The following is a 60,948-nucleotide window of genomic DNA, read 5'->3' as shown; positions in this document are numbered from 1 at the left end:
ATCCTGACGAATAATTTCCCTTCTGCATCCCAGGACCAAAGAGGCCATTCAGCCCACAACTGTTTCCTATACTCCAACTCTATATCTCCACTGTCATGTGACCATTCAGCTAGTTGGCAGACATGTGAGAGGGTGTAAATTGTCAGGAGAGGAGAGGGAGAATGTGACTGATGGGATTGCTCTGTAGGGAACCAGCATATATAAAACATATACAATTCTCACGGGATTGGGCAGGCTAGATGTAGGAAAAATGTTCCCGATGTTGGGAGTGTCCAGAACCAGGGGTCATAGTTTAAGAATAAGGGGTAGGCAATTTAGGACTGAGATGAGAAAAAGTTGTGAAAGAGAGAGTTGTGAATCTGTGGAATTCTCTGCCACAGAAGACAGAGGAGGCCAATTCACTGGATATATTCAAGAGAGAGTTAGATATAGCCTTTAGGTCTAACGTAATCAAGGGAAATGGGGAGAAAGCAGGAGTGGGGTAATGAGTTTGGATTATCAGCCACGATCATATTAAATGGCCGTGCTGGCTCGAAGGGCCAAATGGCCTACTCCTGCATCTATTTTTCTATGTTTCTATTTAATTGAATTAATGATGAACAAAAGCAATTTGCAGGAGACCAAAGTATATTAATTATTATGTTTTTATGTTTCTATGGCCCAAGTGTGCTGAATGGCCTTATTCTGTGTCACAATAAAACGTATCATCACCCAGCAAAGGTCCATCAGTTATTATTGTGGCACTCACAGTTCTTAGGGGGAATAGTCCTGCTCACTACTGTCCTGTGTGTGAACACTTCCCCAAAATGCCTGACTTTCACAGAGGATTATACTCCTTTCTCTTGCCTTCAAATCATCAACTCAATTCATTTTCTTCAGCACATTCTGTAATTCACTTCTTATCTATCTGCACATGGGATGCTGTCGTCAAGAGATACAGCAGAGAAGCTGGCCATTTGGCCCACCACGTTCTTGCCAACTCCCATTTACACAAATCCCGTCTCATTCTCCCTTATTCCCATCAACTCAGATCCTACACCTCTCACATTTACAAATGACATTTTTCACTGGCAAATTAACCCACCAAGAGATATGTCCTTGGGATGTGGGAGGAAACTGGAGCACCCACAAGGTCACAGGGAGACTGTGCAAACTCCACACAGACAACACCCGAGGTTGGGATTGGGGTTCTGGGTCCATGAGATGGTGGCTTTGCTAGGTATGTCACAGGTGTGCACCAGTAAACAGTCCCTGACTGATGCTTTCTTCTCCTGCGACTGGCATGATGTAATTTCTATTAGTGCCACATGGAATGGATTGATGTGGTTTTGTGGGAAAGACACGCAGAAAAATAGACTCTGTGATTTGCACACTCACCACAGGTGACTCTCATATGGCCATGGACCTGTTTACTAATTGTGTATTTTTCTTATGAATGTCTTGTTTTTTGATGCAGTCTTTTACTTTATACTGTCTTGTCAAAGTTTTGTGTGACATGTATAATTTTTGTTTTTGTGTGTTTTCTGAGTGTGTGCCTGTGAAGCTTCTGCAAGCAAGATTTTCATCGTATCTGAAACTCACCACACCGCCTGATCCATTCTTTATGACTTTATCAACATTTTAAATGCAATGAAAAATGTTCAACATCACTTTTGTTTTAATGAGGAAACTAAAGAGGGCTGTACTTCACCTCGTCTTCACCTACTGTGCTGGACCATGCAGGCATCAGGCGGTGTATAGTAGCTCTAATTCAAAGGCTGCACACTTTCCAAGCATGGTTGTAAGTCCGAGTTGCTTCTCACAGGCCGGTCCGCAAGCCAGGCTGAAGCCCAGGTTGCAGAGGTGGCGAGGGAGCGCTGCATCATACGAGATGCCCCTCTTCCATGGAGAGCCTGAGTTGAGGTGCTGTTTTGGCCTCCTGGGGAACACATCCACGTTGTGACTTTAAAGGTGAGCCAAGCCCCCGACCAACAGTCATTGTTCAAACAGTCAATGCCCAAATGGATCCTAACCTTATTGTTATTTGTGGAATCTTGCTTTGCATTGATTAGTGTCTGCAGTTGGAGCAATGACCTCTTCTGCTTCTTCTCTTCCCTTGAGATTGAGGATGATTCGCCTCTGTGGGTTTGAAGATGGCTGACAAGACTCGTAGATACTGTCCCACGGTAGCGAATGGGCGGTTAGTGTACAAGGTGGTGCACCTCTTCAGCATGCTGCTGACACACGGACCCAGGGTTTCTCACCGCCATCTCGAACTCTGCTTCTCCTCTTAGAGCCCACCTGGACCTGGGATTCCCGGGAAGCAGCCAGTATGTTGCATTTACCCAAGGAGGATTTGAGCATGTCCTTGAATCTTTTCCGCTATCTGCCCGTAATCTCCTCTCATGACAGAGCTCAGAGGAGCGTCTGTTTCGAGCGTCTGGTGCTGGACATGTGGTGTATCTTGGCCTGTCTGATGGAGCCAACTGAACATAACCAGGGCCTCAATGCTGGGGAAGCCATTCGCAGTGCGGATACTGAGGGTGGTTCACTTCATCCCGCCACTAGACCCTGAGGATTTTCATATTGAGTTAAATCAACGACATGAAAATCCTCTGAATCCACAGGCATGATAAGTGAAATGATTTTGCAGAAATTATTTTGCAGAGACCTTGGCGATATCTCTCTAGTGCTTTAAGGAGCTACTAAAGGGGATCAAGGTCTCAGAAGGGATGAAGATGAACATTGCTGCCCAGTAAACCAGGAGCTTGAGCATACAGTAACGTAAGGTTTTCTTTCTTAATCTGCTTCAGACTGTGTTACGCAGCATTTAATCTGCTGTCAGCTGTAACGTGCCCTAACGTTACGTGGTATTGATATTCTCGGAAGAGACACGCGCTAAGCTCAATACCAACTTGTTTTTTCTGTAAAGCCTGTCAGAATAAATGTTGTATTCATGGAGTTTCCCTGGGGCACTGCAATGAAACAACTATTGAATTAGTGACGCAGAATCTGACATGTTGGGGCAGCTGTTGTCAGTTTTCAGTACAACTGAACTGTTAAGTGAAAACCTTACACGAGCTCTGATGACCAAATGAGTTTTAAGAAACTTGAACAGTCAGAATGCCAGAGAGGCATCGGCAATGTTGAAGGGACCGCCCATTCTAGTGAAGGTTGGAGGAGGTGTGCACTAGTGTTTTGCTGTCCTCTGGCCTGTGCTTGTGATGCACCCTGGGAATCGTAGTCCAGTGTGAGCTGCTGTTAATGAGGCCCAGGCGGATGGCAGACTCCGAGTCCCAGCCTGCATTGATGAGGGGAAGGGATTGTGGGTCGATGGGTTCTGGTTAGAGCCAATGTTTTTTGCCAAGCTGGAGGCGGGGACAAACCCTGCTTATATTGAGCTCCACTCTCAAGGAGTTCTGCAGACAGCACAGAGTACACAGCCAAGCACTGAAGAGCTGTGTTTGCTTGGTGCCGGCTGTGCAGCAACGTGGAAGAAGCACAGTCTTCACAAGGGCACTCTAGCCTGGAGGACCGTCGCCTCTGAGAACGAGCGTTTGCCCAAAGGCTGTCCCGGCTGATCCTCCAGCTGGTGACGGTGCTGTGGCAGCAGAGCACCTTTGCCCCCTGCTCTGGCCGATAGATAGCAAGAGGGAGCGAAGGTGCATGAGCCTGACTGGAGAGAGAGGAAATCCAGGCAAAGGAGATTTGAACAGCATGGATCCTGAGGTGCCGGAGAAGCCGGAGGAGCGGGACGATTGCTGGAAATTCTCCGTCTTGTACCTGTGCTTCTATGGGTTCATGGCTCAGGTTAAGCCAGCGGAGAGTTTCATCACTCCTTACCTCCTGGGACCAGATAAGAACTTCACCAGGGAGCAGGTGAGTGGCCTGACGGTTGAGATAATAAATGACATTCCTGCATGTCATACATGCATCTCCCAGAGCATCTCCTGCAAACTTTCAGTCGCTTACTCCAGTCGGTGGCTGGGAATCAGAGCCCATCTGATTGTGCAGCCGTGATGTAGCTGAGCCTTTGGTTAAAGACCCCATTCTTATGCAAATTGTTCATGCACAGATGAGGCATCGTTATCCAGTCAGGATGAGGTTAGCAAACTCGCTGTTTGTGAGGAGACTTGGGTCTGAGGGTGTGGGAGGGGGCAAGTCTCTGGGTTACTGAGTGTACGAGGGTATTTGGGTAAATTGCCTTAAACTAACAGGAAGAGGAATTAAAGAATGACTTTCATTTATATAACACCCTTCCCACTAATTGCACATCTTAATGTACTCACAGCTAAGTGCACGTGTTAGTTTATGCGCTGCAGCTTCCTTCACAGTGCAGGGTGATCGGAAAATTTGTTTGAGGAATTAATTTTTCCTGGGACAGAGGCGGGAATTTTCCTACTTTTCAACATGAGTCCATTCAGCCCATCATGTCTGGGCTGGCCAGCAGATATGATGTTGGTTTGGAGCAACAAACAATCTGCTGGAGGAACTCAGTAAATAGAGCGGCATCTGTGGGAGGGGGAAGGTGTGGGGGAGGAAGGAATGTTTGATGTCTCGGGTCAAATTCCTGCATCAGGACTGCCTCCAGATTCCAGCATCTGCAATCTCCTGTGTCTCTTCACTGGGTCCGCTTGGGATCAAAGATGAACACCTTACCCTGCGAAGGTTGATTGTCCCCGAGAGTTACATTCCATGGGTTTTGGGCTGAGGTTCCTGTCAAACCTCCTGTCTCTGAGACATGAATAGTGTTGCAAGGCCCCAGCAGAACTCAGCCTCCGTCCGGTGTGGCAGTGAGGGAGTGCAGTTCTCCCCGAGCTTTGCGCCTGCTCCACTTCTCACTGTGGCTTGGCGTGTTGCAGGTGTGAGGTATCAAGCAATTCTCCCCACATGTCTGTGTATATGTGCACATCTGTGGTACGCTCACTCCAAAATGTCATTTCCCTCAATGTATTTGGCCAGTAGAGAGAAAAATAAATTGTCACCAAAGAGGCTTTTTAAATTGGGAACTGTTTAGGAAGAAACAACACAGAGAATAAACTTCACATGAGATGAGCTGGTGCCGATCTTTTTTACTGCTAATTCCGCAAAATTCAATCTCACTCCAGGTGTCTTGCACTAAAAATCATGTCGAGTTGAAATTGTACAAATTTCAAACCTGCTCCTGATTCACACTGAGACACGTGTGTAGTGCACATGGGACAGTGCACATTCAGCAGCCTTACTGACTGAAAGTGGAGACGGACACCACAAATGCAAGGAGCACTATGTGGCCACAGTCCCATTGAGGTGCAAAGTGAAGGCTCCCCATCCTGAGTAGGAAGGAACTGCAGATTGTGGTTTACCCCGAAGATAGGCACAAATGCTGGAGTAACAGTGGCTAGGTAATATCTCTGTAGAAAGGGAATAGGTGACGTTTCGGGTCGAGACCCTTCCTATCCCGAATCGTCACCTATTCCTTTTCTCCAGAGATGCTGCCAGTCCCACTAAGTTATTCCAGCATTTTGTGTTTATCTTTGGACTCCATCCTGACATTTGATCACAAATTTCTATCTACCTGTTCTCGGGGCCGCACAAGTATTAAATCAGAAGCAAGCCCATGGTTGAAAGCCCTCACCCTCTCTCAATCTCTCCCACACCCTGCCACCTCCTTCGGTCACCCCCTGTCTCTTCCACAAACTCTACCTCCTTTCTCTCCCCCCTAACTCTGTCTCCACCACACCCACTCCTTCCTCCCTCTGTCCCTTCTCTCAGTCTCTACCCCACACACTGCCTGCCTCCCTCTCCCCCCACACACTGGCTGCCTCCTTCTACCCCCTCTAAGTCACCCTCTCAAACACTCCTTCCTTCTGCCCCTCTCTGTCTTCCTCTAAACACTTTTCCGTCTAAGTCATTCCCAAAACCCACTCCATCCTTTTTATCCCACTCCTATTCTCTCTGGCTCCCCCCGCACCCATTCCCTCTCACTCTCTGCTCCCCTTCTCTGTCTCCCCCACACTTACATGCTCCTCCCTCTGTTCTCCCCCTTTCTGTCACCTCCCCCCCCCAGTCCCACTCCCTTCTCTCTCTGTTCCCCCCTCTCTCATTATCTCCATACACACTCTCTCCTCCTTCTGTCCCCTCTCTTTCAGTCTCCCACACACTCTGCCTCTTTCCTTTGACCACACACCCCTTGCCTGCACACTCCCCCCAGAATCTACCACACGCCCACACACCAGGTGCAATTAGCCTAACAATCTGCAGCTGGGATGTGGGAGGAAACAGAGGCACCCGGAGGAAACCAGTGCAGTCACAGGCAGAACGTGCAGATAGCGGCAAAGGTCAGGATCAAACCTGAGTCTCGAGAGCTGCCTGAAAGAGAAAGGCTTGCTGGACCATGAATAATAATAATAATAATAATAATAATAATAATAATAATAATAATAATAATAAATATTTTATTGATCCCCTCAGGGAAATTCAGATGTCCAGAAGCCCCCAACCAACAAACCCACACATTCAAAACAAACGCAGACAGAAAATACATAAAATACAATGTGGACACTTCCTGAGAGCAATAAATACTTAAAAAGACCAATAATTAACAATTAAAAATTAAAAAAATGCAAAAATGCATCCCCCTACAGACTAGCGGTCCGAATTATAAAATCTAATGGCTGCAGGGGTGAAGGATCTCCTGAACCGCTCCGTTCTACAGCGCAGGGAGAGGAGCCGGTTGTTGTTCCGAGTGCTCTTTTGACTCTCCAGAATTACATGGAGGGGATGCCTGGGGTTTTTCAGGATGACTTGCACCTTGCGCCTCATACGCCTCTCAAGCACATCCATCTCCGAGTCCACTCTCCCCTCCAGCACTGAGCTAGCTCGTTTAACCAGTTTGTCCAGCTTTTGTTGTTTTTTGCAATAATACTGTTGCCCCAGCAGACAATAACGTAGAAAATAACAGTTGCAACCACAGTGTTGTAAAACATGTGCAGCATATAATTACACACATTGAATGATTTGAGCCTTCTGAGGAAAAAGAGTCTGCTCTGGCCTTTTTTGTAGAGGGCGTCAAAGTTGACAGACCAGTCCAGTTTGTTATCCAGGTGCACTCCAAGGTATTTATATGTCTGCACCACCTCAATGTCAGCCCCTGCAGCGTTGACCAGCTGAAGGGGGAGCTTGGACCTGCCAAAGTTAGCCACCATCTCTTTAGTCTTAGCTGTGTTCAGGATGAGACAGTTCTCTTTACTCCAGGCACAGAAGGCACTGGTCAAGTTCCTGTATTCCTCCTCAAGCCTGTTCCTTACACATGCCACAATCGCTGTGCATCTGAACATTTCTCTACGTGGCATGTGTCAGACTTATAGTTAAAGTCTGCAGTATACAGGGTGAAGAGGAACGAGGCCAGAACCGTTCCCTGTGGGGCTCCAACATTGCACACCACTGTGCCAGAGACACTGTCCCCATGCTTAACAAACTGTTGTCGACCGGTCAGGTAGTTGCATATCCAGGAGATAAAGGTGGAGTCCACCCCCATCTTCTTAAGCTTGTCATTCAGAATCAGTGGTTGGATGGTGTTGAACACACTTGAGAAGTTGAAGAACATAATCCTCACATAGCCACCTGGTTCGTCCAAAAAGGAGTAGATCCGGTGCAGCATGTAGAGGACTGCGTTCTCCTGGTATGCAAACTGTAGTGGGTCTAGTGCGTGCTCGACTTGTGGTCTCAGGAGACGAATGAATAGCCGCTCCATTGTCTTCATGTCCAACTCTGATAATGGACTCTATCCTTGTTACGAATGGGGGGAGGGGGAGCAAGAGCGAAGCTGCGGGATAGCGAGGAAACCCTAGTGAGAGCCTCATCTATAAAGGAAGAGGGGAACCCCTGTTTCCTAAAGAATCGAGGACATCTCTGATGCCCTGGTATAGAAAACCTCATCCTGGGCGCAGATGTAGCGTAGACGGAAGAATTCGGAATAAGGGATAGAGTCTTTACAGGAAGCAGGGTGGGAAGAAATATAGTCTAGATTGCTGGGGGAGTCAGTAGGTTTGTAGTAGATGTCAGGGAGATATTTCTGATGAGCTGTTTGACTGAAGCTATCTTCCTTTTCAATGGATGTGCAAAAAACACTGAAATCATGGTGAAGAGAGGCAGGAAATTCTTCAGTCCATATCACTGGAGTTTAACTGAAGAATTTCACACCGTTGTTTGTGGCACCGTGCTGTGCACGATTTAGCTGCTCTGTTTCCGACGTTAATATATTGACCGCTCTTCAGAATTACTTCATTGGCGCCAAAGAGCTCAGAGACAATTTAAGGTGTTGTGTAAAATAATGTATTTCATCAAAATGATTCAACTTGATTTTGAGTTGGAGTCTGTGGGGAAGGGGATAACATTTCCTCAATGGAGCAGTTTTGGTTCTGCAAGAGGAGGCAACTCTAACCTTATTGTAACTCCACAAAGTTATGCTAATCCTTTTTAAATAGGCCCGTCATCTCCCTGACCCAAGCCCAGTTTTTTTTTTAATGAGCTGTGCTCCCTGTTCTGCAGGATTAAGTAAAAGCTTCATTAGTAACTCGATAGCAGTTCCGCAGCTTTCCATTTCAAATAAAGTTACCCACAATTAGGGTAACCAACTTTCTCACTCCCAAATAAGGGACAAAAGGTCAAAATAAGGGACAAATTCCCGACGGCAATTCGTTGACCGACTGGGCCGTGGCTGGGTGAATGATGAGTTGGCCCGGGTGCTGGACTGTACACAAAGCCCAGCCAGTGGGCCAGCTGAGGAGTTTTGGTAAACCTACCCACTATGTAAAATGTAACACATTTGAGTAAACTTTATTGCAGCACATATATAATACAGAGGAAATAGTTTATCAGGATCCCACCTTGCTTCATTGTGCATTGATAATCTTCATTTCAACCACACCCAGTGACACCACGTCCCACTTTCTTGGGACAGGGTTCCCCTGAATTTATCATTGTTGTTGACTATACTTAGAGTGCTAATTTGATATTGTTCCACAAGTGGAAACCTCCTCTCATAGTCCAGCCCATTTGCAGTTGCTGTGACTGTGCTCTTCATTGCGTAAGCCCTGGAGACTCTCCCCCCCCCCCCCCCCCCCCCCCCCTCCCAACCCCAGCCCACACCTTAAGATTGCATACTACTTAAATAAAGTTTCAGTCACCTTGCCTGGCCTGCCTCCAAATTGTGCTCATTTGTTTTCTCAGGTTTCCTCACCACATGAAATAATTTATCCATTTGTTTTGTGGTCCAATTTCATAGGTCCCTGAGAGTGGCAATACCGGCAGATAGAGTGATATAGAGTATGGTAGTTTGCCTTCAACAGTCAAGGCATTGACTAGAACAGTCAGGAAGGCATGTTGCTGCTTTATAAAACTTTGATGAAGCCATATTTGGACTATTGTGTGCATTTCTAGTTGCCCCATTGTAGGAAGGATGTAGAGCTTTGGAGAAGGTGCAGAAGAGGTTCACCAGGTTGCTTCTGGGATTAGAGGGTATCAGCTCGAAGGAGAGGTTGCACAAATTTTGATTGTTTTCTCTGGAGCATTGGAAGCTGAGGACGTTAATAAAATGATTAGTTAAGGTAGACAGCAGATAAGGTAGACAGTCAGAATCCTTTTCCCATGGTGTAAATGTCAAAGGGTTTACAGTCAGAGGAAGAAAGTAAAGGAGATGTGTGAGGCAAGTGTGCATAGTGGTAGGTGCCTAGATGTGTTTGACAAGGACAATTGTGGAAGCAAATACAAGAGAGGCAATTGAGAGGCTTTTAAATAGGCAAATTAATATGCAGGGAATGGAGGGATATGGAACATGTGCAAGCAGAGGGATTAGTTTCATGTGGCATCATGGAATTCATGGGCTGGAGGGCCTGTCCCATGCTGTACTGTTCTATGTTCTAAATGGCTCAGTTAGATCATCCTGCCAACATTTTTGTACTTGAGGGAGATTTAAACACAGTCTGTGTCCTGTGTTGTTAGTGACAATGGGGTTGATGAGAAGCTTCATCCTGTTTGTTTGATTGTTGGTCAGGCAGATTTCTAATTTATCTCACAAATACATGCTCTTTCTCTTATGAGGTGAAGTTAGCGAAGGAGGGAGAGGAAGCGGGTAAGGGGGCAATGAGGTGAATGGTGGGGAGGGATGGGAGAGTGTGAGGTAAAGAGTTGGCTCCATATATCAGGTTTTCACCCAATTACTCAATGTTTCTATATTGTGTTGCAAAATCACAATGTCTTCATCGCAACAAGCCCTTCCACCTATTTCCATATTATGTACAAACTTAGAAATCTTGCATTTTGACCTCTTCTCTGGGTAATTATATAAATAGTAAACAGCTGAGGGTCAAGAACTGACGCCTAGGGTACTTTACTCATAACATGCCTCCAGCACAAAATAGACCCATTTATTCTAACAGTTTTATATCTGGCAACCACTTTGCAAACCATGCTGACACCCTTCTTCCAATATCTTGGGTCCTTCATTTATGCACCAGCCTCTTATGTCCCAGAGCATTATTTAGTTTAGCGCCTGGCAAGTCCAAATGGAAGTGCAAGCACTATTCAAGACTAACTTTCAAAAGGCCTTGTAATGGGAAAGAGTTCAGGCCGGTTGGGGAACGAGTAGTGAGTGGGGATTAATCGGGGGAATTATTTCCACAACTGGCAGAGGTATGATGGGTTGAATGGTCTTTTGTTAGCAGATTCTGTAAGGGCAGCTCAGTGGCACAGCTAGTGGCTCCAATGACCTGGGTTCCTCAGATGCCTGTATATGTGGAACTTGCACATTCTCCCTGTGACCACATGACTTCTTCTGGGTGCTCTGGTTTCCTTCCACACCCCATGTAGAATCTGAGGAGAATTGATAGGAATGTGTGGAGAATAAATTTGATCAGTGTTAATGTGTCTGTGATGGTCATAAAGTTATACAGAATGGAAACAGGCCCTTCAGCCCATCTCATCCATGCTGACCAAGATGTCTCTCTAAACAAATCCTATTTGCCTGTATTTGTCCCATATCCCTCTAAACCATTCCTATTCATATACCTGTCCAAGTGTTTTTCAAAACATTGTTTTTGTACTTGCCTCTACCATGTCCTATAGCAGCTCGTTCCACAGACCCATCACCTTCTGTGTTAAATGTGCCCCTCAGATTCCCTTTACATTTTTCCCCTCTCACTTATGTCCTCGATTACTTATGTCCTCGATTACACTTCATTATCCTGAATAAAGGATTGTGACTATCTACCCCATCTATGTTCCTCCTAAGTTTATAGACTTCTGTAAGGCTACCTCACAGCCTCCTTGGCTTGAGGAAAAACTGTCCCAGACTACCCAGTCTCTTTAATTCAAGCCCTCCAGTCCTTGTAAATCTTTTCTGCATATTCTCTAGCTTAATGACACACCATCCTGGCCACACACTCATCTCACCACTGCCATCAGGAAGAAGGTACAGGAGCCAGAAAACTGCAACGACCAGGTTCAGGAACAGCTCTTCCCCACAACCATCAGGCTATTAAACACAACAAATAAACTATGAGCTCTGATCTGCAAAAGACTATATTATTATTTGTTATTTGCACTATATTTGTAATTTATTGAACTTTTTATTTTTCTTTCCTGTTATGTACAATGTTTACATATTCACATATTCTGTTGTGCTGCAGCAAGGAAGTGTTTCATTGTCCCGTCTGGGACATATGACAATAATACACTCTTGACTGGACTCTTGACTCTTCCTGTAGGACAGCGACCAGAACTGCACATGGTATTGCAAGTGCCTTCTAACCAATGTTCTGTACAACCATAACATGACATCCCAACTGTTACACTCAATGCCCAGCCAATTAAAGCAAGCGTGCCAGTCCCCTTCGTCACTGCACTGTTGCCACCTCTGGGGAACTATGTATTAGTACTCCTAGGTCTCTCTGATCAGTAGTACATCCCATGGCACTGCCATTCATTGTGTATGTATTGGCCCGATTTAGCTTCCTAAAATGCTATTTTATATTTCTCTGAATTACATTCCACCTGCCATTCCTTTGCCCATTTTCCCAGTTGATCTAGATCCTGTTATAATGTTAGTTAACCTTCTTCACTGTTCACTATATCAGCAATGTTAGTGTAACCCGCAGATTTAACAGTTAATTAACACACGTGGAAATACCGTCACCTTAATTACTCGATCTATTTTACCCAATTCCTCCCACACACAACGAGAATAGACCGTGACTGAACTTAAGACCAGAGTTTTGGACTTAACCACATCACTGAAACCGAATGTGAAATTATGTAAATTGGAGAGAGCAGAGAAGACATTGGGTTTGTCAACAAAATGATAAAGGGAATTAGCTGTCCAGAAGCACGTATTTTTCTGAGAAGCCCTGGTGAGTCGGCTGTGGAAGATTTCTTGTGCAATAGTTGACAGATGGATGATGGTTGGTGTGAAGACTGTGGAGATTATTAACTGTGTTGAATTGTGAAAGCCATTTACAGAGTTCCACGCCTGAGCCAATGTCCAAATAAACCCCATCAAAATAGAATATGAATCAAAGGTCCCTTTCTTGACCTCAATGTATAAAATTAATGTTATTATTTTAATAACAAACAGTATCTGTTACTGTGATCTCTGTGTTACTGCATAAGTAGTTCTAACAATCGCCACCCATTCTGCATTCAGATGCAAATCAATGCTGCTCAGTGGCGTCATCCAAATCAAGTGATCCTGCCTTTCTTTCACATTTGTTTATATGCCTCTCTCTCTCTCTCTCTCTCCCTCTCCTCTCTCCCTCTCCCCTCTCCCTCTCTCTCCCTCTCTCCCTCTCTCTCTCTCTCGCTCTCTCTCTCTCTGTCTCTCTGTCTCTCTCTCTCTCTGCCTTTCTGTCTGTGCCTCTGTCTGTCTCTCTCTCTCTCAGCCTCTGTAGATATGCCTGTTGCCATCACACACAATCCTTTCATATCAGTTGTGCCACACTAAGGAGTGCAGCTCCTTCAAGTTACAGCTGAGAATTCAAGTTCTGTGATTAAGCAGCAGGGTACAATAGACAGAATGTCCCTTCCGATATCATTCCAATCACTTAGCATCAAGATGAATTTCACCAGCATCACAGATGACAATTTCAACTTGGATCTTCTGTACCATCTCATCCTATCTGCAGCCTTTGGCATGACACACCATCCACCAGGCACCTGGATATGCAGGGGAGGGAGAGAAATGGATCATGTGAGGCAGAGGAGATTAGTTTAATATGGCTCATGTGGCACTGGCAAGGCCTGTTTATGTACTGTTCTATGTTTGGTGTTCTATGGTCTGTGTACACTGTGTATCTAATCCTGGATGAACTTTCTCCTATACCCTGTTCCCTGATATCCTGATTAAACGTAACTAGATGTGACATGATCCAAGTTGAACTTTCAACCTCTTGCATCTTGCACCACAAAGATCTACTTACACCTCTGCGGAGCTGCATCTCCAGCCTCAACTCATCTGCTCACCCCTGCTTCTGTCACCTCATGGTGCCATTTCCCAATTCATAGATGCCCAGGACCAGACTTGCAGACTTAAAGCAGTGGATTGTTCCTAAATCATGCTGATTGAACACCATCCCCTCTGAGAACTTCGCACAGGATGTACCTGAGGTCAGGATTGAAAACGGGTCCCTGGAGCTGTGGCTCAATCCATAACACGACTGCACTGCGCAGGGTAGTTCATCTGTGGAACTCATTGCCACAGAGGGCTGTGGAGGCCAAGAGTGGATATTTTTAAGGCAGAGATAGACTAATTCTTGATTAAACAAGTGTCAAGTGTTATGGGGAGAAGGCAGGAAAATGGGATTAGGAGGCAGAGATCAGCCATGATTGAATGGCGGAGTAGACTCGATGGGCCGAATGGCCTAATTCTGCTCCTATAATTTGTGAACGTACAATTGTACAATGGGTTGCTCTGCCATTTGCATCCGTCCCGTTAACTATCTGGGTTTATTTATGCAAGATCAGGAATTCCCTGTGAACTGTCCTCCCTACATGATTGTTAACCTAAACCACTCCAACCCTTCACTCCATCAACCACAGAGACACACCAAATGGCATTCAGCCCATTCAGTGCACACCAACCATCACCCAGCACTGTCCTCGCCCAAGCCTTTGGTTTTCATATCCCCCACTGCGGCTTGATGTCTGGATGAGTTTGATGATGCTCCTGTGCTGACACTCAGGAATATTAGTAGGAGATAGACACAAAAAGCTGGAGTAACTCAGCGGGGCAGGCAGCATCTCTGGAGAGAAGGAATGTCTGACGTTTTGGGTCGAGACCCACCTTCTTCAGTAGGAGGTTCATTAGTGTTGAGAAACCTGGCTTAAAGGCCCCCTTCTTGTTATTTTCTGCAGGTCACCAACGAGATAACGCCGGTGCTGTCGTACTCCTACATGTCGGTGCTGGTGCCCATCTTCTTGATGACAGACTACCTGCGCTACAAGCCGGTGCTCATCCTGCAGAGTGTCAGCCATGTGGCCATCTGTCTGCTGCTGCTCTTCGGAACCACCGTGCTGCAGATGCAGTTCATGGAGTTCTTCTATGGGATCACCATGGCGGCCCGCATTGCCTACTCCTCCTACATCTTCACCTTGGTCACGCCCAAGTCGTACCAGAAGGTCGCCAGCTACTCGCGCTCCTCTGTCCTCCTGGGCGTTTTTGTCAGCTCGGTGCTGGGCCAGCTCTTCGTCTCGCTGGGGGACATGGCCTTCTGCACCTTGAACTACATCTCCCTGGGGTTTGTGACCTTCGCCTTCACCCTCACCCTCTTCCTCAAGAGGCCCAAACGGACCATGTTCTTCAACAGGAGGGCCCTGGAGGCCAACGGAGCAGCCATGTATGAGGTGGATGCCATGCAGCCGACCTCTATCACGCTGGTTAGCCAGAAGCCCAAGGCCCCTCGGAGATGGGACTGGCGGCAGACGGCTCTGGTGAAAATGATGGTGGAGCTCAAAAGTGAGTGTACACTTTTTAACATTACTTTGCATTTGTGAGTCCATGCAATAGGAGAACAAAGTCTAATCTGCCACTCCCAGCTGCATAAAAGGGGTGTCGCAAAGTTCATAAGCTCAGGTCATAGGAGCAGAATTAGCCCATTGAGTTCACTCGCATTCAATCATGGCTGATCTAAATTGCCTTCTCATCCCTGTTCTTTTGCCTACTCCCCGTAACCTTTGACACCCTTACTAATCAAGCACCTGTCAGTCTCAGCTTTAAGAATAGCCAAAGATGGTCTCCACAGCTGTCTGTGGCAATGAAATGAAATTCCTCCTCGTCTTTCTAAATGCACGCCCTTTTATTCTGAGGCTGTGCCCCCTGGTCCTAGGCTCTCCCACTAATGTATTTGTCCTCTCCGCATCCATTCTATCCAGACCTTTTATTATTCGGTAAATTTCAATGAGATCTCCCCTCATTCTACTAAACTCCAGCGAGTCCAGGCTCAGTGCCATCAAATGTTCATCATAAATTAACCCAGTTATCCCCAGTATTCTGATGAATTCGGATTCCAGGAGGCTTCATCACAAGTGCTTCCTCACCCAAGTTCCCTACAAGCCATCATGCCCACACCTGGCTCTCTCCATCTGTGGGAAAGCAGATCAATTCATGGCTTCACAATTGGACGATTAATGACCATTACATTTTGCACGTGATTTTGCTTTAAACGACCCGTTGTTCTTTTTTTCTCTATTTTTTTTATTTGCGCTGCCTCAGAGTTTATATCCTTGAAATGTGGAACCTTTTATTACTGCAATTGGTGACTGACTATTGATTGCAGACGCAGTCTACTATAAACCCACTGACACCCACATTTATGTGGCCTACACCTCCTCCCAGCCTGCCTCCTGCAAAGACATCATGCCTTCCTCCCAATTTCTCCATCTCCACTGCATCTGCTCCCAAGATGAGACTTTCCACTTGAGGACTTCCGAGATATCCTCTTTCTTTAGAAAACCTCTTTCTTTAGTACTCCCCCTCCCGACTGTCATAGATGGATCCTACTACACCCATGATCTCCCTCCCCCTTTCCCCAGACGGAACAAGGACAGAAACCCCCTGGTTGTTACCTTTCACACCACCAGTCTCCACATCCAACACATCATTCTCTGACATTTCTGCCACCTTCAACATAATCCCACCACCAGAAACATCTTCCCATCTTCATCTCTTTCCGCAGATACCACTCCCTCCACAACTCCTTGGTTCACTCAACACGTCCTGCAGTAACCATGCACATCCTAAGTACTTTCCACTGCAACTGTAGGATATGCAACACCTGTCCCTAAACCTCCTCCCACACATCCATCCAGGGATCCTCGCAGCCCTTCCAGGTGAGACAGAGGTTCACGTAAATCTCCTCTAACTTCATTTTCTGTATTCAGTGCTTCCAATGTGGCTGCCCTAACATCAGCGAGACTAGGCGACCCTCAAATCTTCTACCCCTTTTTCCCTCCCCTCTTCTCTGTGTCCCACTTCATACACATTCATTACTCCCACTATCCCTTTTCCCGTCCTCTTCCACCTATATCTCTTAGAGACCATTAGAGATCCAATGGGCCATTTGGCCCATTGGATCTGCTGCACTATTCCATCATGGCTGATCTATGTTTCCCTCACAACCCCATTCTCCTGGCTTCTCCCCGTAATCTTTGATGCCCTTACAAATCAAGAACCTACTGAGCAGAATCTCTGCTTTAAAAATACCCAATTATAATAATAATAATAATAATAATAATAATAAATTTTATTTATGGGCACCTTTCAAGAGTCTCAAGGACACCTTACAAAAATTAGCAGGTAGAGGAAAAACATGAAAGGGGAATGAAATAAATAGTAGAGACATGACTAGTACACAATTATACCCTTTATCTGGCTTCACATTTCACACTTTGTCTCTCCTTACTCACAGTCTTTTGTCTTCTTTTCATCTCTGGCCTTTGAACACCCATCAGCCATTCAAACTCCCATTACCTGTATCCATTTGCCAGGCTTTGTCCCGCCCCAGTCTCTTCCAGCTTTCTTTCCCCTACTACAATCAGTCTGAAGTGGTGCCCCGACCCAAAATGTCTAATATCCATGTCCTCCACAATTCTGGCTGACCTGCTGAGTTACTCCAGCACTTGTCTTTTTTGGTAAACCAGCATCTGCAGTTCCTCGCGTCTACATCTTACTGCAAGTGGTGTTGTGCTTAAGGTTTGCCAGGAATTTAGTTCACTCGGAGTGATCATCTCCATTGAGAGGGATCTTGCAGCTCTGAGTTGTTGACCCCTCTGTAACATCGCCTTTAGATGGTAGAGGAAACTACGAAAGCTAAACTTGCCCGAATGCAGAATTTTGCAAAACACAAGGCCAGCCTTCTGCCCTTTAAGCCTAGTCAGTGGAAAAAATGTCAACAATTAACTCCCACAACTAACAATGTGAGGGCAGGCGGATAATTTAGTTAAAGTAAATACTGATCTGGACTCAAATGCTTTTCAAAATATTGGAGGCATAACAAACTGCAATGGCTAGAATCTTGAGCAAAGCACAAAATGCTGGAGTGATCCAGTGGGTCAGGCAGCATCAATGGAGGGAATGAATAAGCAATGTTTTAGTTCGGGACCTTGCATCAGACTCGGTTACTCTGTCAATATGTGCTTTGCTCTGCAAAATATTACTGTACTATATTTTGCACCACAATTGATCAGAAAGCCAGCACTTGCTCATCACTGTGGTGTGCTCCTGACTTTCTGAAGTAAGACGTGAACTCACAGTCCTCTGACGAGATTCATTAGTGGTACCAGGTAAACCATTGGTTGACACCAGGATAAGCAATGTGCTTCTGATGATTGTACATGCTTGTTGGTTAAAACCGTGTTTTCTGAGGCAGTCCTGTAATGTTATTGGTGGTTTTGTTCTCATAGATGTTCTGTGGTGAGACATGACACAAAGCCTCTCCTCCTGATTCTCATTCCCTGCCCTTGTTTCTCGGTGCAGATACCGTCCGATCTCCACGGTTGAAGTTGTGGTCCCTCTGGTGGGTTTTTAACTCTACTGGCTATTACTTGGTGGTCTACTATGTACAGATCCTCTGGGACAACCTCTCGCCATCCAGAGAAAACAGGGGCATCTACAATGGAGGTGTGGATGCAGTTGCAACACTACTTGGTAAGGAAAATGAGTGCTCTTGTGAATGCAGTGAGAGTACGGCCGATATGCCTCCCAAATGAATCACATTATTTGTCTGTCTCCAATTCAAAATAAAAAACGTGAGAAAATTATCCGTGGGTCAAGCTCCCTGACTGGAAACGTGAATTCTGTTTCTCTTCCCACAGATAACGACCAGACCCTTTTTAGTATTTCCTCATTTTCTGTTTTTAATTTGCAATCCCTGTCTTTAGACTTCCCAGCCAGAGGAGACATCAACTCAACATCTATGCTGTCAATCCACAAAAGGCTCTTACACCTGTGGACATCCAGCACCCCACTAATAAACAACAGAATGAGAATACAGTATTCAGAAGCCATTTAAAAAATGAGAACAAGTTATCAAAAAAGTGAATAGGGTGTAATCAACAAGAAATATAATAACAGATTATAAGTAGCAAGCCGCCATGAGGCCCTGAGATGGAAGATATTACAATGAAGAAAAGGAAATTGTACAGACATGCACAGATGAATCCAGTTAAAAAACATATTTTTCGGATTCAGCGTGGAAACAGCCCTTTGGCCCGCCGAGTCCACGCTGACCAGCAATTACCCGTGCACTAGTACTATCCTACTCCCTAGGAACAATTTACAAAAGCCAAATAACCTACAATCTTATGTCTTTGGAATGTGGGAGGAAACCGGAGCACCTGGAGAAAACCCATGCGGTATAAACTCAATATACAGTACCGGTAGTCAGGATTTAAACCGGATCTCTGGTGCTGTAGGTCAACAAACAACTCTATGCCGTATATCTTCAGAGAAAAGGCCATAAAGAATAAAACACGGGTCCAAATGGTGTAAAGAGAGCGGTGAATTTAAGATAATTAATATTTTTAAAGAGAGAGAGCATTGAAGGAATTAGTAAAACCAAAGGTCCAAATATTTCGAGACCAGATGAAACCGCATCCTAGGGTTTTAAAAATGGTCTCTACATTAATAGATAATAAATGTATTTGTGACGAATCGTGATATTTCCTGTATGCTGTAACTGTTAAGTACATTGAAAGGTGGAAAATGTTGTTCAAGAAAGGAGGAAGAGGGTAAATAGGAACCTTAGGCCAGTTATCAATCTAATAAGTCGGGAAAATTATGGAATCTGTTAACTATGCAGTTTTAGGCACAAAAGAATATATTCATTTGATAAGGCAATGTAGTTTCATGGTAAGAAAATTGTGTTTGGCAAATCCAATATTTAGAGGGAACTAATGGATGTAGTACATCTGGGTTTCCAAATGGCATTTGATTAGCTCCAGTAGAAAACTTTTTTTTCCACTGGATTAAAATACAGGGCTGCCAACATTGGGTGAAAGTTGGGAGTGAGAAATTCCGAGAGACCAAGTCTGAGGGAGCGTACCGACCGAGGGGGGGGGCGGGAGGGAGTGTGTGGGAGGGGGGTGCCCCCCGTCCCATGGAGCTTTTTTCATTTTTCAGCTTGAAATTGTGCTATCAGGTGCATACTGTAGCAAATCTTTTAACTTACACTTGAATGCAATATTTATGCTTTAAATTGGATTAGCTACAATAAGGTTAGGCTAAATTACATTCCTAATTACATTCCACAGTAGAGCCAGGCTCCGATCAACAAGTCCAGCACATGAATGATCTTAGTGTATTCATGTATGGAAATCAGATTATAATCAAGCACTTGGCCCATGTTGACCAACCTGGGTCTCACTGCACACCTGGTACTACTTCTGACCCTGACTCCAGTTGCATACCTTCTCTCATTCCTGACCCTGAGTCCAGCCTTACACCTGGCCCCCTATTCTACGCTGATCATAGCTGCTTACCTGCTTAGGTTCCCAGTGCTGAACACTCCCATTGTCCGAGCACTTTGACTGCACACCTAGTACTATTCCAGACCTTGACTCTGGATGCATACTTGGCCTTGCTCCTAGTGCCTCTGCACTGACAATATATTTGGCCCACACATAAAGCCACATATCTGACCCCCTGGACTTAACCTATTACGTTCAAGTCAACAGGTGCTTATCTAATGCAATAATTGTTTATGGGGCACTTCATGGACCAAATTTTGCATTTCTAAAATTTGCTACATCCATTGGCTTCCTTGTTATCTAACATGCTAGTTACTTTGTCAAATAAGTCATCAATTGGTTGAACACAATTTTTCATCCATAAAATTATACTCACTCAGCTGTATAAGTATTCTGTTACCATTTCTTTCATTTTCCTAATAAACTGGCCTGAAGTCATTTTCACCCCCAATATTTTCAGTATTTTGCTGTCTTCCTCTCAGCTGGGACTTTTCCAAAATGCAAAGTCCAATAACAATATATATTTAAGCAATAATTTTCTATTTAATGTGATCTTGAGAGTACATCATATTTTCTGTGGTATTCATAACACAGCAATGATAAAAAAAAAGATCTTTGTTTTGATTGCACCTACTTACATGCATACATTATTATATTACAGTTAATATGTACTGATGGCAAATTTTTGGTCCAATACTCCCCATTCCCAATTACTTTTACGTTGAAGTGATTGAAATCCAAATGAAGTTTAAATGGCATCAGAAAAATAAAACCCCCGGATTGGATGGTATTCATTACGTGGGTGGTTGGAGTCAGTAGCAGCACAATTACTATATTAAACTTTGAATCTTCAGGTGTCCTGGTTCAAGCTAAAATTAAAGACAAATAATAACCTCCTCACACATTCCCCTGCAAGTATCTCTGTCACTTCTTTAAAAGATGCCCCTTCTTTGAACAAGCTCTTAAACATCGTATCTGAATCAGTTTCCATCTGATTACACTCGTTGAGGATAGAAACATAGAAATTAGGTGCAGGAGTAGGCCATTCGGCCCTTCGAGCCTGCGCCGCCATTCAATATGATCATGGCTGATCATCCAATTCAGTATCCCGTACCTGCATTCTCTCCATACCCTCTGATCCCCTTAGCCACAAGGGCCACATCTAACTCCCTCTTAAATATAGCCAATGAATTGGCCTCCACTGCCTTCTGTGGCAGAGAATTCTACAGATTCACAACTCTCTGGGTGAAGAAAGTTTGTCCTCATCTCAGTCCTAAATGGCCTACACATTCTTAAACTATGACCCCTGGTTCTGAACTCCCCCAACATTGGGAACATTTTTCCTGCAGTTACAGTAAGTGAAAATCTAGCAGGCAAGTAGGATGCTTTCTCCAACCAACCAACCCCATTTGAAGGCCACTATTTTCCACCGCTTCTACCCAGTGCTTGGTACCTACTTCCAGCAGCCACTGGTTGTCCTCTAGGATGCACTGAGCTGCAGCCTGATCCATGCTGGTCGCCAGGGCGAATTCGACACAGAGACTCTCACGGCCGCAGCTCCACGCTTCCGACGCCCCTGATGGCCCGGGACTCTTACACTGAGGCTGCTCCATTGCCGGAGCTGCACCGAGTGACTCGCCTGCCCAGCAAACACTTGCCAGCCCGACTCCCCATCTGCATCTTTCCTGCCACTGCTTCTGCTTCCATCCCTCCCTCCATCCTGGCTCTCCAACACCCATGACCAGGTTGCTCAGAGCAGAGCAGCGCCTCGTCCAAAGCTGGAGATATTGTAACATGTCTAGCCAAAAAAGTGGGGGGGCTGTAGCCCCCCCCGGTTCCGCGGCCCATGTACCTCTCTCCTGCCGCTCGCCGGCCTCGCTCATGTCAGCCACTTCCAGCAAATCGTTAAATTCCGACTGCCACTGGGAGCATGACATGGTCTTACTTGCTGCGCTGGGGGACTTTTATTCACTGCCCGGTCCGTGTCTTTCAATGTAAATTTGCATGGGGACATGGTTTGGAGGTGTGTGACGGTTCGGTCAAGTGAGAATAACAGAGAATAAGAATGCTGCTGTCTTGTCAACAGACGGGCACACAAGCAGGTGATATTAGTTTTGAAATTCTCGTTGATCACAGAATTTCTCACGACAAAGCGTGAGAAATTCTGTGATCAGCGTGAGAACGTGAGAACGTGAGAATTGGGTGAAATGTGTGAGTCTCACGCTCAATGCGTGCGAGTTGGCAGCTCTGAAAATAGTGTGTAGGTATAGATGGAGGTTTAATTAGAAACCTGACGGCTACCAAATTGTGGGGTTGTGGATTTCCCACAAGGGTCCGTGTTGGGAATTGGCTCTCTAAATATTTTATTGTTGACTCAAGTGCACAATGTATCTGAGATGCAGAAGATGCAAAGCTAGGGGAGCAAGTCAGGAGAAGCAGAGAGTTGAGGGTTGATTAAATGAGTGGGCCAAAATTACGTAAAACTTTGAAAAATATAAGGCGGGAAGAATATGAAAGTTATTAAATAACTAGAAATCTGAAAATGTTGATGTTCAAAGAGATTTAGGTGTGCAGAAACACAAAACCTAAACGAAGGACTGTAATTAATCTAATATTGATATTAAGTCTGTGGATTGGAGTGAAGAGTGTGTGTTTACGACAGGGGCAAGGACGGCACTGAGACCATATGTGGAGCATAGCATTAGCGATTATACCAAACAAATGAAATAGCATAGTTTCCTTGGAATGTACAGTAGGTTTCTGGGGTTGATTCCTGGACAGATTGTTGTCTGGTGAGGAGAGATTAAGATTCATGGTTCTATATTCACAAGGGTTTAGAAGAATGGATTGGCAGGCTAGATACTGAGAGTCCAGAATCTGTGACCATTCTCTCTGGGTAAGGATCTGGTCATACTGAGGTGGGTATATTTCAGACATCAACACACATAAATAATAATGCGATGTGAATCGCCAATTGTTTAGTAATATGTAATTAATGGTTTGGACACCAGGGGAATCATGTTCATTAGATATAGGAGCAGAATTAGGCCATAGCAGAGTCAGGGGATATGGGGAGAAGGTAGGAACGGGGTACTGATTGGGGATGATCAGCTATGATCACATAGAATGGCGGTGCTGCCTCGAAGGGCCGAATGGCCTATTCCTGCACCAATTGTCTATTGTTTATTTGGCCCATCAAGTCTATTCTGCCATTAAATCGTGGCTGATCTATCTTTCCCTCTCAACCCCATTCTGCTGCCTTCTCCTTATAACCCCTGACACCTGTACTAATCAAGAATCTATCAATTTCCACCTTAAAATTATCCACTGACTTGGCCAGGGTCCAAGAAAAAGAAATGGTTTAAGAAAGTGTAATTATAGGAATTCAATATTGACTTAATTGAAGGCCCTAATCCTGGTCTTGTTTATTGTTGTTCTTGTGTATTTCCTTGGATTTGTTCCGAGGTGATGCTTGTTACTATATAAATGCAAATATTTCTGGTTTTCTTACTAATCTCTCATCTCATACTCTTACTCACCCACTGTGCACTCACCCACCACTTTATTTCCTCACCCCTTATGCCACGCTGTAGGCAACAAAGTGAGGGAAATGTCTTGAGATCTTCAACTTCTAGAAACGACAAATATTTTTTTAGTTGCTCCTTGGAAGAAGTATGATTATTTACACCAAAGTCTGGTTCTAGCTATGTTGCGATTGTGAGATTGATACTTGTCCAGGGAACTTGTTGACTTCATACATTGCCAGTCCAAGCAATGCTTCTGAGACCAGGCAACCAATTTATGGGACAAATACATTCAGCCAAACCAAGGAATGACTTAGAACAACAAACTCATGGCAGGCAGCAAAGCACAGAAGGTGCCAATGATCATACCAAGAACACTCCGCCAAAAAGTAATGACAATTTAATTTTGACTTCACAGATATACAGTAGACCCTAGGTGTAAACAGATTATTTTATGCTTCTAAAATAAATTCACCAAGTTGTGTTTGGCAACTTGCGTACTGCTTTTGGCATAAACAGTCGTCAAATGTTAACAATGTGCAGTCCTTCCCCATTCTTCCTGCACTCTTGCAAATGATTACACCGCCTCCAGGCTGACAAAGTGCAGTCACTGTTGCGATGTCAGGAATTAGAGCCGTCGATCACTGCACAGGGGGAACCCACAAAATGGCCATGATTTAAAACTCCAAACAGTCTGTTGTCTTAGTGATGCATCTCGAGGGGTAACTGTGACCTAAAGGACCGGTGAGAGTTCCCCCCCTACTGTTCTTGAAATTGTCACGATCAAACAGTATGGAAATGGGCCCTTCAGCCCACTGTCCATGCTAGTCATCAAATACTCAATTGGGCTAATCCTGCCCATATTCCTTTTTTAATATCTCCCCACATTCTCCTGAACAGCCCCCAGGTTTACTAAAGATAGACACAAAGTACTGGAGTAACTCAGCAGGACGGGCAGCATCTCTGGATAGAAGGAATGGATGACATTTCGGTTCGAGACCCTTCTTCAGAGGGAGACGTAGACTGAGATTACATTTTATCTCTGTTTGCTTTGTTGTTACCTTCTCCCAGCTAACAATGTTCTGTTTTACATTTTCCTTGATCTCCAGCCCCTTTGTCCTGTTTTCACACCTTACTCTTCCTTATCTATGTATCTCCCACCTCTTCCTGTGCCAAGGGGAAGTTGCCATCTACTCTATCCGTACCCTCATAAATTTCCACAGGAAATCTTGGGGTGGGAGATTGCAACCTTCACATGGTCCACCCTGGCACCCTGTAAAATCAACCTGGCATGCACAAACAGAAGATCAAACAGAACAAGTTGTCTTACTTTAGGCTGTGCACGTCTTACGCAAGAAGAAGAAGACAGGAAATCTTTGTAGAAGGGGACCTGTTCAAAGTCCCATTCAGGAGGAGATACCTCTGGTCACCAGCATTCCCTCTGTAACCAACTGCAGTTCAGTCACATCTGTAGCTCTGAGGGATGTGTATTGACAACCTACTAATCCAAAGCTGGGATGCTCTGCTGATACTGGAAGCAAATTGCTGAAACCGTCAATAACACATTCATTGGGTGTTCATTTGGAAATTATGGAACAGGAACCAACTGGGATCATTCATCCTCTTTACCTAATCTCAGCCCAATAGAAAACCCCATCGCGTGGATTTTTCCCAGGCGCTCCGGTTTTGTCCCACACTCCAAAGACGTGCAGGTTTGTCGGATAATTGGCTTTCGTAAATGAATTGTAAAATTGTCCCTACATGTGTGGGATAGTGTTAGTGTATGGGGATCGCTGGTTGGTCCGGACTCGGTGTGCCAGAGAGCCTGTTTCCGTGCTGTATGTCCAAACCAAACTAATTCCAACCTGCCCAACTTGCACTATATGAAGCTCTTGGTTTTGAATTCCATTGCCAATGCCACAAGACATGGTTCTCTCCCACTTCGAGCTCCCAGAGATTTCTCACTTGGTTTTCTTCGTCTTGTTGGTAGGTGCCATTGCATCTTTCTCCGCCGGGCACGTAACTCTGCGCTGGTCGCTGTATGCGGAGCTGGTGATCTTCATCATCACAGCGTTGCAAGCCGGGCTCCTCTTCCTCATGAACACCACCAGCAACATTTGGATCTGTTACATGGGCTTTGTCCTGTTCCGAAGCAGCCACCAGCTCCTGGTTCCCATTGCAATGTAAGTACAACACATCTCTATTTACCCTGGAATGGGGATGGGGTAAGATTCCGTGTTGAAGGAATGGAGGGAGATGCAGAGTTAGGGAAAAGACGAGGTAAGTGAGAGCGATGCATGCCTCGTTTAGGAGCAATACGTCTCGTAAGGAGCAATGCATGCCTAGCTCGGCAGCAATGCATACTGTACATGCAGCTGCACTTGAGATGAGGAAAAATTGAATAGGAAAAACCTGTTAAATGGAAGGAAATCAACTCTTAAGCCTCAGCTGGCTCATTGAATCAGACCCACAGCTCTACCTCTGTACTTTTCTCAGAACTTTTCAGAACATTTCAAAAAAAGAGACTGAGTTTGTTAAATCTGCTTTCACAGCCTGTCCAATCACAGTTTTGGATCACAACAGCAGGCTGCAGTTTTGTTTGAACAAGAAGGTTTTTAATTCTGATTTTATTCGCCAATTATCATAAATCTGGATGCCTCAGTATACCAGTTTTGCCTTTACTAACATAGCACCTCATGATTTTGGACAGCAGTGCATCAAACTACTGAAACAATAACTTCCTCTAGGGATTGTTGGCTATCATCCATTTAAAAAAAAACATCCTAGGGCATTGGCCTACTTAAATAGTTTCATAAAGAAACTTCTGATATGAGATAAAGAAACACCATACTTCTGATATGAGATAAAGAACACAGGCACCCTCAATGAAACAATTCTACACACACTGACACACAACCGCACACACACAAGCACAAATTAGAACAATGGATACATCAGATACATTTGGCAGAATAGGAGAGGTGCAGTGTCACAATGCCAGTGTCCCGGATCATCCTGCACACTGTCTGTGTAATCTACGTGGGGTTTTTACATGCTCCGGATCCAGAGCTTTTTATGACATACTGGGGGGAGTTTACTGTGGCAGATAGCATGGAGACAGGCCCTTCGGATCAATCCCAGGGACAATGTACAATTGTACCAAAGCCTAACACAATGCCAGAAATGAGAAAACCCCAGGGAGATGTCAATCCTGACCCCAACACTGTCCCTGTGTGGAGTCTGCACCACCGCTCTCGTGGGTGTTTTTCCCACAATGCTTGGTGCTGGGACCCAGGTTTCAATATACATCCACATCCCAATTAAAAGTAACATTAGCAAATTTTTGACACAAAGCTGGGTTGTGTCTGATAGTGTGGATGAGTGGGCAGATGCTGGCAGGGATGTGGATAAATTGAGGTTAAGAAAATAGGAAGCAGATTATAAATAAAAGGGGGATCATTATAGACTTTAGACGTTAGAGATACTGCATGGAGACAGGCCCTTCGGCCCAGTGAGACAAATCAATCCTAGGGACAATGTACAATTGTACCAAAGTCAATTAACATACAAACTGCACCTCTTTGCAGTGTGGGAGGGAAATCAGAGGACCAGGAATTTAGAAGGATGAGAGGGTATCTTACTGAAACATAAGATTATTATGGGTTTGGACACGCTAAACGCAGGAAACATGTTCTTGATGTTAGGAGAGGCCAGAACCAGGGGCCACAGTTTAAGAATAAGGGGTAAGCCATTTAGAAACCCATGAGGATCAACAGAGGGAGAATGTACAAACTCCGTCCAGACAGCACCGTAGTCAGGATCGAACCCGAGTCCCTGCCGCTGTAAGGCAGCAACTCTACCGCTACACCACTGCGCTGTCCTGCAAATTGGTGTACTAACTAGTGGGATACCACAATGCTTGGTGCTGGGACCGCAGCTATTTACAATATACATAAATGATTTAGATGGTGAAGGAATTAAAAGTAACATTAGCAAATTTGCAGATGACACAAAGATCTAAGGGGTGGCAGTTGTGAACTGTGACTCTGCCTCTTGGAGAACCGCTATGCTGAATGCTCTCAAGGGACTTTGACTAGGACATCTCTTTTGGGTAATGTGGGCAGATGCATGGCAGATGCAGTTCCTCAATGTCCTGAAATGTGAGGTTATCCACTTTGATGGCAAAAAAAGGAAGGCAGATTATTATCCGAATGGTGCCAAATTGGGAAAGGGGAAGTACATCGAGATCTAGGGGGTCCTTATTCATCAGTCACTGAAAGTAAGCATGCAGGTACAGCAGGCAGTGAAGAAAGCGAATGGCACGTTGGCCTTCATAACAAGAGGAGTTGAGTATAGGAATTCACCAATTTAATGTAATACCACCCCACATGCTCTCTCTTTCTCTTGCACCCCACCGTGGCACGCCCATTTCTCCCACAATCTCCCTCCGTCTCAGTCACCCTGTTCCTTTCCGCCCCCATACACTCCCATCCCTGAATGTCATATTTTCTTTGAGCCCCTCCCCCCCCATCCCTCTTCACATATTCTCTCTGGCTTTACATTTCACTACTTTTCTTTCCTTATCTGACACTTTGGTGTTTCTTTTTTACCTCTAGCCCTTGTCACAAACTCCATCCATCTGTATCTACCTAAAACTTACTAGGTTTTGCCCAATCCTCACTTCTCTTCTCAAACTTTCTCTCCCCTACGCCATGAACTGAAGAAGGTCCTGATCCCAAAACAGCATCCGTCCATTCCCCAACACAGATATTACTTAACCAACTGAATGCCTCCAGCACTTTGTGTTTTACTTCTTGGAGGATCATCCAGTGAGCTTAGAAACGGGAAGGGAAGAATCATAGAAACATAGAAACATAGAAAATAGGTGTAGGAGTAGGCTATTCGGCCCTTCGAGCCTGCACCGTCATTCAATATGATCATGGCTGATCATCCAACTCAGTATCCTGTACCTGCCTTCTCTCCATACCCCCTGATCCCTTTAGCCACAAGGGCCACATCTAACTCCCTCTTAAATATAGCCAATGAACTGGCCTCAACTACCTTCTGCGGCAGAGAGTTCCAGAGATTCACCACTCTCTGTGTGAAAAATGTTTTCCTCATCTCGGTCCTAAAAGATTTCCACCTTATCCTTAAACTGTGACCCCTTGTTCGAGACTTCCCCAACATCGGGAACAATCTTCCTGCATCTAGCCTGTCCAACCCCTTAAGAATTTTGTAAGTTTCTATAAGATCCCCCCTCAATCTTCTAAATTCTAGCGAGTACAAACCGAGTCTATCCAGTCTTTCTTCATATGAAAGTCCTGACATCCCAGGAATCAGTCTGGCGAACCTTGTCTGTACTCACTCTATGGCAAGAATGTCTTTCCTCAGATTAGGAGACCAAAAATGTACGCAATACTCCAGGTGTGGTCTTACCAAGACCCTGTACAACTGCAGTAGAACCTCCCTGCTCCTTTACTCAAATCCTTTTGCTATGAATGCTAACATACCATTCGCCTTCTTCACTGCCTGTTGCACCTGCATGCCTACTTTTAATGACTGGTGTACCATGACACCCACGTCTCGTTGCATCTCCCCCTTTCCTAACCGGCCACCATTCAGATAATAATCTACTTTCCTGTTTTTGCAACCAAAGTGGATAACCTCACATTTATCCACATTATACTGCATCTGCCATGCATTTTCCCACTCACCCAGCCTACCCAAGTCACCTTGCAGCCTCCTAGCATCCTCCTCACAGCTAACACTGCCCCCCAGCTTTGTGTCATCTGCAAACTTGGAGATGTTGCATTCAATTCCCTCGTCCAAATCATTAATATATATCGTAAATAGCTGGGGTCCCAGAACTGAGCCTTGCGGTACCCCACTAGTCACTGCCTGCCATTGTGAAAGGACCCGTTTACTCCTACTCTTTGCTTCCTGTCTGCCAACCAGTTCTCTATCCACATCAATACTGAACCCCCAATACCGTGTGCTTTTAAGTTTGTATACTAATCTCTTATGTGGGACCTTGTCGAAAGCCTTCTGAAAGTCCAGATATAACACATCCACTGGTTCTCCCTTATCCACTCTAATAGTTACATCATCGAAAAACATCCTCGAAAAATTCTATAAGATTCGTCAGACATGATTTACCCTTCATAAATCCATGCTGACTTTGTCCAATGATTTCACCACTTTCCAAATGTGCTGCTATCCCACCTTTAATAACTGATTCTAGCATTTTCCCCACTACCGACGTTAGACTAACTGGTCTGTAATTCCCCGTTTTCTCTCTCCCTCCCTTTTTAAAAAATGGTGTTACATTAGCTACCCTCCAATCCTCAGAAACTACTCCAGAATCTAAAGAGTTTTGAAAAAATATCACTAATGCATCCACTATTTCTGGGGCTACTTCCTTAAGTACTCTGGGATGCAGCCTATCTGGCCCTGGGGATTTATCGGCCTTTAATCCATTCAATTTACCTAACACCACTTCACAGCTAACCTGGATTTCACTCAGTTCCTCCATCTCATTTGACCCCCGGTCCCCTGCTATTTCCGGCAGATTTTTTATGTCTTCCTTAGTGAAGACAGAACTAAAGTAGTTATTCAATTGGTCTGCCATGTCCTTGTTCCCCATGATCAATTCACCCGTTTCTGACTGCAAGGGACCTACATTTGGTTTAACTAATCTTTTTCTCTTCACATATCTCTTTGATAGGAGAGTTTTATAGGCCTCCTAATAGTCAGCATGAGTTAGAGGACCAAATGTGTAGGTTACAGTTAGCTGTAAAAATAATAGGATGGTATCAGTGGGACAATTCAAACTTACCTGTTATTGACTCCATTTCCCATGTTGTAAAGGGTTTGGACAGGGTGGAATTGTTAAATGTGTTCAAAAAAGCAACCTTAGTCAATATTTAGTGGACTGTACTAGAGAGGGTGCAACATTGGGCTTCCTCTTGGGGAATGAGGGAGGGAAACGTGAACAAAGTGGGGGACCAATTTGTGACCAGTGAGTGTGACTATTCGATTTAAAATAGTAATGGAGAAGCATAGAAATTATTCTAAAAATGTATCAAGGCCGATTTGGAAGCTATTAGGTAGGAAATTGCAGAGGTCATTTTGGGGTGTCTGATTGCAGGTAAGGGGATGTCTGTCAAGTGGAGGACTTTCAAAAGTCAGTTAGCAAGAGTAATGGGGAAGCTTTGCCTGTTAGGGGGAGGAGCAAGGCTGGAACTTTTAGGGAACCCAGATTGATGAGAGATGTTGAGTCTCCTGTAAAGAACAGGCAAACATCTGATTTAGGCATCAGATCAAGCAAATCCCTCCTCAAGTATAAGAAGTGTAGGTGGGCACTTACAAAGTCAATCCGGAGAGGCAAAAGACATGAAATGGATTTGGCAGACAAGGGAATGGAAAGATGAGAATCTACAGGTTAGGCTTTTGCTGAAACAAGTTCTCCCTGCAGATTCTGGTTTACCAAGGAAGGACATAAAATACTGGAGTAACTTGGCCGGTGAGGTAGCATTCTGGAGAACATGGGTAGCTGATGTTCTGCATCGGTACCTTTCGACAGACTGAGTGCGAGGGTGGGGGAAAGAAAGCATGAAGATTGATGGGATGTGTATGCCCTGTGTACACTATGATGATTATGTCACCTGCCCACTCTCAACCGAAAAACTATTAACATATAAAGAGCTCCTGTCCCCATGACCTACACAAAGCTTTCATTTCAAGCAACACCTTTTCATTCTACAGGACACTACAGAAGAGGCGCAGTCGTCTTTCTTACAGTTTTGCTTTCTTCCCAACCAATTGTTCAAGCGCTTTTGATTGCAACATGCGCCTTAATTTAGTTCAACAAAGAAACTGACAAGTTACTAAAGAACCTTTAATTGAAAGGTGATCCACCAGAGTGGTATAGACTTTTTGACAGCCAAAACATGCACAGGAAGATCCCGTTGCACGACTCTCCGTGTGTTGTGATCCTCCCAAATTGTTTCTTGACAGTACTTTGCGGAGGTGCTGCGATATCTCTTTATTTTTTTTTCCAGCCTCTTGGCCAATGTTTTCCATTGAACTAACATCACTAAAGACAGATTATTTGTTCATCATAGTACTGCTGCTTGTGGCAGCTTGCTTGGACAAATTGGTCATTGTATACGTTACAACAGTGACTAAAGACACTTAGTAATCTGTGCCATAAAAAGTAGATCATTGTGTAAATGCAGAATAAAGATGAGTTGTCTAGCCTAATCTCCGGGCCTTGACATCACTGAGTACGTAACCAAATAATTTTTCAATGTGAAGAAGAATGTTGTCACTACCACCCTTTCAGACCCTTACTACCATGTGGTTGAATTAAATTCTCCTCATCTAGCCTAAATTCTTCTACAAGTTACTAATGTTGAATCTTGACCTCTTTGGTAAAGTCTTGCTGTCCTTTCCATTTGGACTCATGCTGTCTGTTCGCTGGCCATCCACATGTGTAACAGGCAAGGCCATCATTTATTGCCTGTCCATTCCTACCTTTCAGCTGCTGCCTCTTTGAACCACTGCTGATGAACTCTTAGATTTAAATTAGATTTATGGAGAAGGATATGAATGGCCCAACAAAGATGCCCCCTTTGGCCAGGGAGTTCCAAGAGTCAGTTTCAGTGATGATGAAGGACTGGTGCTAAACTCACAAATCAAGATGTGTAGGAAGGAACTGCCAATGCTGGTTTAAACTGAAGGTAGACACAAAAAGCAGGAGTTACTCAGCGGGACAGGCAGCATTTTTGGAGAGAGGCATGGGTGACGTTTTGTGTCGAGACTCTTCTTCAGACTGGATCAAGATGGTGTGCAACTGGGAGGGGAACCCAGTTGCAGGTGGTGGTGTTTTGGGATTTGGGAGGATACTTTGGGGTATCCTAGAAGAATAAATGCAAAAGATGATCCGTACGTCAGACAGTTTAGCCTGGCGGTTGAAGGAATGAATGTTTAGGCTTGTGTCTCGGATGTTGATGCTACATCCTAAGTGGTTTTGAGATCCTTTGATGTTCTCGGAACTGCACTCATCCAGATAATCATCCTGATGAGGTCTCAGGATCCCCTTTTGCCCTCAGATCCCCTTTAATCTTCCCCTTCTCACCTTAAACCTGTGCCCGCAAGTTTTAAACTCCCCTTTCCTGTGAAAAAATTGTGACTATCTACCCCATCTTTGGCCCGGATAGGTCACCTTATAACTCAAGTCCAGTCCATTCCCGGCTCCTGAATGAATGTTTTCTGCACCCTATCATGCTCGACCGCATCCTTTGTCAGTGCAGTTACCCAGTCTGGTTTGTAGGCTAATTGGCTTCAGCCAAATTGTAAATTGTCCTTAGTGTATAGGATAGTGCATGGGGTGATTACTGCTAAGCACCGGGCTGAAGGGCCTGTTTCCATGTTGTGTCTCTAAAGTTTAAGGTGTAAAATAAAGTAAAGAACAACTCTATGACTCAGACTTGGCAACAAATTAGTTGAAGTGCCTGTGAGTGCAATTGGTAAGACAAGTGTCTTCTGTTATTAGTTTTCAGATTGCTGCATCATTGAGCAAAGAGCTCTGTGCTCTGGTGTTCGGTCTCAACACATTTCTGGCCACCATCTTAAAAACCATCATCACCCTCATCATTGCGGACAAGCGGGGGCTGGGACTACACGTAAACAACCAGGTACGTGTCAGGCTGAGTGTGTTGAGCTTCTCCCCGTAATTCGGATGACAGGAAGATGGATGAACTGTAATTCTCGCACATCACTAAGGAAACCTTAAAATGAACAATGCATGCAATCCTGGGCTCTGTTCCTTTGCAAAGGGGGCGAGTCTGTGGAACGGACACACAGGAATAATTTAAGGGAGATACAAGAGACTGCAGATGCTGGAGTCTTGTAAAAAGAAACAGGTAGATCTGTGGAGGAAGGGACTTTTTTTCATGTGGGGAAGTTTGGATTCTTCTCTGAGGGCAAAGAGAAGGTTAAAGAGAGATTTAATTGAGACTAGACTAAGTGGGACCCATTGGGTCCCTGTCACACGGGAGGCCTGATCCCCCAATGCAATCGTTCCCTAACGCAATATTCCACCACTCACCCGTTCCCCCAATGCAATCCGTCCCCCCAATGCAATATTGCGCCACTAACGCATAACCCAACTGCACAGGCACGGCTCATTTCCTCTCATCCCCAGCACTCCCTCCCCTTCCTCTTCACCCTCCCTCTTCTTTCCCCTCTCCTCCTCCCCTCCCCATCTATCCCTCACCTCTACCTACATCTCCATTCCCCTACCCTCAGTCACTCCCTCCCTCCATAACTCCTCTGCGCTCCCCACCGCCCTCCTCTCCCTCTATTTCCCCCTCCTCCCCCACTCTCCTCACCTCCCGCACTTTCCCCCTCCCTCCCCCTTCCTCTCCCTCAATCTCCCCACTATTCCTCCTCACCTCCCCAGTATTTTCCCCTCTCCACCCCTCATCCAATCTCTCCCTCACCTCTCCCTCCCTCTCCTTTCCCATACCCTCAGTCACTCCCTCCCTCCCTCCCTCCATCCATAAAAAGCAGCATCTGCAGTTCCTTCCCTCACAGGTCATTCATTGTTAGCTGTGGTTTAGATCCATTTGACTTGACGATTGGACCAGTTTGCATCGTGTGTGTGTGTGCGCAAACTGCTCGGCCATCCTGCAACCCAACTCACCCTTTCTCTCTCTGGCCACTCTTGCTCAGCTACCACTCGGCCCATCCCCGTCCTGCCCGCCCGCCCGCTGCTGCCGCTTGTCCTGTCCCCACCCTGCCCATCCGCCTACCTGCTCGCTACCGCCGCTGGGCCATGAGGGGGGATGGAGTTGGTGTTTGGCACGGTGGGCACCACTAGTTTCGATGAGCTGGTGGATAAGAGCTCAACCGAGAAGGCCGTGAGGTGAGTTACCACAACAGCGGCGGTGGAGGAGATGGACGTGGGGGGACGGGTAGATGGGGCCGCCATTGCAGCAGAGTGCGGGCGAGGGAGAGGGGTGAGTGATAAGGGGAGAGAGACGGGACCAGGGCCTCCACTGGGCTTCCACTGAACACCCCATGGCCGTCGCCGGTGGTGGGGGAGACGATAGACAAGTTACTGTGAGGAGGGGCGAGAGGAGTTTGTGAGTGAGGCGGGACAGGCCGCCGCCAATGGGGCAGGAAGGGGCGTTGCCATCCCAGCCGTGGCTTTGACTGACAGGAGAAGAGACCAATCTGCATGGCGCTGACTGAAGGAATCTGTGCACACGCGCTTTAAAATGTTTTAAACCTCGATAACTTACAATATACCACCGATCGGAACGCAACTTGTTGCACTCGCAGCACTGGAAAACGGTGTGCAATCTGCCGGGAAAATCGTAGCGTTATCGCGTACCGTTTTCGCGCAAATAGAAAAACCGCGCAAACCCCAGAAGAGCACAAGAACAGAGTTTTAGTTATGTATAGATGTACAAACGCCTGACATCTTTTAATTGGGTAAACAATGAAAAACATGCAGTTGGTAAGAAAGAAACAGCCGTGAGGGTAGGTCTTCAACTTGAAATATTGTATGATTTACTTTCCACAGATGCTGCCTGACCTGCTAGGTGTTTAGTGCATTTTCTGTTTTTATTTCAGTTTTTCATCTTGTGCAGTTTTTTTTATTGTCATTATCTAGAAGAGTTTAAATTTTAGCCAATCTAGCATGGGAGTGATTCCAGTCACAACAATCAAAAGCAATTTGGGGGGAAATTGAGAAAAGATGTAATTTGGAACTAATTATATCAATATGGATAGGGGGATGTGAGCCATAGGATGATGGACTTAGATGGGCATCTTGGTCAACATGGATGAGTTGGGCCAAATGACCTAATATCGTACTGTATGACTCAAATTAAACAATGCTTTTGAAGCAGAGCTGTGGTGGACCACATAACCTGATCATGGGCTACACGATCCTTTAAAGCCTTTGTCCTGCTCCCCACAGGTTTGCACAGCCCCCACCTCCTCTCCTGTACACACGGTCTACACCCCTGAATCAGGACACACCCTGTCCACACAGCGTGCTCCGTTACCAGTGCTCTTTGAGATGAGGCACTAAATCAGGATTCCCTACTTGCTCCCTGTGCAACTGACCCCGTGTGAAGAGCAAGGAGGTTCTCCGCCTAATTCTAAACTCTCAAGCAGTGTATATTCTGTTAAACAGTTTGGGATCTTCCTGTGTAGAGATTGCCTGCTGTGATGGAACGTGATCATGTAAGAGCACACTGCAACATCCCAGGGTCACTGAGTTTGTTTTATCTTGGTATGTGATAGACATGAGCTGTTTCTTTTCTCTGGCACTGCACTTTGACACGCTCCGAAGCTTCGGCTTTGGGACAGGAAAGGCAAGTGTTTTGAGTAAAATATAAATAAACATCCCGCCGCACCCTGCAGTGGCAGGGGAGGGATTCTGAGCCCGAGGCGACCACAGGGGATTGTTAGCCCACGCTCTGTGGTCAACAGGCCCCACTTCCTGTTTTTACCAAGAGGTGAGGCAGGCACTTCAACTCCACTGGTCAGCGAGGGCCTTCGGAGACCATGCAAGGATGAGATGAGAGTTGCAGCATAATCCTTGTGCCTCACTACCGAGGCCTCAAAATGATCAGCGCCTGTAATGCTGGACACCTTTCTTACAGGCCTTAATCATCTTCACCATCGTCACAACAACTGTTGTGATCAGGCTGCTCTTATCAGGCAACTGAACCATCCTAAATGAATGAATGATACTTTATCATCACACGTAATATGTCACAGTGAGGTTCTTTGTTTTGCACACACAAGGTATGCAAAGAGTTGCCACATATAGGGCGCCAACAATGTTACAAAGTATTCCATTTAGTCCCCAATGGTCCCCTTTGTTTTCAGCAGTCCCCCTCCTCCCCACCCCCAAGCCAGGTCCCTATCCTATCAACAACTAGAGTGTAGTCTTGAGCTACTATCACCTCATTGGAGACTCTCGGACTTTCTTTCATTGGACTTTATTTTGCACTAAACATTCTTCACGTTATTCCCTTCCTTGATTGTGATCAGGTATTGTTTTTCCGTTGACTGGTTAGCACGCAAAAGTTTTTCACATGTGACAACAAACTTGGGAGCAGGGACTATCGCTGGCTGGGCTTGTCGGATGATGATTAATGTAATTCTTGGATGACTTCCAACCAGCTCCCAGTAGCCCCTCTAAATCCCACACCCTTTCCCAAGATCCCATTCATTCTGGCAGCTCCTTCTCCCATCGCAGTGAGCGGAGAGGTGTGTTACTTACACTTGACTCAATCCTTGCCCTCCAGTCCCACATTTGAAGCCTTGGGAGGGTCAAAGTGCAGTCTCGGAGAACGATCGAGCTCGTGACATCCTCCTTGTCCCTAGGATGTGGCTGTCAATCTGCATTGAACAGCAAGGAAGTTTAGAGTCAAGGAGACTGCATCACCGAAACAGGCCCTTCATCCCACTAATTCCACGCTGATTCGCAAAATCCTGTTTATGCTGATTTGATTTTATTCACCTTCTCAACAATTAGTCCCTGCTTTTAACACTCAACTAGTCTGAAGAAGAGTCTCGACCCGAAACGTCACCCATCCCTTCTCTCCAGAGATGCTGCCTACCGCTGAGGTACTCCAGCATTTTGTGTCTATACGTATTAGGGGATGATTTACAGCAGCCAATTAACCTATTGACCCACACGTCTTTGTCATGTGGGGGGAAACCGAAACACACAGAGGAAACGTATAAACTTCATGCAAGGAACACCTTGTGTCAGAAATGAACTCTTGTCTCTAGCACAGTGAGGAAGCGACTCTACTAACTGCGTGACTGTGTGCCCCGAGTGTTTTCATCTGATCATAAGAGGGTATTGTTTCCAGTGGGAGGAGATGGTAACACAGAGGACAGACACAGTTGAAAGATTCAAAAGCGACCTGAGTTAGAGTCCAGTTGCTCATTTAAAACCTAAAAGTTTACAGTGGTGAATTCAGTTTGATAATACATCTGAGAGATGCCTTGGGCTAGTCTACAGTGTTAAAGACACTCTGTAAATACATGCTGTGTCAGTCCTTTGTTGAAACATGAGGTTGACAATACCAAGCATTATCAACCTTGGGTTTGAATCCTTGTGGGATTAATCATATGTATAAACACGAGCCCTCAACAGTACGAATGAGCGCAACCCAGTCCGCAAATGAATAATGAAATGAACAAATGCTTAATTTGTTCACCAGAGCTATAATTCTGCAGCTGAACATGTGTTTCGAGCAGAATAGTTATGAATAATCCCTTAGTGGAGGAATTATCAACCTTTATCAAAAATGTTCACCGATATTCATGGGATCGTTGGATTTAACAGTGAAAACATTTTGTAGGAATATAGTTTTATTGAAAGCAGAATTGTTAACCAGAGGTCACAGATTAGGAATTGAAAGGTGATTGAGATATTATTTTGTTACAAACCAGGAAGCACCTCCTAATTCATAGAATTAGACTTTAGTTTATAGAGATACAACAAGAAACGAGGCCCTACGACCCACCATGTCCACACTGATCACCCCATACACAAACACTATCCTACACATTAGGGACAATTTTACAACTTACCAAAGTCAATTAACCTACAAGCCTGTAGTTCTTTGGAATGTGGGAGGAAACCGGAGCACCCGGAGAAAACGCACGCAGTCACAGGGAGAACATACAAACTCTGTACAGACAGCATCCGTGGTTAGGATCGAACATGGGTCTCTGGCGCTGTAAGGCAGCAATTCTACCATGCCACATGTGCCACTGTGCTATACAATTGTGTGGCTCAACTCCCCTTACACTTTCCCTGTCTAAATACTTGCCAAATGCCTTTTAAATTGGCCGGTGATAAAGAGAATTCCTAAATGGAATTGGAATAAGGCTGTGAAGGTGAAATGTATCCAGAGCTGTGGTGTTAGTGCAGGGAAATAGACCAATTTGGTAGCTGTGTCTTCAGTATTGTGTCATCATTCCACAGTGTGCGTACATTCAGTCATCTGAATGTGACTGACTTTAGTCATAACTTTGGCCTGATGGGAGAGGGGACAACTAAATAATCCTGGAGATGATCCTTGACTGCTTTCCTGAGGCAGCGTGAAGAATGAAGGGAGTCAGTGAGGTGGGGGGGTGAAGGAGGAAGGGGAGATTGGTTTGTGTGATGAACTAGGTGGCATTGACAATACTCTGCAATTTCTTATAGTCTTGGGGAGATTAGTTATCATAACAGGCTGACCTTGTACGGTGCACCTACAGTAATTGGTTGGATCACTCGAGACATGATAAATTGCCTTAGCCTTCTGGGGAATAGAGTATTGATGGGGTATAGGGTAGATAGTCAAAATATTTTTCCTATAATAGGGATATCAAAGCAAGAAGGCGCAGGTTTAAGGTGAGAGGAAGGAGATTTACAATAGATCTGAGTATTTTTTTATATCGAGAACGCGAATGATAAGTGGAATGTGCTGCCAGAGGATCAGATAATCACTGTCTACGAGGCATTTAGACAGAAAGGCATTGAAGCATACAGTTGTTAAAGTGGGCTAATGGGATTGGCATCGATGGGCAAAAAGGTTGACATGGACATGGTGGCCCATTTCTCTGCTTTCCATCTCTATGAGATCAGTGAGGAAAAGCAGGTGAGGGGAGCAATGTGGGAGTAAAAAACAGCCAGAGCTGGTGAGACCTTCCACAGCTGAGGTTGATGCACCATTCATCAATTATTCACAAAATATTGCTCATGTCGGTGGCATTGGCCCAAGATGTTGTGGGTACAATGTGTTCCTGCAGAGCAACCCAGAGACCTGGAGTCATGAGTTCAAAAATCTCACTATGGAGGTTTAAATTTTATTGATTAATTAAGTATGGAGTTATGAAAACACTTATATTGGCAATGATAACCTCATAGCCAGTAGACTCTTGTTCACTAATGCCTCACAGGGAAGGAATTACCTGAGATCTGACCAAGATCGTGACAAAGATCGATAGTCAAGAATCATAGGTGTTTTATTGTCATATCATAAGATCATGTGATAGGAGTAGAATTAGGCCATTTGGCCCATCAAGTCTACTCTGCCATTCAATCATGGCTGATCTATCTCTCCCTGCTAACCCATTCTCCTGCCTTCTCCCCATTGCCTCTGACACCCTTACTAATCAAGATATGTCCCAGACAGAACAATGAAACTACATATAAACATAAAGACAAACTATAATAGTGCAAAAAGACAATGCCCCCAAGTCTATGTATTTCAGAACTTATTTCGAGGTTATAGTGTTTAACAGCCTGAAGAATAAGATTGAGTCCTGACATAAAATACTCCAAGGGGTTTGACTGCATAGATGCTAATGAGATGGGGAATCTAGAGTTAGAAAGCATCTTGTAAAGAGATAATTCATTATGAAATATTCCCATACTAATGACCATTTCAACTTATCAAATCCATGGCATCTCACTGAGTAATACCATCACTCCACTAAATTTCTGTAAGCTATTATTTCCATATTCCCATCAACTTCCCCCCAGATTCTTATGCTCATACTCAGGGCAATTTAGAATGACCAATTCAAAAACAAACCAACACCAACCCAAAAGTGTTGGGATGTGGGAGGAAACCGGAGTGCCTGTGAGAAACCTACAAACTCAACTAGTCTGAAGAAGACACAGAACGTGCAAACTCCACAGGAACAGCACCAGAGATGAAGAGTGAACCCAGCTTTCTGGCACTGTGAGGTAGTGGCTCTACTAGCTGCATCAGTGGGCCACGCTTCTCAAGGTAAAGAGTTGGTGCAAGATTAAAATGAAGAGGAATTTCTATCCTGTGGAGAGTGGTGAGTCTTAGGACACCTAACTTCCAGGCAGCTCCTGAGGCAGATTCAATGAGCCCATTCCAAGCCAGGAAAGGACTTGCCTAAAGGGGAATCCAGGGAATGGAGAACTGGCAGCGAAATGGAACTGGGAGCAAAGATCAGATCAATCTTCATTTTACTGGATAATGTTACTGGGTTGAGGGGCTGAATGGCCTTTTCCAGCTCTTTAGGCTCTGTATAATGGGCTGATGTTCAGCTAGAGGGCAGGTCAGGTATAGCATTGGGACACAACCCAAGCTTGTGAATTTGTCACATACTACCTTAATCGATTAGTACAGAATGTGCAGAATAGCCCACTGAGTCTATATGCAAGAGGCACTATTTTGGCACCGTTTTACCATAATGGCCAGTTGGAGCTGTCGGCTCCGTTCTGGTCGTCCCTCTCCTTGCACGGCCCTCTTCGGCCCTTGTTCTCCGGTGGGGTGCCTCCCACAGCCGGCCTTGAGGATGCAAACGGTTACCCCCCCACCCCTCACGGTTCTCCTTACTGGGCCCCTTGTCCAGTGTCCGCAGCCATCTCACTCCATCCTCCTCACCTCAGCTTCCCTAACCGGGCGGGTTCCCAGTTCCACGGTGGGCGGGCCAGGCATGCCGTTGGGATATGGCCGCGGCTTGCCAGGTATTCCTCCTCACTGCCTGCAGCTCACGGGGATACCTGACCACAACCTTGGGTCAGAATGCACACCTGCACCTGACAGAGACTGTAGGGCACAATAAGGTTTGTCCTGGGGTATCCAAACCCTTACACGGGGGGACAACTACACCTGTGAAGGAGAGCAGGGGAAAATAAAGCTAACTTGTTGCGAAATATTGTGTTATTTTTAAATATCGCTTTCTGGAGACGACAGGGAATGGAAGAAATGATGTGTTACAGTTGAGACATTTCTATGTTAACTCAAAGCTGTCATAAACTGAACCAGTCCCAGGTAGTAGTGGTTTAGTGCGGTCTTGAACACACAGGACATTAGATAATTCTCATATTCATTATAACAACCACAGTTAAATATCTTCATGGAGCACGAACGTTGCCAAAGCCACAATGTTTGAATAAACTGGCAGATGCTGGATTCTAGATATCCATGTTTTCCAACCAACCATCTGTTTCCCATAAATTACATTGAGCAGTGGCACATTAGTGGCAACAGTTAAAGTAAGTCTTACTTGTGTATTTTGTATTTTTGTGAGGCACAACATGTAACAACAGCATATTTTTATATATTTACGTATTTGTAGAAAGCTTCTATTGATCTCTGGCTGTAAGGTGTACCTCAGGGCTTTGATTGAATTGATTGATTGATTCAAAGATACAGTAACACTCAGCGGTTTAGGCAGCATCTGCAGAAGGAGAAACCAAGTTAAGGTTTGAGAAAAGCTGGTGGGAGGAATCTGTGATAGGACAAGACCAGATCAAACGGTTTGATGGGGCATTTAGGTGTTGATCATAGACTCAAAAAGCTAGAGTGACTCAGCGGAACAGGCAGCATCCCTGGAGAATTTCTTCAGCATTGTTGTCCATAGATGCTGCCTCACCCGCTGAGTTTCTCCAGCGTTTTTGTCTACCTTCGATTTTCCAGCATCTGCAGTTCCTTCTTAAACATCCGTGGAGAGACGCTGCCTGTCCCGCTGAGTTACTCCAGCTTTTTGTGTCTATCTTCGGTTTAAACTAGCATCTTCAGTTCCTTCCTACAGATGCTGATTATAGTTCATTTTGATACAGACAGAGAAAGCAAGTTACCTAAAATTAGAGAATTTGATATCTGGTTGCAATGTTAATGCAAAGAAGCATATTCATCATCTACCAATCCCATTCACCTTCCTTTTGGTTTAACCCTGTAGTGGATATTCCACTACCCATGCCTCCTCCGTGTTCTCTGCAACTAAAAATGACCATTTGTATCTATTGTTCCCAGTTTAGAGGAAGGATCTCAAACTGAGACATTAACTGTGTGTCTCTTTCCAGAGATGCTGTCCTGACCTGCTGGGTGTTTCCCGTAGTTCGGATTTTATTTCAGAATTTTGGCATCTGCGGTTTTATATTTGGTTCTCATTGACTAATTCTAGCAACTCTCTCTCTCTCTCCCACTCCACCACCCCGTTGCTCCCTCCACAGTTCTTCTTTTACATCGGCTACTTCTCGCTGCTCGCAGTCATCTACCTTGTGAGGGGACTCTACGTTTTTGGCTCCTACTACCGGGAGAAAAAAGCCCTACAGAAGGCGGAGGCGGAGGCGGCTGAGGATCCAGCGACGGAGCTCAATCAGACAGAGGATCACACGGCAGCGACACCCCCAAAGGCATGAAGTGGAGTTGGCCATCGTGGGTTGGTGGTGGTGGGGTGGGATGGGAACAATTTCTTGTGCCTTAAAGTAATATCATGGCAGGGGCAACAAAGCAAGAGTTTCTATTGGGAGGGGCGGAGTGTTTCTTTACTAGAACAAGAGAGAACAATTGTGTACGACAACACGGCAGCTTGGTCACATTCCCATTTTGAATGTTTGAACATCGAGAGCGCACAGGAAGATCCCAAGAGACCGACTTACTCCACACAGAAACACGATCAGTGCAGAGACGTCGCCGATCGCTGAGGCAATGGGGTCTGTGCGGAGGGGAGTGTGTGGCAGAGAAACGTTTCACAAGGGCCTTCAGCTTCTGCCCTGCACGCCCCACCCCCAATCAACCAATCTACCGACCGACCGACCGACCGACCTACGCCTGGTTTGCCAAGTCATTGTTCGGATCTGAACAGGACAGCCCGTCCCTGGCTTCTTGCCACTGACAATATGCAAGCCAAGAGCGCAATGAAACATTAAGTGAGTATGGAAGTGCAATGAAACGGAGGCAGGGAACACAATGAGTTTGATTACAATTAATCTGAAAAAACTCTTGCCTCTCGATGTGAAGATCTGCCGATTACTGCGGCTACTTCACTTACGAAGGGCAATAATTTCAAGCTGATGCACTTTAATATGTAAAAGAAAGGTTAATCTTTGTGCCGTTAATCCTAGCAGTCCTCTCCATGTGCGTCCTCCTCTTCTTGAGCTGACTGTGTCCAGTTTTCCCTCCTAACCCTGGCTGGTAAAGGGGTGCTGGGCGTGACTGACCACAGACAAAGAGCAGGAGATCTCCAGCTGAATTCGGGCAGATCAGTCTGATCCAAGTGCTCTTCCTCCCCCAACTTCTAAGGTGCTGTGTGTGTGTGTGTGTGTGTGTGCGTGCACACGTGTGTGTGTGTGTGTTTTTTTAGCACAGAACCATCCTAAAAGCTCAGATTTACTTGTTCTGCAAAAAGGTGAAGTCAGTCCAATTCCCCAGCTGGCAATCTCGCCAGCGAGAAACAGAAAGAATAAAACATAGCACATGATCCACTTTCAAGCTCAATTTGGAGTGAAGACCAAGTTGTTTGCATAGTAGCTTGTTCTAATCATAATACCGTGGCTACTGTTAAAACATCACTCCAGCTTGGTGAGTAAGATGCCGATGAAGTTTGATTAGCTATTGTTCATGAACAGAGTATTATAATATCGTATCTGCACTTTTGAAATGAATCCATTTCCATCAGCACTTTTGAACTTCAGACACCTCTCATCCATGATTTTCCGGATGGTATGCCAGCCAGCAAATTATTGTAACTTAATGAAACAAACACAGCAGTGAAGGAATGTTGAAAATGAGATTTGGGTTAGAGACAGGCAGGAGACATTTGGATTTTTTTTAAGAAAAAACTTAAAGCAAATAATATTTTTCATAATCTAAATTTCATGTTGCCTGTACGTTTGCAATTTTCTCCGCATATTTTTAATTATAGTTCTGAGATCTCGTCAGTCTGAGCTGGGCCTTAGTGAGCCATTGGTGTGGATATCCCTCACTGACTGGAAGCTCAGGAGAAGATCAGAATCAGAATCAGAATCAGAATGCTTTATTATCATTGCATGTGTCACATACAACGAGATTACTGTGTCTCTCCATTTAAAAGAACTTCAAACATTCACATACTCATACTTTTTACAGATCCACAGTCATTCAGGGATAACCTTCTTGAGTCAGGGTGTAAGTGTGGCCTAAAGCACAAATACATTTCCCCATTATCTTATTCCCAACTCTGGTTGGACATTTCCTTGGACGTTTTATCCCACGAGCTTTTGCCAGGGAAGGGATTGTGTTATAGAGCCTTCAGTCAGTTGTTATCACCATTTACATACTCTTCTGGTTGGTGTTCTGATCCTAGTGTAGTCACACTGCTTACTGCTTGTCCACTTGTAATTCCATGCAGAGCGGGTTGGCCATCTGTAGTTGGGCAGGAAAGGTCGTTTTCATTCACTTGTGGGACCTGAGTGATTCTTGACCTGCAACCCCTCACGTCCTTAATCCCTGTGACAAGCCTGGCCATTTCATAGGCTTTTCGATTTCTTCCACCTCATTAAACCAGTGGTATTTTCTTTTGTGTGACAATCCAGAAGTTCCTTGTTAGTGGTTCCAACTAATTTAAAAAGAGTTTTAGCTTTTGCAGCCCCTGCCGTGGGATTCAAACCCGTCGCCTCCCTCGGCCTGGGAACCAATTTTGACCCACTCTCCTTTTCAATCTCCTGTGCCTGGGGGTGCAGTGAAGCCTGCAGTCAGCAAAAACAAAATCTTCCCCTGCTCACAAGGGTTTGTGAAGTTACCCTGGGCAGAGTGTTTTGATTAGAAGTGAAGGAGTGAACCATGTTCTTTATTTAATTCAAAGGCAGGCTCGAGGAAACCACGTGGCCTGAGCCTGTTTTTGTAATGGGCACAGATTTTATTTTGGAACAAGGTTAACGTGTAGGAGTTGGTGGATTAAGGGCAGCGACCTGCTGAGGTCTTGAGGTTTCTCTGTGGGCGTTTGGGAGCTATGGCATCACTGCTCAGGATAAACACTGCTTTCCAAGCCAATGCCTCCTGGCATATTTATGCCACAGAAACATGTTGTAAACAAGAGCCCAATAGGCATTGAGCACTAAACCCGTGAACATCTGGTTTGCTTCATGCCATTGCCAATAATCACTTGTCTCCTGTCTCTCCCAATACTGCCCTCTCCTGTAGATCCCAGGTGGAGTGTAATTCCAGACAGCCAGGATAGGAAAATATCTCTTAAGTCACAACAACACAAGATATCAAGAGCAGGAGTTGACCACCAGACTCCTGAAACCTGCCCTGCAAGTCAATGTGATCATGGCTGATCGATGCTGACCTCAAATTATTTTCTGGGCCAGTCCACGTAACCCTCAATCCCCAGAACTGTCAAATATTTATTTACTGCCACTTCAAATATTTCCAATGACCCAGCCTCCACCACCCGCAGCAGACATTTCCAAACTCCCCCCCTAAAAGAAAACAAAAACGCTTTTAAATTGACATCATGTTCTGCACAAACATTGTGGACCAAAGGGCCTGTTCCTGTGCTGTACTATTCTATATTCTAGATGATCAGCCCCGTATCTTGAAACTGTGTCCCCTTGTTTGGGACTCTCCCACGAATGAAAATATCTTGACATTTACTCTGTCATATATTTCAATCAGAACACCCCTTCATTCTTTTACCTCCTAACCTATTTAGCTCCTCCGTGTCCGCAAAGAAGATCATCCTTATCTCAGTTCCAGCATGCTGGCCTATGACTTAGAAGGTTGTGAATTCAAGGTTCTTCCCTTCATTTAAACAAACAGAACTAGAGAAGCTCTTCCATTGTGCTGCGTGACAGTGGCGTAGTTAGTTGGATTCAATCCCTACTGTGGACGATGTCTGCATGGGGTTTCCTTGCTTTCCCTTTGACTCCATGTATTTCCTTTGGGTGCTCCAGTTTCTTCACACACAGAGTGATGAATCTCTGGAATTCTCTGCCACAGAAGGTAGTTGAGGCCAGTTCATTGGCTATATTTAAGAGGGAGTTAGATGTGGCCCTTGTGGCTAAAGGGATCAGGGGGTGTGGAGAGAAGGCAGGTACAGGATACTGAGTTGGATGATCAGCCATGATCATATTGAATGACGGTGCAGGCTCAAAGGGTCGAATGGCCTACTCCTGCACCTAATTTCTATGTTTCTATGTTTCACACTTCCCAAAGATGAGCAGGTTGGTGGGAGTTGATGGGAATGTGCAGAGAATGAATTGGGAGATTAATGCAGGATTGGCATAGGCTTGATGGGCTGATGGGCCTATTTCCATGCTCTTGGACAAGTGGCCCCAGCTGAAGTCCTTAGGGGAGCCCATTGCTCTCTCACATAAACGATTCAAGGATTCTTCTTCGAAGATCACCATTATTAATATTGTCCATAACACCGTTTGTCCACCTTAGGTCAATATACAGGATCCTTTACATCCACCTGAGGTGAATGATGACACTTTAATATAAATAGTCACCCAACAGACCAGACCTCATCAGTATCTCAGCATGGTGCTGCTGTCAGAGCCTAGACTGCCCTGGTGATGGGCTCTGAACCAACATCTTCACACTCAGAGGCAAAAATTACCTTTAATGCTGTCAAAGTTTGCACTCGTATCTTGCAGTAATCAGCTCTGTTTTTTAACGGTACAGAAATTCAAAGCACTCCAGACCTCAAAGGACATAAACCAACACTACAAATGATTGCAGCTCAGTGCTGTATGTATGCAGGGATAGATAATATAACTTTCTGTATGTATTAATCGTGTGAGTTGTACAATGGAATGGCAAGATAAGCCAACATTTTGCCAGCATTCCAGGGCCAGTCCCGTGCAAGACATAGTAACAGGAAGCAGGGCTTGCACTGGGCAGGACTGAGGTCAAGAGCACAGATAGGTTTAAAGAATGTGGGAGACAGAAAAAGTACGGGATAGAAGCATAAATGACACTTGAATAGCAAGGCTTTATGTTGCGAACTTGGTGCAATATATACAATTCTCCAGCATGTGCAGCCACTGCTTGCTAATTTCTTTAATTTGTCTCTCCTTCAGTAAACAATAATATAGCTATGCAAATCAGCAACTTGCTGGCCTGCATTGGTTTCACCAGGCTGGGTAAATCAACGCTTCCGGATAGTCAGTGGTGATGGAGTGACAGTTCTGTTTCAGAGTTACTGGTCGTGGATTTATTCGGACACAGTCTTCTTCATCGGAAGATCCTCGTTGATTCTAGTCTGTGTTCTGAGTTGGCTGATGAGGCCAATGTAGGAACTGCAGACTCTTCCCAGAGGGGCAGTGGGTGGGTAGCTTGCGGATGGTGCGTCTCTTCCGTCCGTCCGTCCGCCCGTCGCCTACATTGGGCACTCCCGCTGCAAGACCTCGAGGTTCTCAATATCATCCCGAATGATCCTCCTCCACTTTGAGTGATCCTATGCCAGGGATTTTCAGGAGTCATAGCGGCATTTATTCAACGTGGCTTTGAGAGCTTCCTTAAATCAATCCGTCTGTCCAGCTGACAATCTCCTCGGACTTGAGTGTCTGCTTCAGGAGATTAGCGTTATGCTTGCAAATGTCACAGTCTTCACAATGGAGATAGCTGAGTGTAACTAGGTCTCAGCATCAGGGGACTGGGCCAGGGATGGGACGTTTATGTTGGTTCACTTAAACTGCCCGTGGATTTGGAGGATGTTGTAGAAACATTGGTGGTATCTTTTCAGTGCCTTGAGTTGTCTGTTGAAGATAGCCCAGGTCTCAGCAGCATATAGTGGGCAGGGATCACTGCCATCTGATAGACGTTGGCTGAGCTTGGCTCAGGTCTAACCCCCTGTTTAACACTGACTATTGTATCATTTGTTGCTTGTAAAGTCAATGGTAGTGGCAAAGTTATCCCTAGAAGTCATTCTGTTACCTGATCACTCTCACAATCACCTTTTTTATGGCGTAGTCACAGCCCGTTTCACGATACAGCAAATTGCCTTTGCGCTAGGCAGTGTCCGATGATTGCCTCCCATCTGTCTTCCCACCACAGCTCTACGGGTAAATGCATTTCATCTTAAAGCTCGGTTTTATAAGTTAGAAATAAACGTAAAACACAATGCAATTTTTACCTGCAGTATTGTGTAAATAAACTTCTTTGCAATTGTATCAAAATAAATCTGTAACACATTAAGCTAAAATATGTTGCGGGATTACTGGAATTTTTGCATCTGACTGCACAGTCCGACACTTGCACTGTTCCCGATTCTTCCTGCATTGTATTATGTTGTATTATGTGCGCACAACAATTGTTTTATGTGTTGGGATTATGAAGTATCTGTACCTCATTAGCCAATGCCCTGGAATTGTCTTGGACTGTTTTCCTCCCTGTCCTTCCCCATTCTTACACCAGTTCCAAATGTCCTTCCCAAATCCAGAATCTTCCAGAACCTTCCAAAGCCCTTTGCGGCCAATGAGGTTCTTCTTTAGTTTAGTTTAGTTTAGTTTTTAGTTTAGTCTGAAGTGTAACATTGTTTAAAGAAGGAACACAGGCAGCAAGACGTTAACAAGCAGCATTGTGCTAAAAGCCAGCTCATTGGTGTTGGTGAAATTGGCTGAGCAATAATTATTGACCAGGGCTTCAGGGAGAAGACCCCTGCGTTTCTCAGATATAGGACCTCCAGTACATCCACATCTTATGTGAAACACAGCGCCCCTGGCAGTGCAGTGCTCCTGCAGAACTGCAGTGGCAGACTTGACCTATGTCGGAAGGAACTGCAGATGCTAGTTTACACCCGAGATAGACACAAAATGCAGGAGTAACTCAGTGGGTCAGACAGCATCTCTGGAGCATTTCCAGTCACTCCAGTATTTTGTGTCTAGCCTTGACCTTCTGCTTCCTTCTCTGGAGTTGTAGCCACTTAACTTGGCAAACAGATTTAACAACTGTGGCACGGCTGACCTCTAAGTAAATGGTCAGCTACCTCATGAGAACGTGGCAGTCAATAACTGCCATTTTATTCCAGACCAGCACAATTGGAAAGACCCCACCTTCCTTGTGTCACATGCTGCATAACGCTATCCGGTAAAAAATGTTGCACTTTTCATTGGCTAATGAGAAAAACCGTACAAGGACGCGGTAAAGAGGTTGCGTGAGAGTGTTGTGCAAACACTGTCTGTGGAATGGAACCTCCCGCCTGCTTACAGCATTATAGAAGTTGCCCAAGTCTCAACATATCCAATGATACCAGAGGCTAGTTTAAGCAGTATTATTTTTTACGTGTGCAATTATTGTAACTTAAACCAATCCACAATTTTTAAGCGTTTAAGATTTTTAAGCTTTATTGCTGATTATTTTTTCTCTATATGCAATAGTATATTTTGCATTGTAATTATTGATTTATTAATAAACAAAGTATGGAATTTATTAAAGTTTCACAAGTCTGGTTCTTTTTATGTCTTTTTTCGTTTTGTTTTTAAGGGGTTGTTTCGTACAAAGAGAATCAATGGTTTTTGCTGTGTTTAAAAGAGACGTGGTTTAAAGGATAGTTTGTACTGGTCTGCCAAGGCCTGTGGGATCTCCCAGTTGCTAACCATTTTAACCCCTTCCCATTCCCATACTGACCTCCCTACCTGGGCCTCCTCCATTGCGAGAGTGAGGCCACACACAAACTAGAGGAACCAAGGTGGCGCAGCGGTAGAGTTGCTGTCTTACAGGGTCAGGGACCCGGGTTCGATCCTGACTACGGATGCTTGTCTGTACGGAGTTTGTACATTCTCTCCATGATCTGTGTGGGTTTTCTCTGGGATTTCTGGTTTCCTCCCACACTCCAATGACATACAGGTTTAGAAACATAGAAACATAGAAACATAGAAACATAGAAATTAGGTGCGGGAGTAGGCCATTCAGCCCTTCGAGCCTGCACCGCCATTTAATATGATCATGGCTGATCATCCAACTCAGTATCCCGTACCTGCCTTCTCTCCATACCCTCTGATCCCCTTGGCCACAAGGGCCACATCTAACTCCCTCTTAAATATAGCCAATGAACTGGCCTCAACTACCCTCTGTGGCAGAGAGTTCCAGAGATTTGTAGGTTTGTAGGATAATTGGCTTGGCATAATTGTAAATTGCCCCTAGTGTGTAAAGGATAGTGTTAGTATGCATGATTCGCTGGCCGGTGCAGTGTGGGCTGGAGGAGCTGTTTCTGCGCTATATCTCTAAAACTGAAATTAAAAAAAACAGCATTCCATATTTTGCATGAGTGGCTTACATTAGGAATGAAAATTGGATTCTCTAATTTTAGGTAACTACCCAACAAACAACCCCTAAACCCCCACCCCCTTTTCTCCTCCCCTCTCTTCCCTGTGGCCCACCTCTGCACACATTTCTCCCACAATCCTGCCATCCTTTCACCTTCTCTACATCCCCTTCCATCTGTATCACATCCTCTGGCTTCACATTTCACGCCTCTTATCTCACAACCATTTGTCTTTTCATCTCTGGCCCTAAACCGCTAAGTTACACCAGCAATTTGGGTTGTTTTTTATAAAGCATTGTCTGGGCCCCAGCTGGTGTGTGTTCATTTCTAGGTAGTAGTCTAGGAAGGATGCTGAGGTTTCAGAGGAGGCACAGAGTTGATTTATCAAGAGTAATTACTGGCTTGAGGGACTTCAGTTTTGTAGAGGGACCGGATGGGACGAGAGGTTAAGTGGAAGTTTAACAGATTTGTTTGGACAGATATTCTTCTCAGCGGCAGGAGAATCCTTTTTCAGCAGGATGTAGGTTGTTATAATCTTGAACACTCAAAGTCCTGTCCCATTTAGGCGACCTAATCCGCGAGTTCTGACGAGTTTGCCCTCGACTCATACTCACAACATGGTTGACACAAGGTCGTAGGAGGTCTTCATAACTCTCCTTCATGCTCAAGAGTGGTCTCCGCATACTCGAGGCCTCAGCTAGGTCGCGGCGTTTTTTTCAATATGTTAAAAAATGCTCTCGAGTTAAAAAAGGTCGCCATGGAAAAAATCGATATTTTATTTACTTGTAGGTTTAGTCGTAGTAGGTCGGCATGTTAATCGTGGGTAGTCGACGGTAGTCAAAGGTAGTCGTAGATAGTCTTCATCATAGTCGAAGGGAGGTCGAAGGAGGTCATCTTCACTCTCCACTATTCGGTGTCCAATTTCCCGAAGTTAGTCATAGCTAGTCGTAGCTAGTCGAAGCTGGTCTTCTACATAGTCGAAGGAGGTCTTCAACATGTCATTTTTTCAAACTCTTCTAAACTCATCAATTAGGTCGCCCAAGTGAGACAAGCCCTTTTGGATAAAAGGGCGGTGGTTGCAAAATCATTCAAGAGGGAAACAGGTACATTTTTGTACATGGAAACATGACTAGGCTCAGAGTAAACAGTGGAATATTTGATAAAACTGGAGAGCTCCTTGAAAGAGGCCTTACAAACATGACAACAAACTGGCCTCTTCCTCTGCTGGGTTGTTCTGAGATGTGAAAGCTCTGACAGTCTAGTGGAACCTGCAGCTAAATGAGCAACAGCACCCGTAGAGTGGCTCATCGGGTGAGGGAGTGAATTTGACCCTTCTCACTGCTGGCCCAACAGCTTTCCATAGACAAGCGGGAAATAGTGGGTCTTTGGCCCTTCAGCTCTATAAAAACTTTTTAAAAACGATTTGGAAATGGCCTTAGATTTCTGATCTTCCCAGTGGAATCAGGGCTCGAGGTGAAAGGCCCAGACTAATTAAACACCCAAAACCCTGAGGCAGACATTCGACACGGTTTGTTTCAAGTCGCAAATCCTTGTTTTGGAGGGCGCTTGACTCGCACCACCAGATGACTAGAAACACCTTCAAACTGAAGCTTCAATCTCCACCTACATTTGCACAGTTTGCACGGTATGTTTAATGTGGCAAAAAGTCCCTGGATACCTCATGGTAAGCTCACCAAAATCGATCAATCGCGAGCTGGTGAAGCAGAAGTAAACATAGTCAGAGGTTGGAGAGATGGGGGGAAGGTCGAGGGAGGAAAGAACAGATTTAGCGGCTTGGTAGCGGAAGTTAGTTAGTTAGTGAGGGATCCAGCATGGAAACAGGCCCTTCAGCTCACCCACTCCATGCTGACCATCGAAGGCCCAGCCGGTGGTGGGACAGCTTGACCACAATGGTAGGAAGGTGGAATTGGAGGCAAGAGAGATTACACAGAAGGTTGTTCTGGATGAGGCCACAGAGATAGGGAGGAAAGAAGTGATGGAGGGATTTAAAACATGGAGACATTTTTTCTAAATGAGAATGTTTTGACACGGACTGCAGGGGTAATATGTCGACAGGGCACGTTAGGCTGGAAACCAAGAAGAAGGCCTAGGAGTCTGAAAATCATGGTCCAAGAACAGCTGCTTCCCAACAACCATCAGGCTAAAAACAACAATTACATTTTGAACTATGAATTGTCTTGGTTGCAGTAGGGGCTTAGGGCTTTTGTTTTGTTTTTACAATAATATTTAAAACATTTATTGAGGTTTTTTTGGTTCGTTTATTAGGTTATCTTCTGCGTACTAACTTTACAAAACTGTTGCGCTGCTGCTAGTAAGAATTTTATTGTTCCGTTTCGATACACATGACAATGAAACTCTTGACTCTCTCTTGCCTTTTGACCACAGTTTAGACATGGACCATAGAGTGATGTGTACACAGAGCAGGTTAGGACATGGAATACAGGTTACACAGGGACTGGAGAGGTGACAAGTACACATAGCCAGCTAGGACAGAGACCGTGGATATTGAGAAGATGGATTTACATAGACATTCCATTTGGGCTATGTTGCCTCGTAGTCAAACCAGAACCGCCAATGAATGTCCAAACCATTCGTTTGGCATCTGAAATTCAAAGGAAAACTGCGGACGTTGGAAATCTAACATAAAAACAAAAATACTGGAAACACTCAGTTGGTCAGGCAGCATTTGTGCAGATCAGAGAATGTTTCGGGGAAACTGATATAAAGAGAAAAAAATGTTTTATGTTGCAGAGAGAACGGGGAAGTGACGAAGAGATTAAAGAGAATATCTCTAATGGGGCACAACAGATTAAATGGGTTCATGGGACATTTAGAGGGTCATGGAGTGATACAACACAGAAACAAGCCATTTGGCCCCAACTCGTCCACGTCGATCAGGTGCTCATATAAACTAGTCCCATTTACCCATATTTGACCCATAATCTCTTGACACCTTTCATGCCCATACGCGTCCAAATGGCTCTTAAAGATGTTATTGAACATGCCTCCCTTGTGGTGCTACGTGTATCCCACAGCAGCAAGTCCGGCTCACCTGTCGTGAAGCAGTGAAACGTGTCCTCGAGAGGGAAGCCGCTGAGTCCGGCCCCTACTCATCCATGAGAACTGGAGAAATGGAGAGGCAGGTGGAGAGAGATGGCGGCAGCGGCAGACACAAAGAACAAAGGGGCCGGTAAGAGGATCTGGAGTCTTCCCCTCCACGTCGGGTGCTGAAAACACTCCTGGGGCACAGAGAGGGATGATGGTTCGCTGGCTAATGCGAGGATCCAGACTGAGGTGATGGCGGGAGCAGGGAGCAGCAGCCTAGGGCTCTACTGGATCAGGCACCGCTCTAGGAGATCGAGCATGACACAGAGCGGTGGAGCAGTGGTGGAATATGCCTACAATTTATCTTAGCCATGCTGACCCTGCCACGCCTCCAGGACAATGGACCTTTATGGCCAGCTCTAGTTAATGCAACCTGGGCTGTGACAATGGTGTCAAAATCTGGAGACTCATATATATTGTCTTATGGACTATTTCTACACACTTTGTACTTAATTTGCTTATGTATAGTAATACATATGAACTACAGGGTATATGCAAAAAAAAAATAATTTCAGTGTACATCAAAGTGCACCATTGAACCGGTGACTTCTTCTGGCAGCTTGTTCCTTATACACACCACCCTCAGTGTGAAAAAAATCCCCATAAGGGCACTATTAAATCTATCCCCTCTCACCGTAAATTTATTACCTCTAATTTTTGATTTGAGCAAAACTTTGAGCAAAATCTATGTATTCATGGCTCCCATGACTTTATACTGTTCACTTACGATCACTGCAACTGCACCGCTTCTCTACTCCTGACCGTCTGTGCACTTCTATACATTTCCAATCGAGGCCAGTCAAGGCCACCTATCTAGCTTCCCAACTCTCAAATTCCAACCTTTAAAATTCTCTGACCTCACAGTTCTTTGACACCTGAAAAATAAATGTCTACCAAAAGAATGTGTGTGGTAAACTAATGAGGAATTAGAGGTTGCATCTCCACAAATGTCACAGCCCCAAATGTTGTACTCGATAGAAATGACCGTGCACCACTATTGAACCCAGAGCCCTTACCTTCATATGAATTGTTGTTGACAGCTCCGCGTGGGAGAGGTCTTGAGGAATCACAACAATTAAAACATGATGAGTTATGAACTTCCAGTTGCCTGAGTTTTAATTCACCACCCTACTCCCTCTCTGTCTGTGCCCTCCTTCACTGATGTAGTGAGACCCAATGTAAGATCGAAGAACAACACTAGTGTAGCTGGGACATGTTGGCCGGTGTGGGCAGATTGGGTCGAAGGGCGTGTTTCCACACTGTATCACTCTATGACTCTTTGACTGTGACTGTGATTCTGTGACCTCATTTTCCAGGATGCAGCCTGCAGGAGGTGATATCAATATCTTCAACTTTAGGTAATTCCATCTTTCTTCCTGATGGTATCAGAGCTCGCTCTTTATGTATGCCTGCTTTCCCTCTTTCTCTTTTTGTTTGCTTTGTGTAGTCCCAGACTATTCAACATTTCCTCAACTCTACATTAGCTACTCACAGATAAAGAAGCCTATCTGACCCTGAATAGCCACATTATTTCATTATGACATGACCATTCCCTGCGTCCCCACCCACACCCTCTCCCCACGTTTTCTACTACCCTGATCAATTAGCTTCTCCTTGTCAGTTCTAATGAGTTGCTGGACCTGAAAACGTTCACACCTGCAGTTTTTTTCTGAGCTTTAAACATGATGAGGTAACCTGAGGCAAGACCGTGGAGATCACGGGTAACCACAATGAGAATGAAAAGCAGACTCCAGGAGAGGAGACTGCAGAAGTGCAAAATTGAATGTGGATAGAAAGACAAGCCCAGTAATTATCGAGATGGTAAAAATTTAAAGTGGTCTGGCAGTTTGTCTATCAACATTTACAATAAAGTACAGGAGAATCAACTCAAGTCAAGTCACGCCAACTTTATTTGTCACATACACATACAGGATGTGCAGTGAAATGAAAGTGGCAATGCCTGCGGATTGTGCAAAAACTACAGAACAGAATAGAACAGAATCAGTATTTACATAGTTAGAAAAATACACAATATTACTGATATTGAAGATAAAGGGGACGAAGGCAGATACAAATGCAAAGGAGATGATCTTGCAAACAAAAAATGTGTGATGTTGGGAAACTCATGTGTTGGACAATCGATATTCCATTTAATGAAGCAACGGGAAATTAGTAAAATCATTTTAACCCAGAACCAATATAGATGTGCAACACCTTATAGAAACTTACAAAATTCTTAAGGGGTTAGACAGGCTAGATGCAGGAAGATTATTCCCGATGTTGGGGAAGTCCAGAACAAGGGGTCACAGTTTAAGGATAAGAGGGAAGTCTTTTAGGACCAAGATGAGAAAATCATTTTTTACACCGAGAGTGGTGAATCTGTGGAATTCTCTGCCACAGAAGGTAGTTGAGGCCAGTTCATTGACTATATTTAAGAGGGAGTTAGATGTGGCCCTTGTGGCTAAAGGGATCAGGAGGTATGGAGAGAAGGCAGGTTGAGTTGAGGTGATGCTGTTGGATGATCAGCCATGATCATATTGAATGGCGGTGCAGGCTCGAAGGGCCGAATGGCCTACTCCTGCACCTATTTTCTATGTTTCTAACTCACAAGCAGGGGTCATGAGAGGTGATCAGCAGCTATACCATTGGCATTGCATTGCAGTGCGTTTCAGGACTGTGTGCGGATCAGTGGGTTCATGTATGAACTCATGGATAAGCATATACTGTTTGTACACTAACCTTTCATTCAAAAGAGGAGCAAAATCACTATATCTATGGAAATGTCCATAAATAAATAGGAATTTTAGCCAACACACAAAGTTAGTGCAAATGTGATACATGGACGAATGGCAGGAAGGATGGTGGGAACTCCAGCATGGCGGTGGGTTACATGAGGTTGAGTGGTGCAGGTACGGGTGGAAGAAGATGATATCCTGTCACTGTAATGGAAGTAATTGCAACTGTACGGAAAGAACAGTGCACGTCAAGTGAATGGGCACACATTCAGGAAATGTGAAACAGCTGCATCACAAAAGCCACTCTGCCAGGATTTAAAACATTGGATCACAGGAGGAATGATCCCAAGGAATTACAACGGAAGATTATGGAAAAATCTGTATAAAATACTAAAGTAAAGACTGAATTGTAAAGTCAGTGATGAGTAACTTGATTACGAGGCTGATGTTGGATAGAGACGAAACAAGGAATTGCAGATGTTAGTTTACAAAGAATAAACACAAATTGCTGGAGTAACTCGACATGTCAGGCAGCATCCCTGGGGAACATGAATAGGTGACGTTTTGGGTCACGACCGCCCTTCTTGCCTCTGAAGAAGGGTCCTGATTGGAAACATCACCTATCCATCTTCTCAGGGATACTGCTTGGCCCGCTGAGTTACTCCAACACTTTATGTCTTTTTTAAATAAGATAGAGAACACTTATCTGTGATGTGCTTTTCTCTTGATTAAAGAATACAATCTTCTCAAGAACCACTTCTGGTCGACATTGACAAAGAAATGGACAACTTCCCTGTATTAATTGACAGCCTCACAGACTGGCTCACATTGGGCCATAAACACATGGTGAAGGAATTAGGATCTATCTAATCCAACATGGACTTGCTGAAGACTTCTCACCATGCAATTGTCTATTGTGTGGATTGTTCCAGAGTTGAGTGAATTGTGAAGAGCAATGGAATAAAACATTGTTATTTTGCCGGGAGTAGAAGCTAGACAGTCTGGGACTTCTTCCCCTGGAGTGTAGGAGGCTGAGGGGTGAGTGGAGTAGGCTGAGGGAGATATATAAAGTCATTGGCAAAGTTGTGGATGGGACAGTTGCTGTGTAAATGCAATGCTCTCTTTGTTGTGGAGATTGCTTTGTGGGACCACGCTGCCACCTGCAGGAGGACAGTGCTGATTCCACTGAGTGACCTTTTTCCGACAACGTCATTCAAATTCAATGAGAATAAATCAAGTTACGTGCTTGCTTTGCTCTCCTTCGGTTTAGGTATTGGTTTAGGTTTAGGATTATTACTGTCACGTGCACCAAACTGCAATGAAAAGCTTGGTTTTGCCTGCTATGGAATCAAATCAGACAATACTATACATAAGAGTGTCAGAGGTTATGGGGAGAAGGCAGGAGAATAAGGTTAGGAGGGAGAGATAGATCAGCCATGATAGACTTGATGGGCCAAATGGCCTAATTCTACTCCTATCACATATGATAAATACAACACATACAACTAATAAATGCTGGATACTTTCTGCATTTGCAACACCACCAGGTGCTCTGTACATCTGACGTACCAGTTTGGTACAGACTGATGCCGCAATGGAGTTCAGCTCCACATGGGGCCACTACTTCCAGGAACTACACATGAGGCAATGTCATCCACGGGCACCTCCTGCACACACACATGGAGCCTTGTCCACGGGGCTGACTCCCTCCACCTGACTCTCTCACACCCAGCCGACTGACACAATCTCACTCCTGGTGACTAACCCCGCAGTCTCACACCCAGTGACTGACTGCCAATTAACCTACAAACCTGTACGTCTTTGGAGATTAGGTGGAAACCAGAGCTCCCGGGGAAAACCCATGGAGTGACTGGGAGAGCGTACATACTCCGTACAGACAGCACCCGTAGTCATGATCGAACCTGGGTCTCTGGCGCTGTGAGAGCAACTCTACAGCTGCGCCACTGTGCCGCCCCTCCCAGTCAAAGTCCCACTGCGTCACTCCCAGCAACTGTCCCATAGTCTCACTCCCAGTAATTGTCCCAGTCTCACTCCCCTCACTCCCAGTGATTGTCCCAGTCTCACTCCCCTCACTCCCAGCGATTGTCCCAGTCTCACCTCCCTCACTCCCAGCAACTGTCCCACAGTCTCACCTCCCAGCAGATGCTCAAAGTTCAGCTGAAGCCTCTCAGATGCTGGAGGTGGACCTGATCTCCTTATTGTTCTCACCCAGGGACGGCTGGTCTGTCCACAGTCCAGATAAGACAGGTGTCCACTTATCCCCCACTCTCTGTACACACGCAGGGTCCTGGCCCTGGTTGGGTTTGAGCCAAAGCATTGGCTTAGCGTCATGAAACAGTGAGAGACCATGATGGGGTGAGCTTCCCCCTCACCCACCTTCTTTTACTGCAAGGACAGGAAGTGGAACAATGGAGTTGTTCACTAACCATGACACTATGTACATTAAATGCTGCCAAGGAGCTGAATCAGTCCCATGTACCAGCGGTTTACAGAAGTCCTCTGCTTACAGGACATTAGATAATTATGATATTCATAATAACAACCACATTCAAACATCCTCATGGAACAGGAATGGTGGTTTAAAGAATGCCAAACCCACATTGTTAAAATAACCTACCAAATGCCAAATTCCAGATCTCCATGTTTTCCAACCAACCTTCTGTTTCCCATAAGCTTCATTGATGAACAGCGTATTAATGGCAAGACTTCTTTTGTGGATTTTTGTTTTTGCATCAAGCCACATGGTGCATAAACAGCTTTTAAAGTAAAAGATATATATATTTTAAACTCTTAATTAATCTTAAACCGTGTGGAAAGCACACTGGGGTTTGTGGAGAGGGGTGGGTGTAGGAGTCTGGATTGAGTGTGGATTTAATGACTAACCTTTCCAGCCCTGGCCTTTACCCATTTCGCAGAAGCTAATATTACTTGTTTTTCTTCATTGTTATCTTATGCGACTTAAGAAAGATCTTATTTAGTTTCATCACCTGCTAACGTCTCACCGCAGATCAATAGGTTAATTGGTTGTTGTAATTCTCTCTACTGTGTAGAAATTAGAGGGAGTTGATGAGATGGGCATCAGGTAGGGACCCTATCGTGTAGGATGGACAACTGGGATAAGATGGAACTAGTATACAGGTCGGTGTGAACGGAGAGCCAAAGTGCTTGTTTCCATGCTGTATCTCTAAACTAACCTAAAGTAAAACTAAACCAGTGAAGTACTCTCCTGCAGCTTGGTCTATTATTAGCTGTTCCCCAACCTTCACTAAACAAGAACATCTGGCCATGTATCTCTCTACCTTCTGCAGAGCTTTATAATGCACAAACAAACTACTATCCTACCACAGCAAAACAAATAAACAAACTTATATAGTGACATTCTGCTGATCCTACGTGGGCAAATGGGACTAGCGTTGATGAGGCATCTTGGCCGGCATGAGTTGGGCCATAGGGCCTGTTTCAACGCTGTATGACACTATGCACATGTGGAATGTTGGTGGTCCTGGGTTTGTACTCACTAGAATTTAGAAGATTGAGGGGGGATCTTATAGAAACTTACAAAGTCCGTCTGTCTTTACTTTTTTCTGTTGTTTTTTTTGTCTTGTTTTGGTTAAGTTTTAGTTTGTTGGGTTGTGTTAGAGGGGGTGGAACATGTTCTCTGTCTCTTCCTTCGGGGGAATGCGACTTTTTCGTGTCGTATCCCCCTTCTCTGCCTCCGTCTGCGCTGAGGCCTAATGGCGGAGCTGGCGGCCTCCAGCCTGCGACCGACCCCGAGGCTCCGGAGGCAGAGCCAGCCAGGACTCACCAACGAGAGGCTGGCCGTCTTCGGGGCTGAGCAGCGGTGGCCCGACTTGCTGGTGCGGCGTTCTGGCTTTCGGCGGCGGCCTGGGGCTGATGCAGCGGGGCCCGGAGCTGGGGCAGCGGCCCGGAGCGGAGACGGCGGGACCTGGAGCAGCGACTGCGGGACCAGAAGCTGGCGCGGCGGCCTGGAGCTGGGGCAGCGGCCCAGAGCGGAGACTGCAGGACCCGGAGCTGGGGCAGCGACCTGGAGCTGGGGCATCGGCCTGGAGCTGGGGCAGCGGCCCGGTGCGGAGACTGCAGGATCTGGAGCTGGGGCGGCGACCTGGAGCTGGGGCATCGACCTGGAGCTGGGGCGGCGGCCCGGAGCTGATGCTGTGGCGGGCCGTCTCGGAGCGGGGATGGCGTTCCGGCTATCGGCAGCGGCGACATCACCACGGAGGTCCGCTGGACTGGAGAGCGGCATCTCCGGCCTGGATCGACCGCCTCAGCGCAGAGGGAGAACAAGGAGGGAAGAGATGGAAACTAAGACTTTGCCTCCATCACAGTGAGGATGTGCTTGGTGAACTCACTGTGGTGGATGTTTAATTGGTGTTTATTGTATGTTTTGTTATTATTGATTCTGTGTATGACTGCAGGCAACATAGTTTCGTTCAGACCGTAAGGTCTGAATGACAATAAAGGATCTATCTATAAAATTCTTAAGGGGTTGGACA

At 45.2% G+C, this 60,948-nt stretch overlaps 1 protein-coding gene across 1 annotated transcript; it reads left to right on the top strand.

Annotated features, from left to right (window-relative positions):
- The first annotated feature begins 247 nt into the window (after positions 1–247).
- slc19a1 (solute carrier family 19 member 1) lies at positions 248–49,713 on the top strand. Its single transcript, XM_055638410.1, has 6 exons — positions 248–3,858; positions 14,368–14,968; positions 17,987–18,157; positions 25,492–25,684; positions 33,058–33,199; positions 42,532–49,713. The coding sequence occupies exons 1-6, from the start codon at positions 3,646–3,648 to the stop codon at positions 42,718–42,720; spliced, it is 1,509 nt and encodes a 502-aa protein (XP_055494385.1). The 5' UTR covers positions 248–3,645; the 3' UTR covers positions 42,721–49,713.
- Positions 49,714–60,948: the final 11,235 nt, after the last annotated feature.

The sequence above is a fragment of the Leucoraja erinacea genome, chromosome 7 (assembly GCF_028641065.1).
Source record: "Leucoraja erinacea ecotype New England chromosome 7, Leri_hhj_1, whole genome shotgun sequence".
NCBI lineage: Eukaryota > Metazoa > Chordata > Chondrichthyes > Rajiformes > Rajidae > Leucoraja > Leucoraja erinaceus.
Note: the sequence above shows the minus strand (reverse complement) of the source record. Positions and strands in the feature narration are given on the sequence as shown.

Coding starts and splice junctions, on each gene's coding strand:
- slc19a1 (XM_055638410.1), top strand. CDS start 3,646: ATGAGCCTGACTGGAGAGAGAGGAAATCCAGGCAAAGGAGATTTGAAC. Junction 14,969..17,986: donor AATGATGGTGGAGCTCAAAA/GTGAGTGTACAC, acceptor TTCTCGGTGCAG/ATACCGTCCGATCTCCACGG. Junction 25,685..33,057: donor CTCCTGGTTCCCATTGCAAT/GTAAGTACAACA, acceptor TTCTGTTATTAG/TTTTCAGATTGCTGCATCAT.